This window comes from Podarcis pityusensis (genome assembly GCF_964106645.2).
Source record: "Podarcis pityusensis genome assembly, chromosome: 8".
Lineage (NCBI taxonomy): Eukaryota > Metazoa > Chordata > Lepidosauria > Squamata > Lacertidae > Podarcis > Podarcis pityusensis.
The window spans coordinates 28,425,029-28,488,205 of NC_138033.1; the positions used below are offsets into that span (position 1 = coordinate 28,425,029).

The 63,177-nt window shown below is 43.6% G+C and overlaps 1 protein-coding gene and 1 long non-coding RNA gene across 2 annotated transcripts; one reads left to right on the forward strand and one right to left on the reverse strand.

Annotated features, from left to right (window-relative positions):
• Positions 1–24,022: 24,022 nt before the first annotated feature.
• On the reverse strand, positions 24,023–49,965 carry CLSPN (claspin). The gene is made up of 24 exons (XM_081015641.1): positions 49,812–49,965; positions 48,889–49,018; positions 47,786–48,225; positions 46,333–46,491; positions 45,662–45,734; positions 44,855–44,963; positions 42,902–43,458; positions 41,583–41,774; positions 40,667–40,842; positions 38,857–39,047; positions 38,588–38,649; positions 37,367–37,572; positions 35,977–36,137; positions 34,623–34,849; positions 33,206–33,317; positions 32,650–32,728; positions 31,926–32,071; positions 30,345–30,509; positions 30,099–30,220; positions 29,066–29,196; positions 28,038–28,128; positions 27,331–27,413; positions 26,814–26,975; positions 24,023–25,129 (listed from the first exon to the last, which is right to left on the reverse strand). Exons 1-24 carry the CDS (start codon positions 49,827–49,829, stop codon positions 25,019–25,021), a joined length of 3,903 nt encoding a protein of 1,300 aa, XP_080871767.1. The 5' UTR covers positions 49,830–49,965; the 3' UTR covers positions 24,023–25,018.
• Positions 43,025–46,320, forward strand: LOC308482520. Its single transcript, XR_013989308.1, has 3 exons — positions 43,025–43,114; positions 44,788–44,933; positions 46,083–46,320. It is a non-coding gene; the product is annotated as an uncharacterized lncRNA (long non-coding RNA).
• Positions 49,966–63,177: the final 13,212 nt, after the last annotated feature.

The following is a 63,177-nucleotide window of genomic DNA, read 5'->3' on the forward strand; positions in this document are numbered from 1 at the left end:
CACTCCCATTGTTGAAATTATCTAACATTGCTATCCAATAACACCCCTTGCCAACAACAGTACAGATCACTGCCACACCCTAATACAGGAGTGCCCTCCAGATGTTTAGGAGATTCCACCTCCCAACAGCCACTGCCACCGGGGCCAGTGGTCAAGGTTGATGGGAGTTGTTGCAGACCAACAACTTTCTGGCTACCTTTGGTCAGAAGCTTTGTGCACCTGTTGCACTCAATGGGATGGAGTTCTTTCAGCATGTGTGGCACATTATTGTGCATTACTGGCAAGAGGTACTAGCAGCATCTCAATAACTCTTACCTTTCTGTAGGATTTCATGGGTTAATATCAGTGCCTGCCCTACAAATAAGGGAAGCAATTGAAAACGAGCAAGCTTGTTTCTCAGCAGGAGGCAGGAAAAGAACCTGGGGTTTTAAAGGCAGACTGAGTCCTTTAAGGCCACATGAAGCTGGGTTTACAAGTCATCCCCTCGCCTAAATGTCACTTTTCCAATTCAACAACAGAGGCTTATTTTTACAAGACTTTTATGGCTCCGCTAGGAGCATGAAAGAGGATCAGGCAGGTTTATTAGAACAGTTTTGCCTCCATGAAGCCTTCATACCCAAACTGACAGATTTTAAAGAACTTTGGGGAATGAAGTTTTCAGGGAAAGCAAAGCACAGAGAAATGGGGTGCATAGTCCCCACCCCATTCCCCACAGTGGCAAATTACAGCCATGCTCCTCTGATCTGAGAATAGGGTGACTGGCTATGTCTGGCTTGACACATCCCTTTGCTAGGCTAACGCAGGTGATATGTTGCCATGGGAACTAAATAGCAAGTTGCTTTTGGATACAGGATAATTTTGGGAATGTCCTGGATAGGAAACCACCGCAGAACATGCCAGACCTTCCCCTCCTCCTAGCAAAGGATGAGACAATCCAGGTGTCTATGTGAAGAAAGGCTGTAGTCCGATAATATATCCATATACAAGCCCCACCAGTTTGGAGGCCCCATAGTCTACTAACCAACCAACCAACCAACCAACCAACCAGGAAAAATAGGTGCTGCTTGTCCTGGCAGATGTAGCAACAGAGGCACATCACTCCTAAATATCTGCCTGGCATGAACCTCTGGAAGCCACAACATGACAGTTGGGGTGTGGGGGGAAATATAGCAACATCATGCAGCACAATTGAACTATGGAACTTGCTCCCACAGGAGGTAGTGATGGGCACCAACTTCGATGGCTTTAAAAGATGACTGGGCAAATTCATGGAGGAGAGGGCTATCAATATGCTCTACTGTACTTCCACAGTTGAAGGCAGCAATATTCTGAACAGAAGTTGCTGGAAATCACAGGAGAAGAGAGTGCTCTTGTGTTCAAATCCTGCTTCTTAGCTTCCTGTGGGCATCTGGGTTGGCCCCTGTGGGAACAGGATGCTGGACTAGATGGACCATAAGAAGTTATTATGTTCTTAAGCATGGGTCAGCAAACTTTTTCAGCAGGGGGCCAGTCTACTGTCCCTCAGATCTTGTGGGGGGCCGGACTATTTTTTGGGGGGGGAAATGAACAAATTCGTGTGCCCCACAAATAACCCGGAGATGCATTTTAAATAAAAGCACACATTCTACTCATGTAAAAACACGCTGATTCCAAGACCATCCGCGGGCCATATTGAGATAGTGATTGAGCCAGATCCAGCCCCCGGGCCTTAGTTTGCCTACCCATGTTCTTAAGTGTCCCTTCTCCCTAGTCCTTCACTGACCTTCCATTTCCATCAAATGTGCTTTATACCCGATAAATATATATGCCCTCTTTCTCTTCCCCCTCCACACACACACACACACACACACACACACACACATATAGATTACACACACACAGTTAAAGGGGTCGAGAGTGGGTGGGAATCGAGATCATCAAGATCTCTTGGCCCGGCTTAGCACTGTTTACTTTGAAGCTGTAGCCTTGGAAGGAGGAGGGCTGCCCGCTTTCGATTTGTGGAAACATGGGCTTTTAGCAATTATAGCAACATTCCACCCTAAATTCGTACTTCCTGGTGGCAAGTTTGTTTCCATTAAGTTGTTTGGGCCGCAGAGTAAATGGATCCCTGTGCGAGGGCTACGGAGCAACGGCTGAAATAGTTTGGTAAATTCTCTCTGCATGGGTGAAATTCCCGGCGCTACCAGAGGTTATTATCTCCACACAGGAACCAACAATATCCTTTTCGTCGAGACACTAATTCATACAGCATGTTCAGAGGAAAAGCAGGGAAGGGGAAGAAAGACTTGGCTGCTTAGGGATCCTTTGAAAACGCGCTGAAGAGATCAGGCCAGGGGAGTCTCTCACAGCTGATTAATTTCCCTGTGCTTACCCCCATCCCCCCAAAACTAGTCCACCACCTTTTCAACCCATGATAAATCTTCCCTCACTGAACTCTTGGGGTATGAACCTAAATTGAGCCAGACCATTGATCCATCTAGCTCATTGTTGTCTACACTGACTACACTGGCAGTGACTGGAAATGCTGGGATTTGAACCTGGAGCCTTCTGCATGCAAAGCAGGTGCTCTGACACTGAGCTATAGCCTTTCCCGGTTTGCAACTGCCTTGCTCGATGAACCAAGATTACTGTTATTTTTTAAATTGGGTTTGTGTGCATTTATTTCTTGTTATTCAATTTGGGCGCTTCATTACAGAAATATTAGATAAATCAATATTAGCAAAAATAATGTACATGTCAGGGAACTGACATCGGAGCTAGAGGCAGAGGGAAGGCTCTCAAATGATGCTGGAGAAGGGCCCAGCAGGGAGAGAGGCAGCTCAGCAGATGGGGAAGCAAATCAGCGCAACACCAGGGATAAAGGGGGGCAGATGGGGGAATCGGCGAGAGGGCTCCAGGACTCTTCACCGGACACCAGCGGGGAGAGCACGGGTCCTCCGCTACCCACGCCCTCCCTGCACAGAAGACTTCCGCGCAGGGAGAGTAGGAGGAGACTTGGCATCAAACAACTTTTATGTTGGAAAAGGTTTAAGAAACGCCCACTGACGGATTCTGCTAGCGACTGAGGCAGCCACGAAGTAAAGGGCTGTCCAGACAGAAAGGTTTAACCAGGCAACATAGCCAGGAGAGGCGGCAACTTACGCACGAGCAACCCATACTCATTACAGTACAGAAATGCATTACAGTGGATGCTCGGGTTGCGAACATGATCTGTGCGGGATGCACACTTGCAACCCGCAGCATCTGCAACCCGCAACGGCGCTTCTGCGCACACGCGGGTTGCGATTTGACGCTTCTGCGCATGCGCGACCGCCAAAACCCGGAAGTAACCCATTCTGGTACTTCCAGGTTTTGGGGGTCCGTAACTCGAAAAAACACAACCTGAAGCATCTGTAAGCCGAGATATGACTGTATATTTGGGACAGTTGCTTTGCAAAAATATGTATATTTAGGAGCAGTGCACATCCCATTCACATGCGCACCTGCAACTAGGGGCAGGTGAATCTGTTGGTTTCCGTTTCTCATTTTTCCACCCTTAGGTTCAAGTTCCACATCAGTTTGTAACATATTTCTTAAAAGTCCTTATGAAGATTCATCAGCATTATAGTATGAATTTCCCCTAATACATTTTAATGCAATTTCCACCAATGTATACATGATTGCAAACAATTTCTCCTAATATAATGCTTTTTTTTGGTATGTTATTTTCACCAATATATGTGTTTTTATCCATGTTTTGTGTGGATTTGTGTACACATTACTGGGCTGGAGAACTGGCATTGCAAAATTTGGGAAAGTGCTATATTTTGCAAGATGGCTGTCTTTCTGTTTGTGCATTGTCTTGGAAAGTAATTTGGAATTCTTGTGTTCTTATGTTCAGTTTTCTTCCTCCACAGTAGCTGGATCTGCTTTACTGTATCAGGCTCCAGGTTGTGGGCCAAGAAGAAGCTGAGATATGCATGAATCTGCCAAACAAGGCAATATACATGCTTTTTCTTTTTTGTTTATTTTGAAAATGGGTAAATATTCCACACTGAAAATATTACATAATCTAACACCATTTAAAACATCTGTCTATTGTGATCACATCTAGGCTTCTATTAAGGTAGGTGCCCTATCCATATAATGATGCTGCTGCTAGATGGCACCTTATGAATTTGACCTTCCAACTCTTCACTTTCTTAGATCCTTTCCTGTACCTAAGCATAAGAACATGGGGACAGCCTGCCAGATACAGTCAAAGGCCCATCCAGTCCACCGTCATCTCCTCACAGTGGCCAACCAAACACCTCTGGTAAGCCTGTAAGCTGCCATGAACTGGCAGAACAACGGGGAGGAGGAAGAGGATCCCAGCGAGGGGTGTAGCCAGGACTGGGACACACCGAGGCAAGCAGGAGATGGGGAAGGAAGTAGTCACAGGTTGATGGAGGATAACGAGAGAGTGGAGGTCAGTACACAGGAACCAGAGCAGCAGGACCCATCACCAGAGCCAGAGGGCCTCCTGTCTTCACAAATATGGCAGGCTCTGAGGTGTAAGGAGCAGCAAGAGGGGTGCTCCAGGAAGCTGAGGCAGGCAAGGGCCCAGAGCCCAGCTCCCTAGCTGGCCAGACTCGCTAGCTCTGGGAGGAGGTGTGTGCAGTGGCGTAGCGTGGGGGGTGCCAGGGGGGCCGGCCGCACCGGGCGCAACATCTGGGGGGGCGCGCTCGCTGCCTCCGGAGTCGCCGAAGAGCCTCGGGCGCAGGCTGTAGCAGAGCCCCATGTCTCGTGGAACCGACGAGCTGTGCGCGCGCCCGGGCTGAAGGCGTCCGGCAGGCAGCGGCTCTCAGCCCCGCGCGTCAGGGCCGCGGAGGACGTGCCAGGCAGCCCCTCCTCACAGCCCCGCCTCCGCTGCTGCTGCTGCAGCTGCTGGGCCATGTTGCATTTTCCTCGCCTCTCTGCCCCCCTCCTCCTCCGGGCAAGCGGCGTGGTTTGGGCAGCAGCGCCAGCAGCAACTCGACTCAGATCGGCAGGTTAGGGGTTGGGGGGGCGCAAATTACTTGCCTTGCCCCGGGTTAGGGGGCGCAAATTACTTGCCTTGCCCCGGGTGCTGACAACTCACGCTACGCCGCTGGGTGTGTGATTCCTCAGCTGGAGTAGGCTTGGAACAGGTGAGGGGCACGTGCCTCATCAAGCCCAGATGCTGCAGTCAAAAGGGAAGCAGACCTAAGGTAATCACTGGTAGCCTTCTCCTCCATGAATCTGCCACATCTCTTTTAACACCATCCAAGTTGGTGGCCATCACTATGAAACAAATCGAGCCCACACTGTTTGTATGTTTTGCTCAATCAAGGAAAATCAGCTTTTTCCTTCTTCTGCATTACTACAGTGCTGAGCCTTAAAATCACAATTTCCATACAGCTGGAGGGTGCAATAAAAATGCTTTTAAATTTGTTCTGTCATAAACCCCACATTAAGCATCAAGCAAAGCCAGGGTGTATAATTGATCATTAGAAAAAATAAATTAATTTCGGTCCTTGGCAAACCAACAAGACGAGCCGCGCATATCCAAAACGTTCAAAAGAGATATTTACATCTAGCCAGGGATCCCAAGGAGTTCTACTTACTGCTCAGCAGGTAGAGAAACTGTAGGCTAGTAGCAGCCAGTGTTGTGGGGCAGAGCCAAGGAGCCACCCTCCTCCTGACACCAGTGGTGAGTCTGCTTACCTAGGCAGCACTGGAGTGGGGCAGGGAACCAGGGGGGTTGGGCCTGTGAAGGCACACTGGCAGAGCCAATCTGATTACCCTCTGCTGCACCCATGCAACCCTGACCTTACTGATGCCCTGCCCTTGCCCCATTGAGTAAACCAGCAGTGGTGCGGGTGTTGAGAGGGTGGGTCTCTATCTCAGCTAGGGATGTTAGATAATTCCACTGAGAAGGAAAATGTGGGCCATATTGGCTTATTCATAACTGAGTATGCCCCCCCGCTCCTGTCCACCATTTGCATAGCATTTCCTTTGCACTGAAATGAATGGGGTGGAGTTCTGGAAGTTTCAGGGGCAGCGGTTTCCAAATATGTTAAAGCCCCAACACTTCTTTTTTTACAACAATCATTCGTAGGCCAAGGCGGTAGTGCCAAAATATGACTATGCAACATCTGTGCTTCGGGGTGGGTGGAAATGGCATGGGGCTGCCCAGAGGGGCTTAACTGAAAGCAAAATCTGGGGGTTTGTTCAATTCTTTGAAGAGGGGAGCTAGCAGGCTAAGAAAAGGAGGGAGACAAGGATGGAAGCACAACAGTGAGATGGAAGAAGACTGGGAGCCATTGTTAGGCGCTGGGGTGAGGGGATAGGCATCCACTTGTCAAGAGAATGAAATACATGAAGAGTGTGACATTTCACTTCAACATTTTTGACATTTTATTTTGAATACGGTTGGCGTGAAGTATGTCCATGACAGGAGACTTCTTTTACAGCAAATGTCAAAAGAGATGTCAAATTTGTATTGGGGGGCGGGGGGAGGAAATGTCAACCTCTTAATTCTTATTCCTTTTCTCTTTCCAATAGGCTTTTTTTTTTTTCCTGGAGCAGCCCCGGATTTAAACCATAAGTAACATGACTTGGAACAGGTGAGATGGAGCTACCTCAATAAGATTGCGAAGAACCTCAGAATCAGATAAGGATGACAATAAATTGCTTTCGGACTTCCGGGGTGGCGCCATCGGCAATGGCGGACTCCCTCTGATCTGGAGGGACTAGCTCCACGCGAAACGGGTCTTTTCCGCTACGGCGAAGCGGGGACCCTTTCAAAAATCACAGGCGGATGAAGCCTGTGACCATGGGACTCGGCAGGCACCTTTAGCGCCCCCCCAACCCGCAAAAGAACCCACTAACGGGCTCCGGAGCGAAGAGGGGGAAGTGGCGCGGTGCTGAGAGTCAACTGCTTCTTCCGTGGAGCGAAGCCGCACAGCCGTTGCCGGAGAGCGCTGCCTTTTTCCTGGGACAATTTGGCTTCTAAAATAATCACCCGTGAGTACTTAAATTTCGGACAATTGGACTTTAAATAAGGACTTGCGAGCAGAAAGGAAAATTGGACTTAAAAGTTTACCTCAATTTGGCACTGAAACGGGAAGGTCTAAACAGGAAGTTAGCCTTCCGTTTCTTTGTAGATAGATTAAAGCAAAGACATGGCAAACTAGAGCTCAGAAAATCGCTTGTAAAGGATTAACTTTCATCATTTAAAATTGTTGAACCCCCCTTCAGAAGCAGGAGAAGAGGGGGGATTTTTTCGGACTGTTTAAACCTGCAGAAGTGAGTGTAAAGTAAAGTAACTTTCCACCGTCCTGATCCTGGAGCGGGGTGTCAGGACTGACGTTTTTTGAAGCTCATTGACCAGAGACAAACGTTTTTGACAGATAGCTATAAGAAGAGAAACATTGATTCCATTGTTCCCCTTCGCATTTTAAAGGAACAAATATTGACAAAATATCTGAAAAAGGAAACATTGTTGTTAGACTTGTCTTTAAAAGAAAGAACAAATAGAAGTTTTCCCCCTAGAGGGAGACTGTGAAACTGTAACCAACTCCAGGGAGCTTGCAGCTGTTATAGATTACAATCATGGGAATAGACTTCTGACCTTGCAGGACAATGTTTTCAGAAGCTCTGTTGCGTGCTTTCTGTAAAAGAAATGCCCTACTGGAACAGCTACATGAGAAGACGGACTTGATGACTGATGCGATCAGAAATTTTGAACAGGCAGTGGGAAATTATATGGAGCCCACCCAGGAATTAAATCAGGAGTGTGCCCTGACAGAACAGATGAGGGAAGAGGATGTTGCTGAATCTTGGGCACCAGAGATGAAGGGAGCTGTGGCCCAGCAGGAACATGAGCTTTTGGACTTGACAAATGAACTTGGAAAAAGCCAGATTTGGAAAGATAAAGTTTGGTCTGGTTTGGAAATGGGGGGTTGGATAGACCCCCCTATGCAGGGATGTTTGGACCTTTCAAGTCTGGCAATGGGCCGTGAGATGTTTGGGGTTGTGGGGGCTCTTAATTTTGGAGGGATTTTGAAACATGTTCTTAAATACCACATTGAGTTTAGTGTGGACTATGGAAAAGGGGCTGATTTGTTGAGAAGGGTCAAAAACATTGTTAAGCTGGAGTTCCCACGAGTGAAAGGAGCAGGAGACAAAGGAAAATACAGTTATAAATATGAAGAAGAGCTGCGGAAGGGACATGGAAGAGACTTAAGGGCCTCGGATACAAGGTTACCAGGTTAATGCGCTAGATCGATGGGATAATAAGGACTGACAAAACCCGGGACCAGGAGGAAGGGACGCTGGATGAAGATTGGATTGTTTTTATTTCTTTTTTTTACTACTAGGATTGTTTTATAAAATTGATGAATGTTAGAAAAATGTTGGAACAAAATTACTTGGCTTTAGCAAAAATGTTTAAAGAATTATGTAAGAATATTATGGTTATGAGAAGTTGGTAAAAATAAGATTTAAGTTTTAAGCTTTAAGGTGCTTTATAGTAAGATAAGATTAAAATAGATTAAGGTAATGTAATGACAGAATATTATGAAATATGGAAAGGATTTGCTGCGACAATTAACAACTAGGATACAAAAAAAGGGAGGAGGAGGAGGTCAAAGAAAGAAGGTAATGACAGTTGAGGATTTGAGAATGATGGATTTGTTTTTGAGTGTTTGTGGTGTATTTTTGTTTTTTGAATTTGTATTGTTTGATGTGGTTTGTTTTTTCTTTGTTTTTTCTTTCTCTTTTTCTGCTTTGTTCTCTTTTGTAATTCTAAAAATTTTCAATAAATATCATTTAAAAAAAAAAGACAATAAATTGCTTTGAGATTTAAGGGTGTCTCAGAGTGGCTTACAATATAAGAACAGGCAAAACAAGAAACATTAAAATCAAAATAAGGACAAGAATAAAGCAATAACTTAAAATGCTCATCCATAAATAAAGTGGTACCTCGGGTTACAGGTGCTTCAGGTTACAGACTCCGCTAACCCAAAAATAGTACCTTGGGTTAAGAACTTTGCTTCAGGATGGGAACAGAAATTCTGCGGCAGCAGCGTGGCGGCAGCGGGAGGCCCCATTAGCTAAAGTGGTACCTCGGGTTAAGAACAGTTTCAGGTTAAGAACGGACCTCCAGAAAGAATTGAGTACTTAACTCGAGGTGCCACTGTAGTTATAAAAAGACAGAGCCAGCCCGCCAAAATAACGAGCACAAAAAGAGGCAACAGGCCTAGCCTCCAAGTTAAGGGCCAAAGGCCTGGCGAATAAAAATGTTTTTGCCTGGTACCTAAAAACAGACAATGACGGCACAAAGCTTACTTCTCTGATGGGAACATTCCACAGACGGGGAGCCACCACCGAAAAGGCTCGTTCTCTTATTTACTTACTTACTCACTTTAAGCCAGTTGGGTGGATCATTTTGCATTTGGTCCCAGAAGTACCCACTGACATGGTCTGAGAGTCATAACCGGACCACTTGAGAGGCTTCTATTTTCTTTAAAGCACTCTGTTCTCCTGGTCTAAATCCCACCCACCTTCAAGCTTGCTTTTAGCTGCACCTGTGTTTTGTCTTATTTTCAACTTCCAGGGGAAGGGGGTGGGGTATTTAGATCAAAACAGTGTTTGAAGGGATCAGATTTGGAGCCCCCTGTGCCTGTTTTAAAGTAAACAAAAACCCATCTCAATGTCCTGTTATGGATGTTTTGCATCATCTGTGCATTCGGCCTTAAAAGCTGTGTGGATGGGATCATATATATATATATATATAATACCTGAAGTCAATCTGTCTATCTATCTATCTATCTATCTATCTATCTATCTATCTATCTAGTGCCTGTCTTTAAAAACCACAGACTACTTCTAAGGTGTCATGCTTTCTCTTATCTTTGCTGAGATTTCCCATGGACTCTGCCATATTGCGAAAGGTGCTGCGCTGGCTGGCATGATCAGCAGCTGAGCTGCAGAAAGAAGCCCACGTTTTTGCACTGAACTCAAGAACCATGCCACTTGCACCTTTGCTTTCCACCCCCCACCCCCACCCCTGCACCCCAATTGGCAGCTGGCTGTGTGAGACATAATCAGCTCTTCTGTTCCGAAGGAGGTCTTTCTGGAGTGTCAATGCAACAATCGGCCGCCTTTTCCATGCCGTCTGTTGAATCTCCTAAATCGTTCTTTGGTGTTGACAATGTAAATATAGCTTTTCATGGACTTAAAGACCCTTCTCCCCACCCCCACCCCCACCCCCGCCCGCCCTTGTGTGGTGGCACTGCATATACGCAAACACACACACACACACACACACACAACCACTTAACCCCGGTGACAAAAAGAGCAGTGAATTGGCTGTTTTGAGACCCGCTCGTGCAAGAAAAGCAGACTCAATAGGATTTGGGTAACTGGGTGTATAGAAATTGCCATGCCTCACAGCTTGTCAATGGGGGATTCAGAGTTGAAGCATGTGCAGCTAAAGCTTGCGTGGAGACCGAAGGGGTTGTTCCACCTCTTAAAAAGCAGCTGCTTCCCTTTAAGAAAATAATGATTTATTCATACCCATTCAGGAGAGGGCGGAATATATTGGAAAAGCATCCTTTGGGGGGCCCAGGACTTAACACCATCAGCGTCTTTCTGTCTCTCTCCCCACCTCCACCCCCACCAACTCCTTTTGTCCTTTAGAATCTGTGACAATGTGATCCCGCCATTGTTTCTTGACAAGATGCCCTAATAGAGACTTACTAAGCTGAGCAATATGGTCTCAGAAGGAGAGGACGAGGATGAAGAAGCTGGCTTTGCATGCAGCTCGCTTGGTCTGAAGAAGTGACAGTTCGGAGGGGAAGGTTGACTTCTCCAAGCCTCTAGCCGTGGGGGAACAAGAATTGCAGAGGCTCCACCTGGAGTCTCTCCACAAGTGGTCATTTTATCTGGGCTTGACTGCTGAGCAAGGGAGCCTCAGGCCTTCCTGGGTCTCCTGCAGTAGAGTCTTCTGAATCAGAGGAAGCCAGTGCCACTCCCTCAGGCTGGCGGACAGGGGGCAGGGGCTTCATCTGACCCTGCAGGTTCACCTGAGTGTGCTTCTGGAGGTGGCTCCCTCTGCAAGCCTGTCCGTTTCTGCTTCAGAATCCTTGTCCTCATCCCCTAAAGATCCAACTCTGGGATCTTGGCAGGCCTGAAGCTCCCCACCCCTGAAACAAAATAAATAAATATCTACTTCATAAAATTTATACGGCGCTTGACTATTAAGAAAAACCTCAACGTAGTTTACAAGGAGAATAAAACAATAAAATCATCAGTAAAAAGAACAACTCTTTAAATCATTCAAAACATTAAATCAACAAAGAACAGATTAAACCACGCTACCACATTCTACATGTCTAGTTCGTCTAAAACACAGACGTTTTTAGCAGGCGCCAGAATGAGCACAGTGAAGGTGCCTGCCTGATGCCAATAGGCAGGGAGTTCCACAGTGTAGGTGCTGCCACGCCAAAAGATTTCTTACGAATGTGGAAGGGGTATGATGGGGCACCTGCAACAGCCCCGGTTCTGCAGACAATACTGGTCAAGTGGGTGTATATGGGTAAGGCAATCTTGCAGAGAACTACCCTCTGTAAAGTAGGACACATGGCCACCCTGACTCCCGGCAAGGCCACCTCAAGTGCTCTGCAACCTCAGCCAAGCACATTGACCCGCCTAATGCATTGCGTAAGGAAATGCACACTTATTTGACGAGGTGGAGGGCCTTGCTTTTTCTCTGTGTGGAGTTTCGCCATTAACACCCCCCAGAAAAAGGCCGGAAAAGGAAGCCCTTCTTCCCAGATGTATTATCATACTTCTTGGCTCGTGTGAGATGCTTCCCATGAACATATGCACAGGGAGAGAGGCAGATGAGAGAGCCGAGGCTATCATAACAAGGCCAGATAAGGCTTTGATATCCTTTCCCCAGGAGAACGGCTCTCATGGAGGGCTCTTCCAAGACCCTCCTGGCTCTCAGCGCAAGCACAATGGGGAACACATGTCAGGCTGAGCCTCCTCTTGCTTTAATTAACTTCAGTTCAATTGTTATTTTCATACGATTGCCTTTGTTCCTCCAGCGTTGGCTAATTTGGTCTCCATTACCTTTCATCCAAAGTAGCCCTTGGCTGCAGTGGCTACATAAAATCAGGGGTGGAGAAACTGTGGCCACACGGATGCTGCCAGACTCCAGCTCCCAGCAGCCACAGCCAATGGTTGGGGTGATGGACATGGTAGCTCAGCAACAACCCAGAGAGCCACAGGTTCCCCACACCTAATGCTGGAGGCCAGAGTCTCTGCCCTGGTCCAGAGCAACAATATTCCTTGCATACGGATGTTGGAGAAGCAGGCGGTGGGGCCAGCATCTCTAGTTAGGGCTGGGAATGTCCCACCTGAAAGCCTGGAAAGCCACTAGGAGTCAGCGTAGGCAATACTGAGCGGACCAAGGGTCTGATTCAGTAGAAAGCAGCTTCCTATGGTACCTTCCATATGTTTTAGAGAGCAAAACTCCAATCTGCCTGGCTGGGGATGCTGGGAATTGTAGTCCAAAACATATGGAGGCCCCAGATTGGCAAAGGCTGTGCTGTGTTATGGGCACAGCAGATAGGAAAGAGCCTCTCTGTCTGAGACCTTGGAAAGCCATTGCCAATCCGGGGGGACGGGGGGGACCCCAGGCAGGATAGTCTCATCTGGTATAAGGCAGATGAGACAGATTCCTGTATCTGTAACTCTCTGAACAGGACTGATGTCCAGAATTGTGCCTTCATTAATATTTAAATGAAGGTTGTGGAAAAGCAAATGGGATTACACAAAGGTTGTTTGTCTGATTGCTTTGCATTCAGACACCTCTTAAGATATTGCATCCAAAGTTTTGCAAGATGGTTCCTGAGATCAAGGAGCAGTTTTTTGGCTATGTTTGGATACAGTTGGGTGCCATTTTGTATCAAGAGGGCAGACTGAACTGCACTGGTTTTAACCACTGTTTTCAAAGCTGCACTGATCTTTTTGGTTTCTTAGAATTCCTCGGCAATCTTTCAAAACAGAGGCCTTCCCTCTGTACAGGACAACACAATGGCCACCCTACCTCTGTCAACAGAAGCAGGATTGAAGGTTTGCTCTTTTGAGAAGAGAAGAGGTGGCCAACAGATGCTCAGAGCCAGGATGTGACCTCAGAGGCTATAATACCTGAGACTGGAAGTAAAATTGCAGCAGAGGTGGAGCAGATGAGAGGGAGGCGCTTACACTCCTTCAGGGAAGTAGGGAGGAAAAACCCTCTTTAGCTTCTCATCAGCTCAGTTCAGTGGCCCAAATATTCCAAGGCAACAGGAGAATAGGCAAAATGTACAAGGTTAGCAACCAACTCTGGAAACGACCTGGAATCTGTAACGTAGGTAGGCACGCATTCTATAAAATGTCTTGGGGGCCCGGCATCTTGATTGGGATGATTGGCAGGTCTGTTGATTTCAGGGACAGGGGCTGATTGATGGCTGCTTTAGTTGCTGCCCTGGGCCTCTTCACAGCTCGCCGAGGTGAAATGTTCAGCCGAAGGATGGGAGCCTGTCCCCAGAGGGACATTCAGGACCTTTGGCCTTTTCCTACTCCTTGCTCACTGTTCAGAAGCTCCGACATCCACCATCACACACATCCCCGACTTGCCAGCCTAGAGCAATCATGCAGAGGAGAAGACGTTAAACATTACCTAAAGAAGGCTGGGGAAGTCTTAACCTGTTACTGGTTTTGCAGAGACGTTGGTATACAGTTATCACAGAGGCCCAACTAATCCACCCCTCAGACAGATTTACTTTTTCAGTTGCCTTTTAAGGTGACTCACAACATACCACACACACAAAATATTACAAGCATAAAATTGTATCCCAATGTAAGGACCAGGGATTAATAGATCAGACTATTTATGGCCTGAGTGTGTTCCTAATACCTCATACCACACAATCCTGTGTGACTGGTCTGTTTTTTTAATATATATATATATATATATATGTGCATTTAAAAATATGTATTTTCAATGTGCAATATGCACATTAAATGCATTTGTCCCTAAACTATAATTTTTTGTGCATTTGGGTACATTTTTTTTAGTTAATAGCTGTATTGCAAAATTACGAGAAGTTCAAAAGTCCAAAGGATAATTATAACCCAGTTCATGTGAATTGAGAGTGAATTGTGAATTGTGTCACTCTGCTTAATAATGCGAACCAAATGAAATTCTTCTCCATCCCTAGCAAAAACACATCTAAAAATATACCAAAACAGGAGCAGAAGTATGAAACAGACCTCAGCTCATTCAAAAGCTGACTAGACTAGAAAAGTCTTTAGGGTTTCTTTAAAATCTAACAGAGAGGGGCAAGAGGATTTCAACGTGATGAGGCCTTTGCAGAAAAGGCCTTGTCCCTTGTAATCACTAGTCTAGCAACTCTTGCTGAATGTATTAATGTATGAATTGTTAGTCCCATTTATACAGAAGAGGGGCAGAATTAATGTATTAATTGTTATTCCCATTTATACAGAAGAGGGGCAGAACGAAAGGAATTTTTTACTGTGAATTTCTATTCCTAGAGGCTCCTGAAGGACTTCACATTGTACAACCTTCCACTAGTGCTTTGAGTGGAATGGATGTTGCCAAGGCTGGCCACACACTAATCTCTTTGCAGCACAAAAATGTAGCTTTTCTCAATCCAGCGTCATTCAGCCTAGATCGATTCTAGATCCTTTGCTGTCCACAAAGGTGGGTTTGGTTACTTAATTATGTGTTTGAAAACCCTTCCCTTGTTTGGGTTATCTGCTGCTTTTCCTCTCTGCACATCCCCCAGAAGGCACTGGCATTGTGATCTTGGCATACTCACGCCTACAGCATCCTTGAGCAGGTGTGGATACACACACACAGAACCACCTACATCTGTTTTCAAATGGACACTCTATGGCAGTGATGGCCAAACTTGGCCCTCCAGCTGTTTTGGGACTACAACTCCCATCATCCCTAGCTAACAAGACCAGTGGCCAGGGATGGTGGGAATTGTAGTCCCAAAACAGCTGGAGCGCCAAGTTTGGCCATCACTACCCTATGGGTTAATGCAGAATCCATCTACAATGAGCTCCCCCCTCCCAACAACCCCATGAAACCAGTCTCAATAAGTGCTTTTCAGGGACACAAAATATGCAGCAAACCTAGATTGTGTGCAGACTATGTAAAAAACAAGAAGGATGTGTTCTATGTTGATTCCTGAATAAAATGTTGTATGTCTGCAGCCAAAGACACCAAGTAGATCTCGGTGCCCCCTTCAGGGCTCCTGAAGGAGAGCAGGTCTTCCATCACCTCCTCCCCAAATAAGGCTGCATGGATGGGGATTTTATCAGGTTCGTTTTGGGGGAAGTGGTATGCTTTCCCCACTGCTCTCACCCTGGGGATGCTGCACCAGATGTTCTTGATAAGGGCTTGTGATTCCTTTTAATTAATCACAGCTGTTCTCGTCTGTACTTGGCATTACGACTGCCGCATTGAGGTTGGGTAGGGGAGAAAAACATGGGAGAAGCTCCCCGAAAACAGGTGACAGGATCTGGTTTGGATAGCCTCAATCTTCTTCCCACTGATGAAATAAGTGGGGAGAAGTTGGAACTTCACACACAAAACTCCAGTTTAGGTTGCTAACTCGTGACAAGCCCCACGCTTTTGGACATCGGATCTGTTAAATGCTTTGGGTAGAGGCTGGGGCTGAATCAGTCAAATTCAGTTTCTTGTTTTGCCAATCTTGAATTCAGTTCACAACATTTCTGCATCAGTTTGCAATTTATTTATTTTGAAAAGTCCTCATGAACATTTCATCAGCATTTTTAGTGTGCTTTTCTCTATTGGATTTAAAATTGTTTTTACATATGAAAGTGTTCTAAGTGCTTTTTAATTGTTATAATTATTTTTATATATGAAATTGTGTGTTGTTTTCATTGCTGGTTTGCTTGGGGGGGGGGAATCCGTTGAGGTAAATGGAATAAAATAAATTTATTCAAATAAACCTATTATTGTATGCATTTTTGCCCTACACACACATTATTGCAAGTGATATCCACTAATATAAATCACTTTTATTCACCCTTCCCCCTAACAAACACATTTATAGACATGCTTTTAGGATGGAGAACTACACCAGAAAATTCAACAGAGGACAAATTTTCAAAGTCAAGCACATTTCAGCATGCACACTGTGATGTGAATTAGTTAAAAAGGTAAAGGGATCCCTGACCATTAGGTCCAGTCATGATCGACTCTGGGGTTGTGGCGCTCATCTCGCTTTATTGGCCGAGGGAGCCGGTGTACAGCTTCTGGGTCATGTGGCCAGCATGACTAAACCACTTCTGGCGAACCAGAGCAGCACACGGAAACGCCGTTTACCTTCCCACCAGAGTGGTACCTATTTATCTACTTGCACTTTGACGTGCTTTCGAACTGCTAGGTTGGCAGGAGTGAATTAGTTAGGCTTGCATTAAAATATAAACTGGACTGAATTCCTCCCACAACGCTTTTTATCCTATTGTATACCACTTCAGTCTTTGTAAAATCAGTAACAACACCTGCAGGGAACAGCTTTCCCATCCCTGGTCTACGCTGACACACACACTAGCTCTCCATGGTTTCAGACAGGGAGTCCTTCCCACCCCTGTGCAGTTTGCCGACGCCTTTCCTCTGAAGGAGTTTGGCTACAAGCCAGAGCCGATCCAGTACCTGGAAACTGTGGGCTGGGTAGAATTGGCGGATGGTTTGCTCATGGCCTTTGGGCCTCAGCTGCTGCAGGAAATCAGCTATTTTGTGCTCATGATCGTCATGATAGGTAAGAGCTGTGCAGGGGTCGGCTGTTTCCCTACCGCAAGGTAGAGAGGGGCTGCTGGAATGTAGGAAGCTGCCTTATACAGAGTCAAACCAATGGCCCTTCTAGGTCAATATTGCCTACACTGATTGGCATCCACTCTCCAGGGCTTCAGACAGGAGTCTTTTCCCAGCGCTCCCTGGAGATGCCAGGGACTGAACCTGGGACCTTTTGCATGCAAAGCAGATGCTCTGCCACCAAGCTGTGGCCCTTCCCAGATATACCAGTGATCTGTTGCAAGCCCACTTCTGTTAAAAGGAGAGCTCAAAGGGCACCCCCCCCCAGCCCTGCGAGCCTCTTTGTAACATATGCCTGTCTTCTCTGCGCAGCCTGCACTTTGTGCCTGGCATAGAATGCAGAGGTTGGTGGTGATACGATGCTGCTCTCTAGTGGCCAAAGGGCAGAGCGTCAGTGTGACACCACAAGCCAGTTTTTACGACTGACCCGTGTCCTTAGTCTCAAGAAGAGGAGCATGCAGGGAAGTCTTTACAGGGGAGCAGAGCCAGCGTCAGCACCTGGTCTCCTTGGACAGCAGCTGAGGCCCAGAGTCCCAGTACAGCCCACTGCTGGACCCCTTTAAAAACAAAATACCCCTGGCCCTGCATCCTCAGCAGTGCTGTGCAGCTGTGTCCTGCCTCCATTTGAACTTTTCAGTGACCTGGATTCCTATTATAGGATGAACATGGCAAAGCACACCAATGGTGCTCTCCATTTGCAGGGAGACTTTTGCACATTGGCCTCCTGTGCAAAGGACTCCCACATGCTTCCCATATGGAGTTGGACTAGGACCTAGGAAAGCAGGCTTCAAATCCCCACTGGGTGACCTTGGGCCAGTTGTAGTCTCTTAGCCTAATCTACCTTACAGGGTTGTTGTGATGACCATGGATGCCACCTTGAGCTCCTTTGGGAGGAAACGTGGGATATAAATCTAATTAATTAATAAATGACCACGTACCGTCTAAAAATCTGGCACATCTCTTAGGCCACTTGTGGAAAGGAGGGCAGAGCTACCAGGCCTCAGCAATGTCCTGCAAAAACTCAGCATGCCCCCAACATACAGGGCATAACAGGGCAAGGCCAGCCATGGCAGTCAAGCTGTCTAGTAAGTGCTGCATTGCCTATGCAACTCCCACTGTTGACACTTGCTGTCTCTTCAGCTAAAGAAGAAACTACTTCTTTTCCTCCTGGTTTCCAGTTGCCTTTTAACAAAGCACCTTTCCCAGCACGGACTCAAAATGATAGCCTCACTCTGGCTCCATGGCAAGCCCCAGGCGAGGGCAGGCAGAGACACCGGTCCGTTAAATTTCAATTTTCCCTTTCAACTCCAGGCCATTTATTAAAAACACACACACACACACACACACAAAGGATGCACTCAGGGCCCCCTTTTGACACAGCGTTAACTTTATCAAGGCTCCCGGTACAGGGCAGTGATAAATTGAGCATCCCTGCGGTCTGTCAGAGGCAGATTAATACGGTGGGCTAAATGGCCCTTACATGGCTAGGAGGCCAGACATTTCGTAGTCATTGGAAAGAGAGAGGCAGAGGCAGGAACTTGCCTGCGGAACTTGCATCGCGATGCTCTCCTTTAGCAAAAAACGCAACATCAATTCTCATCACTGCACCTAGGAGAGGCTAGGGCTGGGCCCCCCTCCCAGTTTATTTTTAATGAAGTCGCACCCTGAGAGCTATTTCCTTCTTTTTTAAGAGTCGGGACAAAGCTGTACGTCAGCAGCAGCTAGTCTAAGCTTGCACAACCGGAGGCCCACCAAAGCAAACATGTGCCAGCTTGGACTCTCTCTCCTTTTGGTTTCCCTATTGGGACTGCCCAAAATGGGATGCAAAGGACCCAAGCAAGGCCCAATGCTGGCCCTACCATTAGGTACAACGAGGCAGTTGCCTCAGGTGGGGAACAGACAGTGATGAAATGTTGCAGGACTGAGTTGTAAGTGCCACGTTCCCTCAGGTGCAGCGGAACGGGGCTGCCTCTTCAGCAGTGTTGAAGTGAGGGTCAACTGCAAGTCTGATTAACCTCTGTGTGCGGAATGGGTGGGGCATCTCTCTTCTCCTTCACCTTAGGCAAGAAGGCTCTTTCCCTGCGAGACTGTGTTTGGTTTGCCAGTTCCAGTGTTGCACAGGACCCTGAATAAATGAACTGTCCGTCTGCGTGAAGACACAGGCTTCAGACCCAAGAGTCGGGGTTGGAGCCCATTCACAGGGCTTCAGCCTCAGCTCAGTGGTAGAGAACAGCAGGTCCCAGGTTCAATCCCTGGCATCTCCTGGTAGGGCTGCAAGGAAGTTCAGTCGGAAAGCCTGGAAAGCTGTTACCCGTCTGTGTAGGCAATAATGAGTTAAACGTTAGAATGTTCTGTCTCAGTATAAAAGCAGTTTCTTATGTCCCTTTTGTTGCAAATTGCCATCTTTGCACTTACGATCGAGGAGCTTGGGAGCAGAATCATATAAAGATACAAATTTTTCTAATCACATTGTAAAAGAATTTTTTTTGCAAAAAACGTAATATTTTACAATTTTATAACACATGTTGTTCTGGATTTCTCACATTCTGAACTATACTTAAGGCCCCTTCTGAGCATCAGCTTTTTGTATTTTTTTGATTTGGTAGCACCCTGACATCATAGGGCCCTGGCCCATTGGTGGAATACAAGATGCAACCTCAGGCCTGTGGCCTGTCCATTCCTGGATTCCATTTGGAACAGTTGCCCCTCACAGGCTCATTATGTCTCTGAATATTCTTCCCAGTGTGGACCCTAGGATTTTGTCCTGGAATTTTTCTTCAAGAGGCTCAGAAGCCCTCAGTCAGAACATCAGGTACCTGCAAGCCATGCAAGGCCCTGTCCTCTGTTCATGCAAGAACAAACCCAGTGGGACCTTTTCCCTTTGCACAAGCTGCTTAAGGTGGAAACACCCAGCAGGGTCAAACAGTATGTAGATTTCAGAGAAGGGGTGGGGAATCCCTTTTTTTTTTTTTGTCCAGGACCACATTCCCCTGGACTCGTGCGTGTAGTCACAGGGGGTGGTGCCAAAGCCCAAAGTGGGCAAGGCTACTTCTCTCTTTCACTCATTTCTCTTCCACTGTATAGCGTGCTGTTGGGAGGAACAGATTGTTCCTGCCATCTACTTGTAGGCTTTTCTGCCCTCCCCACTGAATGCTTTTCAGTTGCTCTGTTTCTCAAATACACCCCTCCCATTAGGCTCAACGTAGACCGAATATGGCTTGTCTACTCTTGCCCTAAACTACATACTGAACCTCACCACTTGCAGCCACCCCTCCTCAAGCATTGAGGTGCACCAGGGCTGGCTTCTCTTGTAGCTCCTCTGGATAGAAAAGTGAGAACTTGAGTAGGGAGAGGCAAGGTCTTGAGGACAGCAGTTCCATAAAGTGGAGAAATCTGTTGCCAACCAAGATCTCCAATAATTCTTTTTATCCATTGTTGCTTGTTGCTGTTCTTGTTAAACCAACCTGCGGAGTGTGGGAAGAGATAGAGGCCTCTACTGGCTGGGCAAGCAGCTGAGAAGGTCAGCTGCTGCTGGTGCTTTGGCAACCTCCTGCCCCTCTTACTGGTCTGCTGAGGACAATGTGTGAATGGAGAGCAGCAACCATGAGACAGAAGGGAAAGGTAGCTGGTGGCAGCAAGAAAAAGCAATGGTTTGTGCTAGGCTGGGCAGGAGCGGGAGAATGCCTCTGAGATCAGGAAGGAGTGATGGGCAAGGGAGCCAAGAATGGTAGAAAACAGATGACAAACTTCACATGTTGGGGGTTTCATATATAACCAAACTAGGGGCCACCTTGTCAATTAAGACATTAGATGGCTATAAGCTAAAAACTGAAACTAACTGTATGTGTGTGTTTTATACAACCATTGTTGTGATAAGTAAAATAAGCCCAAAGGAAATTAAAAAGAGAGAGAAGACTGTTGCTTTCTGCTTCTGCACCTGCACCCCGCTACAAAAGGACCTACCTTAATACATATTTCCTTGCTCCAAGGATATGTCCCATTCATCATTCACTGGAGAGGTTTAAAGTAATGAGATAGTTCCTAACATCTGAAACCAAAATTGTAACAGGATCGATCTCTCTCCCTCTTCATAAGACATACAGAGCCCTCCTTGCCCAGAGGCACAATCCTTGTCCTTTAACCCCATGGCCAGGAGCTGGGGGAGGAGAGGGGTTACTGAAAGATCTGGGATGGAGGACAGCAAGAGAGTTCACACACACACAAAAAGGCTTCTTCTTGGCTTGTCCACTCAAAAGCCATTTTTCACATTTTGAAAATAGAGATCATTTTTAGCCTGGGTCCATCTGGTTTCTCAAATAGCCTGTCTCTTTGATAAATAACATAAATTAAATTAGACAAGACAAACAAATAGGTTTTTTGCTTCCCTCCCACCCACCCTGCTTCTCCACCTCTGCCCCCCCCCCTTTCAGGAAAGAAACAAAAGCAAATATAATTCAGCAAGTGCCTCCAGTCCCCCCAGGACCCGTTGCAGCAGGGAGCAAGAGTGATGATTAGGAACGTGTCTGCAATGTTAACCTTTAACACCAACTGTGGGCCGCGGCTGGCCCCATGCCTTTTAAACTCCTTTTAATTTCCTCTCCCATGAACCAGTGCTGCTAACAAGGCCAGCAGGTTAAGAGCTCTCTGGTTTTCTATAGCCCCTATTACCCAAAGACTGCGAGATCCTTCAGTGCAGAACTACCCTTTATGCAAGCAGCTAAACTGAAGCATTACTAGAAGAAAGAGCTGCTACAGGAATCTCTGGTGGTGCAGCAGCTCTGAGCTAGCCTCCGCCTACTCCAAGTGGGTCCCATCATCTCAACATAAAGGTAACTTTTATTTTTAAACGGAAGAGACAAAATTTGTGGATTATAAACCTACCCATGCTTCCTAGCCATATGAAAATGGAGCTGTTTGTGCAGAGGCAATGAACCCTTCACTATTAAATGCTTAGGACAAGCAATGGGGACTGCAGGACTTCACTGCCTTGCTTGCCGACTCCCCAAGGGCACTTAGCTAGCTGCTATTACTGCTGGAAATGTTGTTGTTCAGTCGTGTCCGACTCTTCGTGACCCCATGGACCAGAGCACGCCAGGCACTCCTGTCTTCCACTGCCTCCCGCAGTTTGGTCAAACTCATGTTCGTAGCTTCGAGAACACTGTCCAACCATCTCGTCCTCTGTCGTCCCCTTCTCCTTGTGCCCTAAATCTTTCCCAATATCAGGGTCTTTTCCAGGGAGTCTTCTCTTCTCATGAGGTTGCCAAAGTATTGGAGCCTCAGCTTCAGGATCTGTCCTTCCAGTGAGCACTCAGGGCTAATTTCCGTAAGAATGGATAGGTTTGATATTCTTGCAGTCCATGGGACTCTCAAGAGTCTCCTCCAGCACCATAATTCAAAAGCATCCATTCTTCGGTGATCAGCCTTCTTTATGGTCCAGCTCTCACTTCCATACATCACTACTGGGAAAACCATAGCTTTAACTATGTGGACCTTTGTTGGCAAGGTGATGTCTCTGCTTTTTAAGATGCCTTCTAGGTTTGTCATTGCTTTTCTCCCAAGAAGCAGGCGTCTTTTAATTTCGTGACTGCTGTCACCATCTGCAGTGATCATGGAGCCCAAGAAAGTAAAATCTCTCACTGCTTCCATTTCTTCCCCTTCTATTTGCCAGGAGGTTATGGGCCCAGTGGCCATGATCTTCGTTTTTTTGATGTTGAGCTTCAGACCATATTTTGCACTCTTCTCTTTCACCCTCATTAAAAGGTTCTTTAATTCCTCCTCACTTTCTGCCATCAAGGTTGTGTCATCTGCATATCTGAGGCTGCTGGAAATAGGGTGCTGGAATAGATGCCCCACTTGGGCGCAGTTTAGTCATTTTTTTTGATTCTGGACTTCAGTGCTTTTAGCGAGGTATAGTCAGTATCAAACAACATAAGGCTCAGTGCCTACCAGTCCAGCGCCATCCCCAACCTGGTGCCCTCTGGACAAGGGCCACAGCTCAGGGGTAGAGTGTCTGTTTGCAAGCAGAAGACCTCAAGTTCAATCTCCAGGTAGGGTTGGGAGAGTTTCCTGCCTGAAATCCTGCGGAGCCGCTGCTGTGCAGTGTAGACAGCACTAAGATAGCTGGGCCAGTAGTATAAGGGAGCTTCCTATGTTCCTATCTGGAGGCAGCCTTAGGTTTGTCTACAAGCAGTATGGGGTGGGGGATGTTTTACCTGTGAACTCCTGGTGCCTAGGGATAGCAGGTGATGATCTCAAGGGATCATCTCACACCTCAAAAGATGAGGACTAATATCTTAATCGTCCTGTGCGAAATATACTTCCTTTTTAAATAAAGACATGCCACAGCTCAGGCCAATGTGGGGCCCTGCCATCTGCCTTTAAAGGTAGCCTTGAAGTTTAAATCTCAAAGTGCAGGGACATGTTCCAGTTGCTCAGTCGTGAAGCAAAGGCATTCTGTAGATGTTCAGCATTACTTTGCTCTGTTTTATGAAACATCTTAGGCTTTCTTTAAAAAGGGGGCCTAGCAACATGTCTTTTTGTAGCCAAAGGAGTGAGCCAAAGAGAGAGACCAGCAAGTGACAGTCTCTGCTTTCAACACGCCCCCAAAACAGGATACAAAATGTGGTTTTCTTGGTGCAAAGAAAAGTTTTTGAGTATCACAGAGGAGAAGAGCAGCTTGGCAGGGCTCAATAGCTGCAGCGTTCTGCTAGGAGAAGTCATTTAATAGAAGAAAGCCCTTTACCTACTTTCTCATTCCTTGGACCTGACCAAATAGCTCTTGTTTCTGAACAGTGCCCTCAGGTGGCTGAAAACATAACCAGAAAAAGAAGGCTGAGAAAAATAGAGATGAACTCCACTGAGGGTGGAGAATTATATGCATGCTCTAAAATTGTGCCTGAAGCTGTAACATGTAACCATCTTGCTAAAGCTAAGCAGGCCATGTACACCCACCTCTGGAGGAAAGGTGGGAGATATATGTAATAAAATAAAGTTATCAATATAAATGCATAATTTTAACAAAAGGCAGTTTTTAAGAGAAAGTATTTTGATTCCCTGAGAAACAAGCTAAATAGTTTCCTATGGAATCTAGAGATTAACACATTCCAGGTTCTACAGTAGATTTAAAAAGCACTGGTTTATTTTGAAAATCTGCTTGCACAGCCTCACATCTTTCATCATCTGTACACATCCATTTTTAACACTATACTTTCTCTCCGCCCCCACCCCCACCCCCCGGCAGAATAGATTTACAATTCAGAATGACTCCTCTGAGATCGTGGAGGTACAAAGTTTGAGGATGTTTAGATGCAGGCAAGATGCTGTTGTAAGAAGTCTTCATTGCAGCACTTTCTAAATATAGCCATAAATATGTTGTTTATTTCCATTCACCTTTCAAATTTCAAATCCATCCTCAAAAACTGAATGTAACTGTTAAAAAAAACCCTCCCCTCCCCCTTCTATTTTTCATGTTGAAAGCTTTAAAGTGTTCAAATAAAGGTATGGAGAACTGAGAAGGATGCACAATGGACAGAAGACGACTTTCCATGCCTCAGTTTTCTTCCTCAACACAATTTCACATGTTCTGTTTAAAAAGGAGGGGCAACAATTGAACATTAGAATGAGGTGTGGGGGACAGAAAAAGGAACCAAAATTGCCTTTAAAAAAGTTAAAACCTTGATTTAAAAATGCCCTAGAACTTTCAGATATATATAATGTTAGGGAGCCCTCAACAACTAGCGAAACACAGGTGGGGAAGATATTCAGCCTCCGTAATCATTTTTTTAAAGCATGAAAACACAGGCCTCAAATGCCTGGACCAGAACTCTTCTTGGGAGTGCAATGCAGATTGTGCAAGTTGAAGATAAGACCAATGTAGAGAAGTGCAGGTTTGACTGGTACTCAAGCTGCAGCTGCATCCAACAGGTAGAACATACCCTTTCACCTGCTCTCTTATTTGTGCACCCAGGGATGCAGGCCAAGTGACATTCCAGGCATCTCATTATCAAAAGGGTTCCACTCTAGAGAGAGAGTTGCATCAGTTCTTTCCCTTGAGAAGTCTGTGCAACAGCTGGACCAAGACCAAGCAACATCGGTGCTCTCCACCCACGTCTTTTATCGCTCCAAGTACTGAAATATACTCCGGGTTTCTTGAGCTGAAGTGCCATCGAGCCGTAGCCGTTTGGGAGAAGGTGTTGCAATGGCGACAGGAGCTCTCTTCTTGACCTAGAAGGTGACAGGAACCATGAGACCACAAAATCTCTTGAGCACGAGAATTTTTTAATTAACTTAATTGGCTCAGATATACGTTGACCCTGCAAAAAGAACACTGCACTCTGTGAGAAGGAGGGTCCCTGCTTTTGTCCCCTGGACATTCTTATTTGCCATAGGCAACTGAGCGAGTGGCTGTTTTCAAGTCTGAATTATATAATAACTCAGCAGTATTTTGATTATGGACCATAGGATGGCAGCTGGTCTTTTCTGCTAAGAGGGCCATGTGACATTCCTGTCCTGGGCAACTTGGCTGGGTCAGGGCCCAAGCAGACAACACACACACACAGTCTCTTTGTCACATTTAGGAAGGGCAAGGTAGCTGCTGACAGCCAGGAAACCACTCAAGATAGCAAAATGTAAGAATTGCCTTGCTGGATCAGACCAAAAGGTAATCTAGCAGAGCAATGATCTGCCAGATGTAATGGGAAGATTACAATCAAGGTTCCTGCCCCTTTGCCCCCCATATCAGTTAGTTATCATTAAGCTTCTGTCACACATACCCCAAAACACAGACACATTTTCCACTCTTGGCTGTAAACACCCGACTTCTTTCTTCATATGGATAATGCTGTCCATTTCTGTTCCTTCTCCAGCTTCCTCCTATCATTTGCACTCCTGAACATAAACTACTCTTCCTTACCTTCAAGCAGTGCTAATGAGTCCCTACTAAAGCACTCTTCAAGGAGGCTGACAAACTTAGGAAGGAATGAAATACTGTTGTGGGAAGGAGGGGTTCTGAACTCCTAGGGAGCCTCTAAGGATGGATTAACTATCCTGTCCTAAAGTAGAGGTTGTGAATCTCAAACAGGGTTGTCATTGGCATGCTAAAGAGCACAAAGATATATAAAGAAGGGCAGCTTTTTGGCCACCCTAGCCCAGGTTCATTAAACCTGACTGACAGCAACTCTTTTTTTTTTAATAGATTTTTATTAGTTTTCCAACAAAATTATACAATTTTATCCAAATTTTTGACAAATTAAGTCTTTTTTGGACTTCCTTCAGCTGCTCTGGTAATCATCCATAGTTATTCTTCCGTACGCATTCCCTTCATTATATTGCCATTTGTCTTCTTATATTGCCATTTGACAGCAACTCTAGCCCTAATATACAAGATCCTTTAATGCAAGTACTGGATTACTGATTGTGCAAAGTAATACTTACAAAGGTATGTGCTCATCTAATAGCCCAAGAATCCATCCCCAGGATGTTCCACTGGATGCCCTGTAAACAGGATTCTAGGAGACTGGGAGGCAGGCAAAGACCACCCCAATGCCTGCTGCAGTTGGACTTTCTCCTGCCCCACCCCCAGCACCAGTTTAACACCAGCTGCCCCATAGGAAGGATGCTGTTGTTTTCCCTGATGTTTAATGTTTTTTGTAAGCTACTTTGGAAGGATCATATTCTGGAAGGTGGGGTATAATGAATGAATGCCACATAATGCTGCTCTGCCTACAATATGAATGAGAAAGCTGTGCTTTGGATCCATATCATAATCGTGTCTCAAATTCCTTGCCAGCCAAGAGTGCAAATTCTCCCTCAGACCATTCCTGCTGAGGCATACCCAGTTCAAGGAACAAAAAAATTAAAAGCAGACTAAGTAAATGATTCCATTCAATTTAAATCAAGAGATATCTACCTGGGGCTTGGACTTCTCCTTCGTCTCCTCGCTCTTGACTGGGGAGAGTGTCTGGAAGACGAAATTTCTTGAGTTCCTGGGGGCATTTGGGTTGAGATCTGACATGGCTGCCAGTTTCTGCAGGACTGCTTTGGGCCTGTTCAGCAGTGATCCATTCTTCAGCTGCAAAAAGGAGGAGGGGTGGATCCAGAGGCATAACATTCAAGTAACATGACCTGAGTTGTACACTGAACACAATTTAAGCCTTCAGAAGAACTGCTAGTCAAGTTGTTCTTTCTCACAGGAAAAGTAAATCGGAACTAGCAATCCACTTGATCTCCATTGTTTAGCTTACTAAAATAAAATAATGCACTGTTCAAAGAGAAGCGATGTGCAATTTGGTACTCCTATCTCAAAAATGAGGCCCACCTTCAATTTTAAAGAAAGCTATCTAGATGCAATATGAGAAATGATGAAGGGAAGAAATAATCTATTCTCAAAAGAAATAATCCGTTCTCAAAACTACTAAAGTACTGACCTGTGGATCACTGGCAGACCGGAAAGTTTCAAATGGATTTCTGGGTAGTGATTTAGTTTCCTGTACAGCTATTGAGGGAGTTGCTAGAAAAGCAAAAAACAGATAAAGTTTTGAAACTTTGCAAGAGAAAGGCTAAGAACTGTAGCGTATAATAATACATATCTGCCAATTCCCCTCCCAATGCCACTTGCTCTGTACAAAGGTAGCAAGGTTTTAGGAACAAGCCACTTGGAAGTATGGCCACAGCTGGGACCATTCAAAGAACCTGAAAATCAACCCTGTGGTGGCAAACAATTGGCCTTCTCAGTTGTCGTGTTCTGACTTATGGAAAGCTCTTTCCAGAAAATTAAAGAAAGGAGGCACCTGGCATTAACATAAATCCAAGGCCCAGGTCTTCGATGCAAGACTTTTGATGGCTAACGCTGATCTACTGTGACTGCAGTTTTTTTTGGGGGGGGGGGTTGCATCATATTAGCTGCTGCCTCTCTTTCATTATTTTTAAGACTGATCTGGCATTTCAGAAGTTTTATTTTTGTGAGCTGTTTTATAGCTTACCAATATTTAAAATGATATCAAAGTCTCACTAGGGTGCAAAAGTATTTTTTCAATCAACCTGCAGCCTTGGTGTGGAATTTTGGTGCCCACCCATCCCCATTCTGCTAAGGTTCTGCTAGCATTCATAGCACTTCAGTAAGAAACAGGTGTACCTTTCTTTTGTAGGGACTTGACAGTGACTTTTTTGGCCAGTTTCATGAACTGGCTGTTTTCATCGATATCCTCCTCTTCCCCTTTCTCCAACTGTAAATAAGCAGAATTTTCATTAGACCACATCATTATAAGCATGGAACAAAAAGTAACTGAAAAAAGGTGCAGTTTCTTTAATGAATGACACTTTTACTAGTCATGTGCTTTCGCTTAAAAAAAAAAAACAAACCACTTTGGGAGGAGCCCAACAAAACAGTTCCACTAATGCAAACATTTCTGGAACGGCACAATGGAACTTCCCCTCCCTGCTTGCACCCCCTAAATCTGTTGTGAGTTTCCCTCAACCTTCCCAAGTAGAGTTAGGGGGCATATGGGGAGAGGAGAGGGAGGGGAAGTTCTGCTTGTGCTGGCAGAATTATTTAGCTGTATACTCTTTGGACTTAAGAGGCCAGTTCCAACCGTTATGTGGCAGCAAACTTGCATCTGTCATTGAATGTATCCTCTTCAGGGAATTGCAGCCGATCTTACCTCTCTGACAAGGGATGCCAATTTTTGTGCCTTTTAGAGGTATACTTAAGACAAGTTATGTATGTTTTTAAAAATGCAAGTTATGTATGTTTTAAAAAAAACATACATATGTGAAATAATCCATAAAAGAATTTATTACTGATATTTTGCTTTACTTGCAAGATACTGGCACAGTTCTTACTTCACAATCCATTAACTGACATTAAAAGCTGTTTTAAAACCTTTTCACCATCAAGTTTACAAACTCCCACAGACATCTTCATCCATATTGCCTCCTATTTTATAAAGAAGACTACCACTGATACTGGCCCAGTGGAAGATGCTATCTTCAGTATTATTATTTTCTTACATTAGAATGTTTGCACCACCAAGAATACTAAATATCTATGGCTTGTAACCAAGAACAGATAGGGGGGGACATTTCAGGTCTCATCTCAGTCTGTCATAAAAGCAGGCTAAATGAAATGGTCCAGGAAGAAGCCTATCCACGAAGGTAAGCTACCTGTTCCCGAAGCCACTGCTCCCGCTCAAAGCGCTCCTTCCTCCACTTCGCCTCTGTCTCATCCAGGTGGTCTTCGTTTTCATCATCGTTCTCTGCATCATTGTGAAACATATCCTCCTGAAAAGAACTGTCTGAAAACAGAGACAGAAAGGGATTTGGTTCTGGCCACTGCTGCCTGAAATGCTCTACTTAGAAGTAAAAGTGTTAAATGCAGAAAAAGCATTGTGAGCCTGGTGGGGGAGAAAGAGATGAGGATTTGGACAGTTGTGGTAGGGATAGAAGGGGAAAGCAAGAGACCCTCCTGCTGGAGTTTGGGTTTACCAATGTAGCCTGCAGAACAGACAGCATATTTGCATAAAAAAGTATCAAAGCAGCTTACAATTTTAATACAGTGGTGCCTCGCAAGACGAAATTAATTCGTTCCGCGAGTTTTGTCGTCTTGCGGTTTTTTTCGTCTTGCGAAGCACGGTGTCGGGAAAGTTTTGGAAAAGCTTCAAAAATCACCAAAGTCTTTAAAAACCTCAAAAAAGGCTACCACACCGCGTTCTATGAGTTGCTCCTCGAAGTCAAGTCGCAACTGTATTAACGGTGTTAAGAAAAAGGAAACAAACTTGCAAGATGTTTCCGTCTTGCGAAGCAAGCCCATAGGGAAAATCATCTTGCGAAGCAGCTCAAAAAACAAAAAACCCTTTCGTCTAGCGAGTTTTTCGTCTTGCGAGGAATTCGTCTTGCGGGGCACCACTGTACAATAAAAGCCACACAAAAATGTAAAACAGATCAGCAGCTATTACATATTTTAGAGACTGAAAGACGGTGGGGAGTAAAGGTCTGTTTCTCTCCTTCTCTAGGACCATTTGTGACCCACTAAGCTGAACACAGGCAACAAGCCATGTAGGGTCTCAATAAGCCTTCTTGGTTTTTTTCCCTGCCTGCGACCACAAGCAGGGACTATCAACTTGTATCAGGCATGGCTCATTCATCTTCATGGGTCACCAGTTGTGCAGGCTTGCTCTAGAATAAGACAGCATTATACCTATGTTCTTCCACCTGAACTTCCTCATTCGCCCAGGGCCATCGCTGTGCAAATCTCCATCAGCAAGGTATCTTTCTTGATACAAGCGCAGCTGTCGTTTGTCATCATCCAGCATCACCTTCCTAAAAAGTATCCATGTGCAAGGGAGGGAAACTGAAATTAGTCTTCATTCAAAAACAAGGCTGTGCTTTCAGAAAAGCACAACCACAAACTATATTTTAAGCTGATGTATCTGCGGCTACTGACATGTGTATTTTGTTGACTTGATCCTGGAGTTCTGCATCTGTAGGGAGGACCTCATCAAGGACTTCATCTTCATAAACATCAAGTTCCTCACCGTCATATTCATCCTCACTCCCCATCTCACTTCCCGACAGCTCAGCCTCCTCTTCCATGAAGTCCTGCAATTTGCTGAAATGTTTTGAGAGGAGGGAAAGAAAACCAGGAATCCAAGTTGAGTCTAAAAAGATTTCAGGAGCTGTTGCACATCATGACAAACTTCATCTTACCCAGAACTGCCAACATTAGCAGGCAGAGTCTCAAATCCAGCCCTCCAAGACTCTGTTCTCAGTCCTTCAAGGAGAAAACATTTATACCTTGCAAGGCAGGAGTTGAACTGAGACTTCCATACATACACAGGAACTGCTTAAATCACCAAAGAACAGCACAATGTGTGAGTACAACACTTAAAGATACTGTGAAATATTGCAAATCCCATGTTAGGAGATACCCTAACATGCAATAGAAATTTTCAACATCATGCCAGTATTTAAGGCCACAAAAGTTGTAAGCCTACATTTTTTAAAACTAGTTGTGCATTATTACTATTAGTAGTAGCAGCATTACTATTATTATTTTATTAATATATGCCAAATCCATGCTTCTAAAAGATGCAACAAAATAGAAACAATTAAGCCCCAATCAAAATGAAGAAAGACAAGGAACCCGAGGCTCTCCTCTTTTCCTTTCATCATATAAAACCTTTGCCTTCAGTCATGGTTTTTATTGTTCCCAATAAATTTCAGAAACATTTGTTGCCATTTCTTTAATACAGAATTTAGTTTATTAATATTTTGAAATAAGAACAGATGCCAAGGGTAAACCGAATCAAGTTGGGAGAGCTTGTTCCTTCCTGCTGCTGCCTTCTTGGGGTGCCTTCACAAGAGTGTGTCACTGAGCTCATTTCAGCAGCATCCAGAAAAATAAACAGGTTAGCCCTCTGAGTACCCTTCCCCTTGCCTGCTTCATCGTCAGCCCGCCATTTCATTAAATGGAACTGGGCTGTCAAACCCTGCAGTTGTTCAAGCAGCGGCTGATTGCCACTGTTGTCTGCTTGCTCCACGCTGCCTTCACCAACCATTCAGCGCAAAAGCAGATTTGCCTTAACCATCCCCCATATCTCAGTCTGTGTCCAATTTGCATCGAGCCATGGTCTGAGTCCGGGGTTTTGTGGCCTGAGGGCAACCCAGTCAGATAGGTGGGATCTAAGTAATCTTTTCCTCGTCTTCTTCTTCACTGTTGGCTGACACTTGAAGGTTCCATGCCAGCCATTGGCGTGATATCATTCTCTCTCTCTCTCTCTCTCTCTCACACACACACACACACACAGAGAGAGAGAGAGCACTCCCCTGCCTGCAGATCAACTGAGGTGGTGCTTATCCCCCTCAAAGTGCATGAAGTTTAGCAAATTTGCCAAGAAAGCCCCTGGAAAGATTTCTCTGCCAACATCTTTCAAGCCTGTCCCTTTTTATTTTGTTTTAGCTAGCTTCATATACTGCATTGATCCTGTTTATTGCAAAACTATAAAGGCTAGAAGGATTTACTTACAATTTCTTCTTCATTCCTTCCCTTCGTCTTAACACTTCCTCTTCATCATCATCATCTACTTCATCTTCACTCTCTTCTTCTTCCTCTGTCTCTCCTTCCTTTTCCTCCTCCTGCTCATCATCCTCCTCCTCTTTGTTCTTTTCATCCTATCAATTCAGGAAATGAATTCAGGATTTCCTTTAGTATCTTATCACCTCCTTTACTACCTTCTATATTTCAGCTTGTTCTTTTATTTAAACAACACAGTTAGAAGGTGGTGTCTACATGATGATTGTTTAGGAGCATAGAAAACCCACAGAATGAGCTACTGGGTACAGCCTCCAGCTTCATTTAAAAAGCAATAGAAATGGGAATGGAAGAGCACAGGGCAATGTCTGTTGAAATCTCAGGAGCCTGAGGGGTGACTGAACAAGATACTGAGGGTTTAGGCTTGAGGCTTCAGTGCTCTGCAAAGGTACTCCCCATGACTGATAAAGGCAGAATCAATTACACAAAGTAAGGAAAAATATGCAAATTTGCTTAGTACACACATTCAGGCTGCAGAATGGAGTTTCTCTTCAAATCCATTTACTCTGGGGCATACCCAGCCCTGCCCATTAGCTTCCGGTGGACTAGTTGAGTAGAACATTGGCTTTGGGGTGGGAGTGGAAATAGTTAAGGTTTTGTGTGGAATGCATGCCTGGTGTTTAATTCTGGAATAACCACAATAGTTTGCAGTACTCACTTCTTCACTATCAAAGGCATGGTCATCTGTTAAGAGACAGAAGTCTCCAAATTCTTCTTCCTCATCTTCTTCCGCTTCTCTACAGGAAAGGATTTTTAAAAGGGAAGAAAAAGACTTGCTTAGCAACTAGAATCTAGCAAAGTGGGAATGTGCAAGTGGGAAAACAGGAGTCCAATATACATTTGGAGGGCCACAGGCATCTCGCCCCTGCTGTCCAACCTGTCACACCTAGTTAGCCATGACAGAACATGGTGAACAAAACAAAACGCATTAGGACTTATCTATCCTCACAGTCCCCAAGATGTCACTGTACTTAGCACTGCCTTGGACTAGCTGCGGCTAATTTTCTGGAGTTTAGTTTAGTGCAGAAAGGTAAACAATAAGGAGAGATAGCACCACTTCTTGGCGACTAGGCCAGTGAAAAATTTTGCTTAATTGAGAAGTTTTCTCCTCCCAGTCGTACCGATTATCTCAATACAATGGATGTTTTCATGCTCCCTCTACTAAAGGAGAGGAAAACCTTTGGAGAACTGAGTTGCACATCTCCAAGGCTTACCTCTCAGTTGAAAAAGAGCCAGAACAAAGAGCTACTGCCTCAGCCATTGGATCATCAGTGCTGCTCTCTTTTTCCAGTTTAGGGTTTGCTGAGGAGGATCGAATGGGAGAATCTGAGAAAGAAACCAGAATTGAGATGTCACTGGAACAGGGACCAACAGGCAGAACCCAGCTGGTCCCAGATAAAGTGTTCTTGTATCCCCAGCCCTTAAACTTATTAAAAAGCTGCTGCTGCTAAAGAAACAGCAATTCCTCTACCTAATATTGGGAGCTTTTATTTCTCTATATATTATAATGTAAGAACGTCATCACACAGCTCTCATTGGAGGATTTGCATAAAGTCAGGGAAGGGGAGCAGAAGACAAGGCTGGTTGCACAGCAGCAGCGACTATGACATGGAGGTAAGAAGAGAGGAACAACGAAAGGGAAAAATGTGGCTGTTTCAAACAATAGCAAAAGTCTGAGTAAAGTGAAAGGTGGGTATCACTTAGAGGAAAATTGCAGTTTTAAGCAACAGCAGGGATTTAAGTAAAACAGGGATGGAGAGATACTAAGACTGAGAAAGTGACAATTGTCAACAATGGCAGAGGTTGGACTCAGCCACTGATACCCAAGATGTGATTGTAATCTGTTTAACTACTTCTATTTTTAAATTTTGGGACCTGCTGGTGAAGGGCAGGCAATAAATCTAATGTCAATAAATAATGATGATAATAAACCAAGCAGGGGAGACACTATGTTTAAAACTAAGGTTTGGGTACAGCAAGAAGAGAATTTGGAAAGGCTCTGCTGTGCTAGTTTCTGTGGTGAACCCATCTCTGCTATTTCTCCTCGTTAAAACTATTTGGTTTCAAATAAGAAAAAAAAATCCTCAGTGTCTTTCCATCTTTCCTTTACTCAAACTCTAGTGTTGCTTAAAACTGCAATTTTCACATTTGTCCCTCCACCCCCACTTTACTGAAACTTCTGCCAGGTTGAGGAACTTCTTTCCTGGGATGGGACTTCTTGCTCCCTTGACAGTGGCCTTCAGTCACAACAAGAACTTTTCGGGCAAGCAGTCAGACTACTAAGCTGTTGCATTTTATACAGGTTTCCTTAATCAGATTGTTATATATGCTGTTCTTACCTCCTTATCTTGTTTATTGTTATCCTACATGTGTCTACTATGCTGCAAGCAGCCTTCAGCAGTGTGTAAATTGAAAATCAGAGTAAAGATTATTTTTAACGGAATAAAATTGCCATTAAAAAAAAAATCCACAGACAAAACCGTTAAATTTACTTGCCAAAACTAGGTACCTACTAGCCTCTTTCCCTTTGGTTTGATCATCATATTCTGGGTGTAGAATTTAGCAAAAGCCTACCGAAGGTGGTATGTGCAACCGTAGCTCTTGCTATGAGGAGCAAGATCCACAACTTACTCTGGGAAGCAAACTTTCCAGAGCAAAGGTTGAGCAGCTCTTCCATGTTCTGCTTCTTGCCATGGTAAGTGTTGGGAGGACACTTGTTCTGAGAGGCAAACTGGCCAGAGCACAGATCCAACAGCTCATCCATGTTTGCATCCATGGCGTTCTCGTCCATGCTAGCCAACGGTAGGCGGTCCTTGGATGACTGGTATTTGTTCCGGTGATGGCCAACATTCAAAAACCTGAAAGCAAAATTCATAACCATCTTTGAAAAAGTCCACAGTCATCAGAGGAAGCTCAGATGGTTTGGCAAGAAAGGTCTCCAGCATGGACCTTTTGGGATGCTTCTTCTGTAGCTACACTTACACAGGGTAAGCACCATTGTATAACTGTTTCAGCATTTTCTTTTAGGACTTACCTACCTTAGACAACTTTTATTTACTTGCTTTGTGTATACAGTGTCATCAATGTGAAAGAATTTTACAGTTTCTCAAGGAATGTTCAATCTAAACTTTGACACAAAGGAAGCAGAGGAACAGGGGTGAGGAAGTGTGGATGTGGTTTTTATTTTCCCAGGGTTTTTAAATGTTTGTGCATTCTTGTTATGCTTCTTGGTATAATCCTGTTGGCTGCCTTTATATTGTGGCACTTCAATATATTTGTTTTAATTTATTTAACAGTAGCTTTAACTTTGTGTAAGCTGCCTTGGGAACCTCTTGAAGGGTGGGGTATAAATCAAAATCAAAATAACTTGAAAATGATTTCACTCCACTCCAGACTATGAGCAAAGTTTTTTACACTTTGGGTTAAGATTTGGTAGGGCTGTGGGTCCTGTATAAAAATTGTTTTCAGGCTAGATTCATTCCACAAGCTGCCAATAGTCAAAAAGATCAAGACACACACACCTTCCCAATAGGCCTGTGAACTAAGTAACTCTGAAATATGGCCTGCTGGTTGAAGATTTGTCAGATCCAGCAACTTGACTTCATTGCTAAGTCATTGAGGACACTGTGTCTTGGACTGAAAAGTGGAAGCGTATCCTTTTCTACCACCAAACTTCCTTCTTCTCGTGGGTTTCAGGATTCAAGCCTATTATCTACTACTAGAAGATACTGAGTACACAGGCAACAGCAAACCAGCAGCTTCCATTTCTGAGACTGAGAAACCATTCACTGAAGAGTGGGTGCATTTCACCCCACTGTTTATTTGTTCTAACCATTCACAATCCTATGCATGCTTACCTTGAAGCAAGTCCCACTGTGTTCAATGCAGTTTTACTTCCTAGTAAGTATGTTTAGGAATGCAACCTTACTCTACCTATTTTGAAAGCGTTACTTGCAAAAGAGAGCCAACTCTCCAAATTACATACCCATCCGCATCAAGCAACTGACTCTGAGTGTCGTCTTCTAGGGAGAACTGGAACTGAAACCTTCCAGCTGTTGGAACTGGGCTTTTCTCTTCAGGAGTAGCATTGTAGAGATCTTGGGAATCCTCTATGGGTAGGGAAGGCTCAGATGCCTTCCCTGAACTCTAAAGCAGATGAGAAGCAGAACACAGTTAAGATTCATGAATTAAAAGGCAGACTGTAGCCGAAATTCAAACTAGGAAATGAAAAATTCAAACTAGAAAAATTAAAAGTGCAGGCCAGAACTCTGCAGCTAACAAACTGAAGCAATACAAAATTGGAATCAATTATAATGTTTGCATATAGAAATTAATCAATTTGCAAAAACTTTGAATTTCTGGACATAGGAAGCAAAGAAAGAAATGTTTCCCTAAGGCTGCAGAATTAAAGGAAATACATTCTTGTCTCTGCTACTAGCCAGGGGAACAAGAGCATTGGGAGGCTTGTCCTCAGATTCTCATGTCTGATTTTATGTATATAGTTGTTTTGTATCTTGCCCTGGGATCTGCTGTTCTATGACTACAAATATGCTTGCATAAATAAATAAATAAATAAATAAATAAATAAATAAAGGCCAGCCACAGATTAGAATAGACAGGTCATGGAGACTACAAGAGAGTAGCTTATTGAAACCTACACAAATACAGTTACATCTGCTAAATTAATGAACTGAAGACAGTTCACAAAGGCATGGCTCTTAATAACAAGTGGAAGACGGTTGAGAGGCAGGGTCCAGGACACTACAAAATCCTCATTACAAGATGGCCCTGACCACCTTGCCAAAAAGAGGTACTCTTCCTGCCTCTCCTCAAGATTATTCCAACTACTAGCTAGCCACAAACATATCCATTTTGGGCAAGACGCTGGAATTAGTGGTTGATGCCCAACAGACACTGTTTGATGACACCAATTTTCTAGAGCTATTTCTATCTGGCATCTGGCCTTGTTTTTGGCACTGAAGCAGCATAGTCACCCTTTTGGATGACCTGTGCAATGAAAAGAACAAGGGGAGTGTGACCCTTCTGCACAGTTTAAAGGGTGTACCTCATTTGTATGGTGTGCTTAAGTTTCTGTACCTATGGTAAACACTGCATTAAAAAAAACTCCACACTTCACAAATACTTGCTATCCATTATGTATAAAGCATTTTCTTAGATGCCACACAGAAGATTTAAAAACAACAGCGCCTGTCTGCAAGCTCACCATTTAAGAAGCATGATACAAAAAGGAAAATCGAGTGGAGAGGGATGAGGGGGGAAAGCAAATTCAGGCACCAGTTCTTAAAGTTACATATTTGCTCTTTGAGTGACCAGCTGCTATTAGTTAAAGATTTTTTAAAAGATCAGAATCTGACCTTAGAAGCAGAACTGATGAAGCTTGTTTTGAAAAAGCCGGGAGAAGGAGAGCGGACGACTCCAACGGCAGACAGAAAGTTGCCTCCACGTGCCAGTTGCTTATTGCAAGGTTGATAGGAGGGAATCATAGAACCAATCAACTCAAAGCTGCTGTTGTGACTGTTTTCCTTTGCCAAGTTCGGCAGTAAAAATGAATCTTCATCTTCTAAGAGAAGGAAAGGAAAAGTGAAGAAACCCTACTAATTTTTAGAGGAATTAAAACAACCTGAGCTGGTTATTAGAGTGAACTATTAGAGTGAACTAAGCCACATCCCTCTCCATGGAATTTGGGGGAGGGCTGAGGTTCTGCTCAGACCCCAACTATAGGAACTGGTTTATCACTGAGTGCCAAATGAAATTCATTCACTGGGTCTTCCCCAAATAAAGCTCTGCTAGAGCACAAGTGTGAATCAATCCCACAAAATATCCTGCTTCCAGTAATGGCAAATCTTCAATGTCTCACAGAAAGGGGAAACCACTGACTCATTGAAACAGAAGTCACCAACAAAATGAAACATTTGCAGTAACGTAGGGAAACAGCTGAACATTTTCAGAAGTACAAACATGGAATGAGAACAGCTCAAGCTACATAAAACAGCCCACATCAAAACTAAGATCTTCTGCTCACCCCAACTCCCTACAACCTAGTTATGTATAACTCATCCAGCGACTATATCCCATACATCTCTCTCCTAGTTTCACCTCTTATATACACAGCTCTCCACACACTGCTTCATTTCTAGCATGTGAAGATTTGAGCCTCTAAGCAGTCAAAGACTTACAACTTCACATTTTCCTTGCAGCAAATCCAGTGGGGTTCTGATCCACACTTTAGCAGATCGTAAGCCAAGATAGGTTTGCAGCAAGGCATGCAGCAGATCACATCTATCCCAGAGGTGGTTGTTCGATAGACCTTCCCAAAATTTAACCAGCCTATGTATCTGTGTATTAAACTTACCTTGTAACTAAAAGAAATATATTGCTAATTGTTGAAGTATATCTATGTTTTGGCAAAATGCTTGCCCACCATTCAATCATGAAGAGAAGAAGCAGAAAGACTTACATATAAAAGTTATTAAGACATATATTTTAGTTACAAGAGAAGCTTAGTTTGTCGTTCAAAGGCACAGTATGAAAAAACAGACAAGAGCACGCCAGCTGCAGATACACAGGTATATTACCTGGCTTGTGTGATCTTCCCACACCTTCTTCCACCTCAGCTTTTTCACTTGGAAGAGAACACCTGCAAGAAACAGTAACAGCCCAAATGAAGGATAATCATATTTTTAAAAGGTAGCAAGGACCACTCCATAAATCAGGGACAGCCAATGTGGTGCCCTCCAGTTGCTGATGGACACACTGGGTGATTGGCTATGCTGGCTCAGATTGGATTCCAAGAACATTTGGAGTTTACCGTGTTGGCTAGTCCTGTAATAAAACTAAAGCTTACCCTGTTTTTGAAGAGTTATCCTTGAACAGCAGCAAGGTTGACTCTGTTGAAGAAAGCTTTGGAACAGCAGTGCAGTGCACAAAGTTAGCTGCTTGTTCCTCATCAACCGATTCTTTGTCGCTATCTGCAGGGCCTTGCTCTTCCAGCTCCTCATTATCTTCCTCTGCCTCACCAAGCAGATACTCCACCGTCTAGTGAAATATACACACACATGCATACCAAATTCCACAGTGAGTGAACTTTTGCTTATGGGTATGCTTAAACACAGATAGTTGTTGGCTTCAAGTGCATACACTTTTATGGCGAACAGTGAAAACTCTTATGAAACCTACGGTTACAAAACAGGGCTTTAAAAAAAAGGATTAGGCCAGTTGCTAGGAGACTAGCCTTCCTGACTTGCCTCTGCGAAGCCCACAAGCATCTGGCTTGGCACTATGGGAAACAAGATGCTGAACTAGATAGACTCTTGATCTAATCCAGCAAAATTCTCATGTTATCTAGACTTCTTTAGTCTCTTCTTTCTGTATATGCAATAAACCAGTTTCTAGCCCTTATAGTAACAGACAACACCTTAAAAAGATGGAGCCAGTATCTGCCAAAAGCTCAGACTAAGAAAAGAGGTACAATGGGGGCCACCAGCAGCAAGGATAAAGAAGTGGTTGCTGGTCACAGTTCCCATTCCCTACTGCCTGCCCCATCCCTCTTTTGGGATAACTGATCCAGAAGGCCAACACTTAATTTCTAGAGCTGGTCTATCTCAAACTACTATTCTCCGGTTCAGAAGCCCTTCCTCCTAACATATTGCAAGAGTTATCTCAGCAGTGAAGAATATGTACTTCCTTAAATTCCTTCTTTTTTCCCCCAAGTCTAATCCCTAGCATTTAAAAACAGGTGCCAGGACAGAGTCCAAGAACACGTTGAGCCCAGACAGATGCCCTCTTTTGCAGCTGGACATCATGGGTGGCATAAACTCTGCAATAGAGGCATCTGCTGCTACTTGACATTCACAATGATCAGAGGCTGCTCCCTTAGTTTCTTATCTGGCCCGTTTTTATTGCTGTATTTTACAGATTCCAATTATATCAATAATGTACCCCACTTTGATAATTCAGATTGTAACTTGCTTTTCAAGTCTTCTAAATAAATACTAAATTTTTGCAGAACTCCAAAACTTAGATGCAACAGTTGTTGCCTTTTGTTTAATTTATTCTGCCTATAGTAAAATTGCAGAATTGGTCTTGCTAGGGGGGCAGATATGTATATTTAAAGCAAACTAAAGTACCGGTTCATCACAATTCTGCCTGGCTTTGCAGTGCTTCATTTCCTTGCAACAGAGCTTCTAAGATACTCTGCTAGTTGATACTCTGTACAGCAATGTCATTCTTGGCCTCGTTTCCTACTTTCTCATATTCAGAGCCCCACTGTGTGGCTTTTGAGAGGTATGGAACGAGACAAAGTAAGTGGTGGCCCTTCAGGGTTCTGTGACTACCTGCCTGAATTTCTGTACTTCCTCGGGGGAAATTGCTTCATGATTAAATCATAACAAATTTCTGGCTGCAAAATTGCCAGCAGTAAGGTGGACAAGATAAAAGCCTGGATTTCAATGCCTAGCTGTGTGGGGAGCTGAAGCCGCATTTACTTAATTACAATTTTTATTTCAGATCAATTTGGCAAGAGGTCAATATTAAACATGACGCAAATTCCTGAGTCTCATAGTTCCTGGACAGTTTTATGAGAAGTCAGCAATACATTAGAACTTGCTGAAGTAGGCCAAAATAAAATAAAATGTAAAGCAAAATAAAGGAAAGACCTCTTGATTGCCTTCCTCCTCCTCCGATTCATCTGTCATCTCCTCCTCTTCTTCCTCCTCTTCCACCATATCCTCATTATCCAATTTATACAATGCTTGCCGCTTCTGGCGTTCCTCCATCCTGCGGAGCTTCATGACCTCCTGCAGTTGAGCCTTAAGCATTTGTAGCTTTTCACCTGGTAAGCATAAATACGCTAAGATGCACATTTTAACAGACACACAGAAATGTCATTGTCCCAGGCAAACATTTTAATGATGCCACCAACAATTAATTTTAAAAACAATGGAAGTTTATTTGAAATTGGGGGTGTTCAGGAACTCATGTGCTGACTAAGAGAACCAGCAATTCCAGCTAGGAGAGAAGGAAAGCTTCAGGCTTCTGAGATCTTATTTGCTTTAAGCTAAAAAGGACAATTGGTCCTACTTGAAGCATAGATTTTGTAGGTGACGAGGGGTTAACTGGGGATACTGTATCATCAAGAGGACAGAGCTACTCATCATGTGGGACTAGGGCTGTCATTCAATTGACTAAAACTTGGATTATGGAAATGTGAGTCAATCAATTAAACCTGTATGAGCAACAAAGATTATTTTAAATTCAGATGAATGCCATTTTGTGTCTTTTTCTAAATGACGCATGCTTGTGTTGCAGTAGGCATCATCTTAGTCAGTTCCCTTTTTTGAAGATGCTACTTGCCATCAGCAGCTTTGAGAACCTGCATTTTTTTTTTAATGTAAGAAACTAAAAACCTGCTTTCCAATCAAGGGGCACCTTTTTAGTGTATCAAAAATGATACTGACAAAGTAATCTACATTGGTTGAGCCACCATTGCAGCTCTATTTATGACAAGCACCCGAGAACTGATGGAAGCATCCCCACCCAATAAACCTTGCCCTGTGCTCTCTCAAAGCGTACCTGGTTTTGCATGGGTTGCACCCTCCACAGTCTCTGCAGCCAACGTCACTGCCACCACATCTGCTTTCAGCTCCTCCTTGCCCTCATGAGTGGTCTCTTTCCGAATGATAGTCAAGCCCACCGTTCGTTCTGCTTTTGGCTTGGTTGTGTAAAGTGCATGCTTCACAAAACGTTCCTTCAAAGCATCTAGTTCTGTTTTTGGGGGGGCAGGGGTTAGAAAAGAAAACATACTATAATTACTTATTTGTGAAAAACTTTGTAGTTTTCATTTTTTTAAAGCCTATCAATCTTACTTCAGCTGGATCTAAAGTTACCTAAAATCAATCAAGTTGAAAAATAAGAGTCTTCCTGTTAAGAATTTAACACCATGCCAACATCTGTTGGGGTTTCTGAAATTTTGGTTGAAAGTGGGAGAAAATAGTTCTCTCGTGAACATGGCACAATTCTGGGGTTAAACCTATGGGCAAAAGTCAAATCTTCTGTCTTTTCATAATTTTTTTTAGTTTTTCTTGCACTAACAATTGAATAAAAGATGTCAAAAGTCTTCTTAACTCTTGTTGGGTTTGAGACAATAAAATAGTGTCATCCCTCAAACAGCGCCTCAGCTGTCAAGAATTAAGGGACACTTTTTAGGACACCTTTGGAAATTAGGAACTACATCCAGGTAACTGTGATGGCAAGCATTTGAAGAAGCCTTAAGGAGAAGGGCCATAGCTCAGTGGTAGAGCATCTGCTTTGCATGCAGAAGTTTACAGGTTCAACCCCCCAGCATCTCAAGGTAGGGCTGAGAATGTTTCAGATGAACACTGAAAGGCTACTACCAGTCAATGTAGGTTGTACTGAACTAGATGGACCAATGGTCTTACTTGATATAAGGCAGGTTCTTGTGTTCCTAATGGAAGAGTGCCGATTTATGTTTTTTACTGCTATGTGTCACAATTATTAATACTGGGGGGCTGGCAGGCTTGTGAAAAAGTGTCCTTGCTTAAATATGAGCAAGAGACTTAACTAAACCATGCTAAGTGAATATCTTACGGAGACTTAAAACAACCTGATTTAAGCAAAGCATGTCACAATTCTAGACACATTACACAGAAATAAATGATTTCAATATCCAAAGTGGCAGATAGCACCTGACCATTGAACTCAAATGTTTTAGGAGAAGATACCATGGAAGAATGAAAAATCTATTTTTTTACCTTCCCCTCCCCAACAATGCAAACTTCCCTAGCAATTCCCTTTTCAATCTTTTGTCATATAAGCAGTAGCAAGCGAATAAGAATCACAACATAACAAGTTATTAGATACTGGTACCACACCTCTGTTAGATTCCGGCTCATCAAGATTAATAAACAAATCATCCCCGGAACACAGCCTAGGCTTGATTGTCAGGTCTACTCCCAGCTCCCGAAGCCGATCCAGCTTGGACTTCTTTGTTTTTTCAGCAGGAGCTAACAACACTGCTTCCTGTGGCTGCACAATGTCTTTGGGCTTTCCACCCAGTTCTGAAGATTGCTCCTCCACTTGCTCAAGTAAGTTTTCTTCCACTTCATTCTCTACTGATTTGATGCATTCTGCAGGGATTTGATCAGGCTTTTCTTGCTTTCCAGAACTCAGCTCCTCCTTAAGGCACTCAATTTTTAAATCACTGCCCTGTTCATTTTCCTCAAAACAATGTTTTGCCAAATTTCCCACTTCCCCAGTAGAAGTTTCATCTGTGCTGTTCAAGGGGGCCGAAGATTGCAGATCAAGCCCTGCTGCCAATACTCTCCCTGCTGGTTGGTTAAATTGTCCTCTCCAACTCTCACTGCAATCGATACCTGGGTTCTTTGGAACAGCACTTTCTTCATCCAGACTGGGCTGATATTTAGTTGATCTGTTGGGGGGGAGGGGAATACAAATTAGATCACTACCAATCTTAAACTTGTTCATTTCAGAAAATGAAGAAATCAGGCTAAGGGCAGAATGCAGTATTTTGCCTATTTATCCTTGAATAAAGGGAGGGGGGAGAGAATTATTGAAGAATGATTACAGTTTTCTGCCAATAGCTAGACACAGTAATGTGCACAGTGCCTTCTCATGTGGGGCAGGAGAGTTAAATTGTGCAACATGTTCTACTGATGTTCATTTTGTTTTAGCCCATTTTGAGTCAATTCAATATAATCATAATGAAAAGAAACAATCTCCCAATTTTTGAAAAGGAAGCAGTCCCTTTCATCAGTGCCCAGTACAAGCAGAGAGGAAGGAGGGGCTTGTGTGCTAAGGAAGAGACTCATCACTGCCCAATCTCAGACTAGCAGGCTGTCATAGCATCTCACTTTTTGGAAAGGAGCTGGACCTGCTGGTATTAAGAGAAGTCAGGATAGGCAAGTGTACATAGGATCCATTTCCCCATCTCTTCATTGCAAGGCAAATGTATTTTTTATCTTGTGAACTGGCCTGAGATCTTCAGATGAAGGGGGTATATCAATTTAAGCCTCTCCTTTTTATTCCACGAAATAATCTCTACATGTTTCCACAGGATTACAAAATAGATACTGTACAAGGGTTGGTTGGAGGCATTCACTCATTGCAGCATATGAAATGAATTAGCTCTCTCTAACTTGGAGTAAATAATAGTACATAAAAACACCCTCAGTTACATCTCAGAGTATAAATGGCACACTTTTAGTAAGAGATGTCAGTTGCGTACTCAGTGCTAAACATAAAATTAGAATTTAGCCCCAAGAATTACAAAAAAATAATAATCCTGTATAAATTATGTAAACTGGGGAATTACACAAGTTTGTTTATTTTGCACAATATATTTGGATTTTGCTAGTCAATGGGAAAAGCTTGAACTGGGCAGCATGTTGTAACCCTGAACGTGACCTCTGGAAAATCTTAATCACCCTTCTGGCTTCTGAAAACTGAGCAGGCATATTTTCACAGCTATGCAGCCTTGAAACTTTTTTATTTTAATGAAACCCAGAGTTTCTAAGAAGATTAATTCTCTTAAAATCCTGGGAAATCTTTTTAATCTCTAAAACATTTTATATCTACTGTTTTTTAATTTTTACTGTTGCTACGATAATTGCTTTTCTGATGTTTTTGATCTGTTTTATATTTGTTTTATGATTCTTTTGTAAGCTATCTTGAAAAACTAGATTAATGAAATTATTATTTTAAAAAGATGAATTCTGCATCCAGTCCTATTCTATAACAGCACTACTGCAACACCTAGAGATGCCTGTATCATGAAAAGGAACAAGTTAGCAGCAAGCTTGACTTACTTTAGCAAAGCCATAGCACTTCCCTGGAAGGCAGGACGAGGTTTGCGCTTGAAGAATTCATGGACACTTTTGGCTTCTGGTAGGTGGTATGGGAGAGGGATGCTGGCTTCTACCAGAAAAGAAACAAAGGGATTAAACTGGTCTGTGTGGATACAATAAAGGAAAGTTTTGAATAGTATGGCCTTGGTTTAACTTTTAATGATAAAAACACAAAAATCTTAAAAGGAACATATGAAGCTGTTTTATACAAAGTCAGACCATTGCTCTAGCAAGCACAGTAAGGTAAAGGTAAAGGGACCCCTGACCGTTAGGTCCAGTCGTGACCGACTCTGGGGTTGCGGTGCTCATCTCACTTTATTGGTTGAGGGAGCCGGCGTACAACTTCCAGGTCATGTGGCCAGTATGACTAAGCTGCTTCTGGCAAACCAGAGAAGCACACGGAAACGCCGTTACCTTCCCTCCGGAGCAGTACCTATTTATCTACTTGAACTTTGATGTACTTTCGAACTGCTAGGTTGGCAGGAGCAGGGACCGAGCAACGGGAGCTCACCCCGTCGCGGGGATTCGAACCGCCGACCTTCTGAACGGCAAGCCCTAGGCTCAGTGGTTTAACCCACAGCGCCACCAGCATCCCAGCAAGCACAGTACTGCCTAGCAAATGAATCTCCAAGGTCTGTGGCAAAGATAGGTCCACATTCTGTTGACAGTTCCTTTAAGGTGTTTTTAAAGTGGGCGATACCAGAGTTTAATAGAACCTGGAACCTTCTACATGCATACAGAATCTTGCAAAATGTTTTGAAATCTTACCTCTGACAAGCCGCTGAGTCTCGCTGTGCAACTGTTTGATGGCTTCCTTACCCAGCTTGGCTGCCTTCCGCTCCTTAACAAAAATGAAAAGACAGCTTTGAGCAAACACGTGGCTTAGACACAATTAAAAGTTAGGCATACTCAGGATGGAAGATGAGGTGCTGCTAAGTACCATACAAAAAAGTGAGATAGAAACAAAACTAAAAGTGAATAGGTGTGGGTGTCATTTTTAGGTTCCTTCAATAGACGTTCCTCATATTCATCCATCTTGTTTGTCGTGTTCACTCTCAGAACCAGTATTGGTGGGAGAGGCAATTAAATTTAACATGCCAAAAGAAACTTTTGTACAGAGTATTGCTTAAAGAAATACCAAATATTTATCCAAATATTTATTTCTGGGGTTTCGTGGTGTTTGCTGCAGATCCCCACCAATTTCTGTCTAGCACACTGGGACACTGTGCTTTGAAGGTGCTCCAATGCAGTACTTTTGGAATCTTCCTATAACCCTCTCCACTTGAATTCCACAAATGTGGCACCACTTTAAAGGCTCTGCCTCTGGTCACCACCCAACTAGAATTTGGGATCATCCAGTAAAACTGATTGGCAATAAGTTCAGGTAAACAAAAACAAATACTTTGTATGGTTTCCTTGGATGGTTTAGCATTACTCACCTTCCGTTTTTTCACTTTCTCTTTCCCTGCAGCTTTTATCAACTCTAGAGACTCTTCATCTTGAAGAAGGGGATCCTCTTCCTCTAAGCCATTCTCAAAGAGGTCTTTATCAGCCAGCAGACACCCACTGTCATTGAAAGAAGACCTCTCACTATCCTCCTGGCCCAAGAAAGGTAGAATACAGGAAACAGTTAGCAGTTGCTACCCCCCCCCCTTTCCTATATAAATAAAAAGGAAATCAATTTTTCCAACTGCATACTATAAGTTCACAGTAAAGCCAACCACAGGCGACCACCCTCCACTCACGTGGAAGTTACACTTCGGGGGCCCACACACATAGCAGAAAATCATGTACGTGGGAAGCACCTGTTTTTTCCTGCTCTCCAGCTCTCTCTTCAATCCAAACCAAATATCTAGAGTTGAAGCTCTGGAGCCTGCTGGAGGTAGCTTTGGAAAGGGGCTGCTACTGCTACTGCAGGGAGACTAAGCAACCTAAACAAAGCCCTGCTGAGCCTCTCTTCAGGGCTTCCTCCACCCTCACTGACATCATCTTTAGGATCCAGAGATGTTTCCCTTTAAGCCATGAAGACTCTCTCTTCTGTCATTTCCTGGTATGATTCCGTTTTATTTTATTATTTTATTTATTTCCCGGTACCACATGTATACGTGATCACGCATGAGTTGATTGCACGTAAAAGTGGGGAGACGCCTGTAGTGCAAGGCCCCATGCTATACCATGCACCACAGTAGAAGTGGGGCATCTCTGGCCCTCCAGATACTATTGGAATACAACTCTCATCATTCCTGACAACCAGTCACACTGGCTGAGGCTGATAGAAGCAAAAAGTACAAAAACATCTGTAGCCCCCACATGCTTCCCATCCTATTTGCATTCAAACCCTGACCCAGTTTAGACAAACAACTTAACATGCAATAAAACTGTCTCTGGCCTGTATTGCTTCACGCTGAGCAAAGGATTATATGTTGTGGGTAAGCATTCAATCAATGTTTATACATGGAAAATCAGCACATCAAAAGAAGCCTACATTAGATTACTCCTACCCATCACATTTTCTATATAAAAGTGGTGGTGTGCATAATACAAGATTTTTTTAGAACAGAGGGGAACATTCAATTATGCAATGGCCATCTGTCCTCTAAAGTGACATGAAAACAAGAACAGTTGCATGGTGAGCTACTTATCTAGACTGTGCCTTATTCTCTCCTGTTGTAGCAGCAAGTTGGACTACCATACCATAATGCTAAAGCTGACATTTCAGTTTAACAATGCAGCTTGTGAGACACTTGTGTACATGCCAGTCAATGCAACATGAGGCATGAATCACAAAATGTAAATACATCACTTGGCATTAGACTGGGCTTTACCTTGGGTGCACACAATTATTCCATCAAAGCCCAATCCCTTAAAATGTTCTTCTCATTCCCATCATACCTTCCCTTCTTCTGCCTCTCCTTTCTTTATGAGATCTCTAATAGCTTTCATTTTTTTCTCTTTCTCCTTCCTCCTTTTCCTTGGGGCACCCTTTTCTTTTTCAATAATTTCCTTCATACAATGAATTCTGTGGTTCTTGTGCTTTTTCCCAGAGTTCTCCAACTTATGTTCAGGCAAGCCAAGCTCTGGATACATTCCAAGGTTCTTATTATGGAACAAGTTGTCCACTTCATCATCATCACTGTCTTGCAGAGCCTTGCAGATTAGGTTGGATTTCTTCTCCTTAGTAGCAAATGTATCACCATTTTCCTTCATGCTTTCCATATCCCCAGTTGCAGCCTCCGATTTCTCAGGAGCCAGGTCTTCTCTTTCACTGTCACTGTCTGGGAGGATCTTCTTACATTTTACTCTCTTACTCACATATATCTCTTCATCAGAATCTGTCAAAAATGTAAGTTTCACATATTTATGGCATGCACCCTTTTTTCAAACACACACATATTTTAAAAGCAGTTAAACTTATTTCTTACCCTCTTTTCCTCACTTGAAATATTGCAGATTCAGTTACATACTGCAGTTAAAGATAAGCGACGCTGAATTCAATGTAATTTAATTGAACTTTATTGTGCAATTTAGCTCCTGTAGGCTCTATTTCCCCCCTGCTCTGGTAACAATCCACAAACTACTACAGCTTATAGGAGTGTAAGGACCAGGTGTGTGCATGTAATTATTTCCTTCTTAAATCGGCTTCAGCAAGCCTTGTTATGTTTTGGCTTTAATGTTCAGTTCTATTGTTTGCCACTTTAGAAAATACTAAGAATTTTTTTTATTTTTTTAAAATCAGTTTCAGGAAAGCAGTCCCAATATCAAAATGGCTTTCAAAACTTTGTGGGAGAGAGGGGTAGGCAGGGAGGTGTCAGATATGCATGGAGGGGCTCCTATGAAAAATGGATTAACTTACTGCGTTCATGATGTTGGGTAAATTATATATGTGTCACATTTATATATGTTAGATATATTTACTGTTGTATAGGACATTTCTTTGAAATAATGCAATGACCTCTGTAATGCCCTTTTGTTTTTAAAGACAGTAAATTACTGACCTTCATCATCAACAGATGCAACTCCTTTGTTTATCTGTGCTGGAGAGGTCATTTCACAGCTTCCCTGTCCGCTGTCTGAATCACTGTCAGACGCTTCCTGAGATTTCAGATCCTCGACATCCAACAGAATCTGTAAGCCACATACATTTGTAAGTATGACAAAAGAGATAAACACATGTAAATGTTTTGATAATGGATTTTTAAAATAGAAGCCAACTCCAGCACCATTCACCTCCCAACTGCAAAGAAAATGACATTGGGCCCTTAGAAGCAGAGTTCTTCGGGGTTCCATTGTCTAATGTCTGCATGGCAAGATTGCCCAGAGAGTGAGTCTGGCATGATTAACACAACAGTGACATGCTTCTCATTTAAAAATCAAAACCAGAAACTGCTGCATGGTACATTTATCAAACTCAGCACGCTTAACAGACTGCACAGTAGAAGTTCCCACGGATGTAAGTTGCACAGTAGTGGAAGGATCAAAGTTATACAAGGCAGGCATGGGAGAGAGCTCACTGGGTGACCGTGGGCCAGTCAATACCTCTCAGCCTAACCTACCTCACAGGGTTGTTGAGGGGAATTAAACGAGGTGGGGGTAGGACCATGGATGAAAATGTGGGATATTAAGGCAATGAATGAATAACAAAACAAAACAAATTAAAAGCACATATACACAAGTTTGAAACGGTAGCACTGCATTCCCCCTCCGAGGACCATACAGTATTCCAAAGACACTGAGGGGCCCTCAGGACACCCGAGGTTAGCCGCAATGTATGCTGGGAGTTGTAGTTCTTGATCCCTTAGGTGGTTCCCGCGGGGCCGCCGACAGCCACCAAGGCAAATGTCCTCCGTCTTCCCCTCGCACCGCCAGCCGCTGACTGGAGGCAGTTTCCAGGCGCGAGCCAAACCTACACTGGACTCACCTCAGTCGCCGCCGCCATGGCGCCCGACGCCGACGAGCGAAAAGCGCCAAAGCCTCCCTCGCGCCTCCGAATTCGAGCCTTCCCGCTCTTGCTGAGAGTTTGCCCCCCGCTCCTCAGACCTTAGCCAATCGCAACCTGCCTCCGCCCATACGCTGGTTGTCATCCTGGCACGAACCAATTGAGAGGCAGGATTTCCTCCGCGGCACTGCCCCCACGTAGCCTGCGTTAACCCCTCTCCCTTCGCGTCGCAGAAGGAACATAGAGATAAAATACTGCAGAATGGCCAAATTATGAAAACAAGGCACTTCCCTTTTTCCCCCTTTCTTTCTTTCCTGCGGGGTTTTCTCTCCAGCCCACAAGAAGTAAAAGAGCGCGCGTGGGGTGGTGGGGGTGGAATATCCATATTGCAGATGGGTGGTGTTTGTCGCGAAAATGGCTAACCACAACCCTGCAGTTTAGTTCACTGTCATGTGCGGGGGAGGACTGAGAGCGTAGCATGCAACAGCTGCACAAGCAACAACCCCGCAATATAGTACAGTGTTAAAATATTGTTGCTGTTATTGTTTTTAATTTAATCTAGCAAAAAAGCTACTTAAATCTACCCCTTTCAACACAAAAAACCACCCACTCAGACCTCAACAGTACTGTACTCAGAAGCTCTGTGTGCTGATGCACACATTGATGCTCCCTTTGTGCATCAATATAGGTTGCATTTTCAGATGTTTAAAACTCCACTCCGCACATCACTTTTTCCACATAAAAATAAAACTTGAGTGTGAAACAGCGTGAAATGCTGTTAACTTTGCTGTTAGGGTTTAATGCTGTTGCCTAATCGTAGTTATGCTAAAATAAACTATTTCTCCACTGATTTCTATGGGAAGCAATCGCTTCCTCAACAGTAGATACAAGCCTATGTCATGCCTGGATACGTAGCGTCCAGCCTCTCTGATGGTCTTATGCCATGTTCACTATAGCAATGAATCCTCCATGGGTTGTGCTTTCCCATGTAATGCTAGCTGTATCTGGACCCTTTGTGGGCTCAGGGCCAGCTCAGGGTTTTTGTGGAACCCTTTCAGCTGCTTCTTCCTCTAATCACCTTTTCCTTTGCACTCACTCACCCTGCTCCTTAAAACTAAAACAAGTGTTTTAAATATGCAAGGGAAATGGTATTGTTTGACTACATACACTGTACAGGCACACTGCTAAAAAAGGTATGGGAGAGGGGAAGCATTTGACAAAAGCCTTGCTGGCTTGAATCCTAAACCAAAATTTGGCCAAACTTACCGTATTTTTCGCACTATAAGACGCACCAGACCACAAGACGCACCTAGTTTTTGGAGGAGGAAAACAAGAAAAAAAATATTCTGAAACTCAGAAGCCAGAACAGCAAGAGGGATCCCTCTTGCTGTTCTGGCTTCTGTGATAGCTGCACAGCCTGCATTCGCTTCATAAGAGGAACACACATTTCCCCTTACTTTTTAGGAGGGAAAAAGTGAGTCTTATAGAGCAAAAAATACGGTAATTTCTGCTTAGAGTAGACCTGTTTCAATTAATGGACCTAAGTTAGCTGTGTCCATTTACTGTACTTAACTAGGTCTGCTCTGAATAGAACTAGCACTGAATACAGCCCTAAAATTTTATTAATCTCTTAGTTTTGTCACATTTTTGCTCCTTTGCAGTTGCTGTTGTTTAAATTGTACTTTTGCAAATCTTGGTGGTTCCTCCCAAAACATCCTTCTCTCTCTTTTTCTCTGTGGCATTGTTTTGCCTCTACATCTGTTGGCATTCAACCATCTGTCCTGAGTTTGCTATTAGAGGAAATGCTTATGATTATTATTAGTTCATCTTATTCATTATATACCTGAAGTGGCCTCTATGCTATAAAGGTTTATGCCTCGAAAAGCTGCACACTGTATCCACAAGTGCATAGATTTGTACAGTAAATCTGCCAGGACTGTAGCCAACTAAGTTATACAGAGAATAGACTCACCAAAATCAATGGTGTTAAGCTAATAATGGCTCAAAGTGTCCCATCCCATTGGCAGTGAAAGGGGTGGTGCAATTTCAGTCAGGATTCACTAGGGCAGAGGTTTTCAACCTTTTTGTGTGCATGGCTCGCTTGACCAACTACATTCTTTCTGTGGCACCCCTGTGGGGCTCAGGAGCCCAGTTGTGTCACCCCTTGCCTGCACAGCTGGCAGCCTCTCACCCTTTTTCAAACACCCTCCCTTGTGGAGTGTTTCCTCAGCCTCTTTTCTCCCCTCTCTTTGTGAGTCCTCCAGGCAGCTGCTGCTGCCACCCCTGGTCTCTGAGCTGCCCCCCACCCCAAGAGGCACTATTCACTTGTCGAGCTCTTAGCCAGGACTGCTGCAATAAACAGCTGTGCAAGCCTTTGGGAGGCAGTGATGCAAGAGAGCATCAGAGGAGGGAGGGAAAGAAAGAGGTACAGAGGCCAGTGTTGCCCTTGGCACCCCTGACTATCATTCAAGGCACCCCAGGGTGCCACTGCACAATGGTTGGAAACCAATGCACTAGGGAGTGAGCCCTGAGATCTATCTGCAATGCCAGGAACATAGGCCTAATACTGCTTTTTGATGCATTTCCCCTCAAACCAGCTCTCATCCAATTTAAAATCACAAGCCACTGTTAAGCTGAGACGCATACAGCTGTTCTGCATGTGCAAATGGCAGAGCATGCACAGATGAAGGCTTCCTCAAACAGGAATGGGGTGCGGGATTGCAGGAAAACAAATTGGGTAATGTTTATCAGATCAGGTGAAGACATAGCAAGTACAAATGTAATTTAAAACTCAGCAGGGCCAGGGGGGAGCAGTGTGTGGACCTCTAGTAAGTAATGCATTTGCCTGGCCCAGGATTGGATCAAAGTTTCAGGAAACCTCCCCAGGAGGAACTACCATCTGATGGGCCTGGCCTGGGCTATTTAGTGCTAAAGGGGGGGGGGGATAATAATAAATAAGATGATATACTAATTCATTCCAAACTAGACATATCTGCTCAGAAAGATTAAAAATCTCACTTGTGTGATTTATTGAACAAACATCTCTTGGAAGAAAAATTATTATTATTCTTTGTTAATTTATGCACTACAAAATATCAAGAAAAGGTGTAAAAACACACACACCTCTAAACACCTATACTAAGCTGGCCCTGAAAAAGATGACACCTTTATAGTGTGAGTGCAGTCCAAGATTTACGAAGTATTTTGTACACTGAAAAAATACATGTAAATAATAGCCATCTGCATTATTGCTATTATTTATTTATACAAAAACTGAAATAAGAACTGGCTACACCAAACCAGAGAAACACAATGATTTCTGTTAAGTTGTGGGTGAACATATCAGACAACACAGCAAGTCTTCAAACAGCTCTTGTTTATTCACAGGCCAGAACAGAACTGAACTGAAGGGTTCAGCCAGCCTGCTTATATAGAGCTCCACTAGAACGCAACAGTAACCATTTTCTGTAACTATCCAATCACTGAACGTCACTTTTGATCCCTTATTTGCATATATGGACCTGAACTATCTACAGTATCCCCCTGCTGGCCCAGGGTGAGAACTTCAGTACATAACAATTTCCACTTGCTAGTATCTTTTTGACATGACCATGATTAGCAGAAGATGACAGATGTCTCAAAGGGCAGCCTTCCCCAACTGCATACCCTCCAGAAGTTTTGGACTACAACTCCCATTAGACTCAGGCAGTATTCCCAATGACCAGGGATTATATGACTTGCAGTCCCTGCCCCACCCCCCAAAAAGTGGGGAGAGAGAGAGAGAGAATGAAGTTAGGCAAGAGAATAAAAAGAGGGATAGAGTCTCCCACACAGATATTAGCAGTAGGGGATAAAATGTGCTGAATCCTTTCTCTCTCTTTTGAGGGAAATTATGTGTTCTAAGAGTGGTTTGGGAAGGGGCATGGAGAATGAGAAGGGGTCAGCTACAGAGGGAAAGAAACAGGTGCTCATTGGACTCGTGGGTGAAGTTTCCTGTTGTTTAGGTGTGGTGCTTTTGCTGAAATAGGTATAGGACATGGGGTAGTCTGCTTCCCTACATCCATACCACCAACATTTAATTCACAGTTATTTCCCTAAGAGAGGTGAGGGGGTGAAGAATTGTTTGTATATATTTCTGAGGGATCTCCTTACGATACACTTGTCCATTCACTCTGGTCATCCATGGGGACCCTCATTGCAGTGCTGCATGTGCCGTACACTCAGTCTATGGTAGTCTGGATCAGGTCCTCTAGCTCAGTGGCACTTGACCTATGGAAGATTCCACCCACTGAGGTCAGACATGCACCAACCCTGTTTAGATTTTGGTGGACGCTAAAAACCTCGTTCCGTCAGTCTTTCCCCAAAAGCAATTTGTGGGCAATTTTGATGCTTTCTGATAATTACGTATCTTATTTTTATCTGCTTTTATTTTTTATTATTGTACACCACTATGTTATTTAGTGGTTATTTACTCTCATAATAAATAAAATAAATAAATATAATCCTGGGTAACACTTCTGCAGCAGCTTAGGCAATGAAAATCCTACGCCTGCACAACATAATCTGTCAACTGGCTGCTTGTGCCACTGACAAGTAATAGCACGCTTGCTGCTACAAATATCAACCATATTTTGGTGCATTTGGGCACACCCTAATTTATTTTTATAGCCATGTGCCAAAGTGGTTATGAATTCTCCTAATGTGCCAAGTTGGAACATATAAAGCCAGTGGCACTGCCCTGACCTCAAAACCAAGGTCTGTGATGGGAATTGGATCCTTTAGCAGATTTCCATGTTGCCAATGACCCCGATGAGTCATCAGGCCTGTGTTGATTCAAGTAAAAAATAGGTATAAAGATGAGTCTGGGGCAAGTACTCTTTGGTTACAAAAGCCCCAGCAGAGATATAAAATCACAAAATATGCAGCAAAGTAAAGACTGGAAATATTGGCCGTTGAGACCTTTGTCAGGACAATATTTCAGATTATGGATGTTGCCAACAGCTGAATGTTATTTATAGTCAATGGTCAGTATAATATAAAACTGGCCAGGTGCATTAAATATGTAAGCAAGGCAACATGAAACAAGGCATCACACATTAGCAGAGAGAAACATGTCTCTATTAGAATTCTGCAAGAGAAGAGGCTAAATTGTTAGAGATTCAACATAAGAGTACAAAAATGCCTTATTTGGTTTGATAGTGGAAAACATGATGTGATGCATTTTTATTATGTTTTTCTATTAGAGTCAAGTGCTTGTCTTTACTTGTCTGAGAGTTGGCAGTCCCATCCATAAAAAAAAATAAAATACAAGTGAGATGTGCTCAAAAGCACACAGTGGAGGAATTAGCAGACTCGCTCACCACCGCCCAAGCCTCCCTTTTTACATATATAATAATTTTTATTTGATTTTACAAATATAGAATTATAACAATCCAAATTACATATCCCTATTTAGAGATGTCTCCAAATCTCTGGACTCTTGCAGAGGATCTCAGTGACTGAGCTGGGATATAAGGGTGCAGCGACTCTCCACGGTTCCCTGGACCTTAGTTGCTTAGGGCTTTCTATATTAATTAAAAGACTTTGAATGTGGTTTGATAATGATGGGCAACAGTGTAGAGGTTTTAACTGCTGTGTTCCACGTTGTTGGCGATAGATAGGTGTGGCAGGGGTGGATTTTGGCATCCTGAGTGAAGACAAAATTTAATGCTTCCCCCCAAATATTTATTATTTTCACAATTTTTTTTTGATAGTTGCTTTTTTATGGATCATTTCAATAGGTATCCGTATAAATATATGATGATGAAAATGATGATTTTATGCCCCCTCGGCTCACCTAAATCCAGCACCGCATGTGGTATCCAGGAAGAGTAGCAAATAGCCTGGTGATGACCATGGAAAGACTCTAGCAAGCTTAAGCACTTGAAGGATTAAGAGCCATTCAGCAAAGCCATTCCAACTGCCTAAAGTTCAGTGTACAGCTAGTAGTACTGTACTGTAATACCAAACTTTATGTATAATTACATATAAAGACATTGCACTTTATTAGTTGACATCAAAGGGAAATAAATCTTACTATGGAGTTCATGCCTAGTAAACATTTCCCAGAGAAGCAATAAATGCCGTAGCTGCTTAAATCCCATTCTGCTTTATAATGGATGGGTGAATTGCCAACATAGGGAAATAATACAATAGACCGTATTTTTTGTGGACTCTACTGTACAAGGATATACAAGGAATAAGGGAGGGGTGTCTCTCTGTTTCCATGCCTGTTACCTGTTGTTTTCTTATTGTAGGTACTTAGAATGTGCTTCCCAATACATATCCTGTATTTGCATGTTTCCCCCCCCCATACCGTATATGTTAATCATGTATAACCCTCCCCTTTTCTGATGTAATGATGATGTAGTGGTGATGCTTTTCGAACTGTATCTTGGGAAATGGTGGGAAGTTTGAAAAGTCCTTGACACCCCGTCCTCGGGGTTCAATCTCTCTTTGAACCTGTTGCGCAATAAATGTGGATCTTCTTCAGTTTGCTCTGATTGTTGGCTGTGCTCCTTTTGTTCCGCAGGGACCCGTGGGCTCAGCCCGACGAGCTAGGTGGCTGAGCAGCCTCGCACCTAGATTTTCCATAACACTGTGTAGTAGTTTGTGGCATACTGAACAGCAGGAAGCATAGAAGCCAACTCCCAGGGGCCGAGGGGTCTTCACCCCCCCCATATAACATTTGAGGAGGCTGCCCCCCCCCCCCGTTAATGGGCAGTGCCATTCAAATTGTGTGTGTGCACCACGTCATGTGATTATTATGTGGGGTGGAGCTGACTTTCCTTCATTGGAGGTTTTTAGGCAAAGTTTGGATAGCCAGAGATTCTTTAGCTGTGATTCTTGCATTGCAAGGCGTTGGACTAGATGACTTCTGAGATCCCTTCCAACTCTTCAGTTCTTTGATTCAGTACCATAAGGCGCACTTCTCCAAACTACAGATAATAATATGTGTCACTCTGTAAGATAAATTCCAATATTAGGTACAAATTCAGTACACATCAGCAGATGCCACACATGAACTCAGCTGCACCACCAGGAGTGGTTCTGCTCATTTCAGTGTGGCCCAGAAGCTTATGCTACCATAAACAGCATAAGATGCCACAAGACCCCACTTTGTATAACAGAGTCTGAATACATACAGTAGCAATCTGGAAGGTACTTTGGAGCAGCCTTGTTAACATTAATGAAATCACTCTGAAGAAAGGACAGGATTGTAACTTCAGACTTTTAAAACACAAACCCATGTATGCCAATTAATTAATTAGTTAGTTAGTTAATAAGGAATATTTATAAACTGTTAATCACAAAACACCATAGCATTATAAGAAAAAAACATAAAATAAAATAAGTAAAACAGATGAAACAGTTGTATTATTTTTTAATCAGGTACTGCCCACTAGTAAACTCATCCCTCTAGGAAGGCCTGCAAAATATGAAAATAGGTTGTTAGCATCTGATTGAATGTGTAGAGTGTTGGAGACTGACTAATTTATATGGTGGAAGTTAAGTCCATTGCATTCAGTGGAGCTTACTTCTTAGTAAGTGTGTTTATGACTGCAGCCTTAAAGATAAATTGTGTATGAATAGTGCATGTGTTTTACTGCCTTTTTGGATTGGGACCTATTTTATTTTTAACTGCTCAAGGGCTAATGATACCAGCTAATTTCCTCCCTACCAGTGTCTTTCATTCCTGCCAAATTCTGAGTGACATCCCATGATTGCTATTGATCTGTGCTCTCTGTGTTAACTATTAGCTGCTGGGTACTAATCAATCATTAATGCCAGTGAGAAGAGCTATACATTTATCAGTGGACAGCAAATGCACACACACACACACACACACACACACACACACACACACAGGCTGTGATCCTAAGGGTTTGTGTGTCCTTTTGAAAACTTCAGCATGTAGGTGGGCTTCAGATAGATCTAATTTGTTTGCAAAAGGGTTACTACAGCCAGACCTTTAAGCCTGCCTACTTGGAAGTAAGTCCTTGCGATTTAAAATATACCTACTTCATACCAAGTGTGCTTAGGAGTTTGACTACACAGACCAGGCATGTTCATGTTTACTCTGAAGTAAGTCCCACATGTATTCAGTAAGCCTTATCTGCAGGTAAGTGTATGTAGGATCGCACCCTTAGAATGCTTTGACATGAAACTGAAAACACCTGAGCTGCCTTAATTATTACAATTTGCATATACCAATAGAAGCTTATATATAAGATGCTTGTTTGGCTAGAACATGGATTATGGGATAGGTGTGGCTCAGTGGTAGAGCATGTACTTTCCATGCAAAAGGTCTCTGGCAGCTCCAGGTAAGACTATGTTCTTAGCTGAAGAAAGGATGATGCTAAAGGAGATATTGAGATAAAATTCAGGCAAGTTTTTGCTTATTAAAATTTAACATGTAAGTGTAATAAGGAACCTAGACCAGGAGCAACAGGGAGCATGTCCCTGTAGCAGATGTTGGAATGAAGAAATTGTACCTTCTTTTGCCGGGGTGGTTTTGCACAGTTCTGGGGTATAAATGTGCATGTGTTTTAAGTGTGTGCACACAGGTAAATTGATAACTGAGCATGCCCATAATGATTTATAGGTTTGTCTGTTGTTTTTAAGGTACCGGTATATGTGCATGGGTAACTAATACCTGTATACATATCCAGAATTGTACTTGGGGTTTGTGCAGTTCTAGAAGAGTAACCCTCCCCCCCAAATCTTCCCACTTGGAAGAGGAATGGAGGGTAGGGAATTCATAACAGGGACAGCTCAAGAAACTCCCACCAAAGACCATCTACTACTGTGGATGGGAAAGATCAGGTCATGAATCTGGATGGAAAACCTGAAGTGTGCATGTGTGGATGTCCTCATTTAAATTTGCACACACAAAATGTGGATTCTCAGCAAAGTAACAAACCCATATGGATGTGCTTTATGTTATCTCAGCAGTTCTTACAACAGTCCTGTAAGGTAGGGCAGTTTTGCGACTCCCATGTTGTTGTTTTTTTGTGAAGAGGTGAGGCCGAGAAATTGAGACCTGTCTAGGATAACTCTGTGACTTACAGCTAAGGGGAGATTTGAAGAGGGAACTTTCTGTTCATCATTTAGTTTCTTGGTAACTCCATTGGTTAGTTTTCTCTGCTTTATTAGTTTGAATTCACCTGAATAAATATTTTCTAAACTATTTTAACCCTAACCTGGATACCTTAGTTGGTTAGAGCATGGTGCTGCTGACGCCAAGGTTGCAGATTTGCTCCCCATAGGGGACAGCTGCATATTCCTTCATTGCAGGGTGTTGGACTACTAGATAATCCATAAGGTCCCTTCCAACTCTAGAATTCTATAAGAACTATATGCCTGTTAATTTTTTGATGAGATACAGGAAAGGTGTGTTCAGATCCTGTTATCTCTGCTTTGGAGATGCCAGGCTTTAAAACTGGAGAAGCTGTGCAGAAGTTCTTACTTTGACCCCAATATTGTCTGTTAACAAGGTCTTTGAGTAGCAGGAATGGGGAAGTCTGCAATCATTGCGTGGCGAGTTCCCGCCCCCCACCAGGGTAAATAAAGACACAAGACACCATAATTTAAGGTTAATTGGGCGAATTAGGCCACAACTTTATTGAATTCAGGAATGAGAGGCATTGGCTTAGGCACTGGTCCTATCGACTATCCGGCTCCAGCCCATTTGCTGGAGACACGGGGAAGGGTTAACACTATATTGGGGACTAGGAGCTCCCCTGGGTCACCGCTCTGGGGCGTGCCTTTGGCCCACACCTCCATAGGCTTCGGACAGGGCCACGCCCCCGGAGTCCTTTAACAGACCACCCTTCGCTCACTGGGGGGAGGTGATGGCGTTCCTCCCCCCCCACATCCTCTTAACCCCTTCTTACCAATGCCTACCGCCACACGAGCTATCGCTCGCCGCCAATACTCTCATGCCTGAAACCAATCCCTTATCCCCTTTGCTATGTCACACAGCCAAATATCATTTCCAGCATCCGAAAGATGCACGCCATCAAACCGGTAGAGGGCCTCACAGTTGAAACGAATGCCCGGGTGTTCAATGACCTTCCCACCCAGGGCCGCCACTCTACGCACCACCGCCCGATCCAAGGCTTTCCTAGCCCTATTCATGGCTATCGGGCACCTGCAATCTCTCCAGGCCCGCCTCTCCATCAAAGAGGCCCAAATGATTGTCATGTTCGGGTAAGAGGCCTTAATGCAGAAGTTCTTACTTTGACCCCAATATTGTCTGTTAACAAGGTCTTTGAGTAGCAGGAATGGGGAAGTCTGCAATCATTGTAATCTTTGAGAGCTGCAATTAGAGGCACTGCTAAGACCTTAAAAGACATGGTGAACACCTGTGGTGCAAATGTGCATGTGCTAATTTATCCACTAGAGATGCAAATATAGGCTGGCTTTCAGAAGGAAAGCTTGCTGGTATGTTTACTATTTTATTGAGTTCAGTCATAAAGGCTGATGGCTCAACCATACTGGAGCTTTTTAAATGCTTTAAAATTCAGGGTGATTAGAAGAATCACTATGATCAGAGTATGAAAAAGCCTGAATTTGCTATTATTCCCCCCCTCCCTTCCCCAGGTTAAGGTTAATTTTGCTGTAGCACAAATTCACAAGAAAGTGGTGTGAGAGGTTTGCAGGTAGCAGCTGCATGCTTACTGAGTATGCAAAAATGCTTAGAAAATGGATGTGCAGGATTCCCCCCCCCCTTTTTTTTTCTTTTTTTTTTTTCTTCTCCCCCTAATGCCTCAACAAATGAAACGGATTTGTAAAAATGTTACATGGGGAAAAAAAAATACGAGGCACTACACTTCTGTAAAACAAGAAAATCCTTAATAAAATATTAAAAAAAGAAAAAGAAAAAAGAAAATGGATGTGCATAAATTTTCACGCCAGATCACTGGAAAAGCTAATGATGACAAATGGGACAGCCCAAAATGAGCATCATTCCCAGGTAGCACTTTTTCTTGCCCTCCCGGTTCCTTGACAACCTTTCAATTTACCCCCACACAGTTGAAATTCTGTGGCCTTACTCAAAAGTAAGGCCCACTGATTTCTATGAAATATGCTGCTGAGTGAATGTGCCTTGGAGAGAATAATTTTATTGAAAGTAGGAGACTAGAGCAATCTGTGTTGAGAGTTACCTCTTTCTGCTAACACACCTGCCATTTCCGCTTTTACCTTCACTTCAACAAGCCCTTACTCCCCAGGCAGCACTTGGTGAGATGTGTGGCGCAAAGAGTACTGTGTGTGTACCATGCAATCTGCCTCATACTTCTTAAACCAGTGGTGTCCAAACTTTTTTCAAAGAGGGCCAGATTTGATGAAGTGAAGGGCCGTGAGGGCCAACCAAAGGGCCAACCAAAGTTTTTGACCTTTTTTTAGGATTGAAGTTGTTGATGTTTTTTTAGGATTTTACCCCAGAAAATAAACTGCCACAGGGGCCGGATTACACTGACCAGCAGGCCGGTTTAGGCCCCCAAAATGGTGCCTGTCTTAAAATAATTTTAGCTGTCCTCTATGCAGTGGAGGATACTGCCCCAACAGACCAATCTGGTTGGCTTTTATACTTACTTGACTCAGGCAACAAAATGCCTCAGGCCAGCCCTGATCAAAACTTTATAGGGACTTGTTCATCATTTAGGAGGCTCTGCAGCCCTTGCCCCCATCCCTAAATCTGATCCAAGGGTTGGGGAAACCTTTGGGACAGCATTTGGAGCAGGGGAGGTGACATTGAGGGCTGCAAGAGAAAGGTGGAATTGCTATCCATGGCTCCCACCCAAATGAATCCTAGGAACTGTAGTTCGTGAAGTGGGTTGGAATTGTAATTATGTGTGGGATAAACTACAGTTCCCAAAATTATTTGTGGAAGCAGCGTGCTTTAAATGTAGCTTGTTAAGAACAGGAAGTAGTTCAAAATTAAGGGAGACAGGCATTAGACCGTTAATTCTTCTCCCGCTGAGTATGCTTTCTAACATTATTATTTCTTACATTGTTATTTTTGGTGTGAGTGTGTATTTGGTAACTTTCCACAACTACCTGTTGGGGTGGAATATTTGATTGCAGCACCTTTTGAAGATGAACTGAATTTGTAACAGTTTAGCTGAAGAGCCTTTGAGAAACAACCTGCTTTATAGAATTTATATCCCAAACTATGTAATTTCTTTTTTCTTCTTTTCTAAGAAACCCTCCTAGAGTGCATTTGTGTCTCCTAAGTCTAGCTACAGCAGCACACTTGGTGTTGGGAGGAATGCACCCATATATTTTTTCTCAGCCTATAGTTTTGCACATTAAAAAATTATGCTTACAGCTATTGGAAAATGAGTGATTCAGAAATGTTGAGCTATGGGAGACACATCTAAGATGGATTGTGTTGTCAGAATGCTGGCATATGTGCTATGTTTGGAGATTTCCTTTCCAGTGGGACATACAAGTAGGACAGTAGTGAGGAAACTTTTCAGCCCAGGGGATGTATTCCCTTCTGGGCAATACAAGGGCCACATATCTATAGCAGATATTACCAGAGGCAAAAATGGACAGATCAACAAATGTGAATTTTACTTTTCTATCCAGACTAGCAATTGGCATGATCAGTGTTCAAGGACACATTCTAGGCCAGCCATGCAAAAATACTCAAGGAAGGTGTGAAGAGGGGCAATGAGGGCTGTGGCCTGGTGAGAGTTGCAAGGGCCATATAGAGGGAGTTGAAGGGCAACCTTAGGGGCCTGGGCCTGAGGCAGGGCAGTGTGAAATGGGAAATGCTGGCATGCCCAGACTTTGGCGTTGGGCTTAATTGCTTCATAATTATGACTGCTGGGTGTTTAAATAGCCATAGATCCCCTACAAGGAAACTCTAGTAACTGCATTAATATGAAGCAGGAATGGAGATTTAGGATGGAATATTCCCATCTTTCTGCTGTTGAAGCAAACATTTTACCAACAGAGGATGCAAAAATGGAAAATACTACTATCATGGGCTGGCTGGATGCAGAGGAGTTGTGGGAGGCACCAGTTGGGGAACCCCCAAGTTGGACCCTCAGGGGAAGAAGGCTCAGTCAGGGGACTGGTGGTGGGACATTGATGAGTAGTGCTTGCGATATGTGCAAGACCTCTAATGGGGTAAATGACATCTGCTTAATGCCACAACCCTATTTTTGCTTACCTAGGAGCAAGACTCATTGAATTAAATGGGGCTTGCTTCTGAGTAGACAAGGATATGATTGCGTGGCACCTCTTCTAAAACAGACCTCCTTAGAACTCCCTTTCTCTCCCCCCCCCATCACAG

Excerpts from the sequence above, each read along its gene's own strand:
- CLSPN (XM_081015641.1), bottom strand. Across the intron at positions 40,843-41,582 it reads TGCAACCCATGCAAAACCAG|GTGAAAAGCTACAAATGCTT; the intron begins GTACGCTTTGAG and ends TATGCTTACCAG. Across the intron at positions 26,976-27,330 it reads GGTCTGCCAGTGATCCACAG|CTGAAGAATGGATCACTGCT; the intron begins GTCAGTACTTTA and ends TCCTTTTTGCAG.